The sequence below is a fragment of the Amia ocellicauda genome, chromosome 12, assembly GCF_036373705.1.
Source record: "Amia ocellicauda isolate fAmiCal2 chromosome 12, fAmiCal2.hap1, whole genome shotgun sequence".
Lineage (NCBI taxonomy): Eukaryota > Metazoa > Chordata > Actinopteri > Amiiformes > Amiidae > Amia > Amia ocellicauda.
Genome location: NC_089861.1, coordinates 11,153,676 through 11,225,764, shown reverse-complemented (window position 1 = coordinate 11,225,764; position 72,089 = coordinate 11,153,676). Strand labels below are relative to the sequence as shown.

At 40.5% G+C, this 72,089-nt stretch overlaps 1 protein-coding gene across 2 annotated transcripts; it reads left to right on the top strand.

Annotated features, from left to right (window-relative positions):
• Positions 1-47,111: 47,111 nt before the first annotated feature.
• Positions 47,112-71,417, top strand: znf638 (zinc finger protein 638). 2 transcript variants are annotated; one of them, XM_066718341.1, is made up of 25 exons: positions 47,112-47,255; positions 52,988-54,557; positions 57,114-57,175; positions 57,384-57,422; positions 57,597-57,976; positions 59,757-60,067; positions 60,377-60,529; positions 60,869-60,979; positions 61,152-61,195; positions 61,425-61,495; positions 61,685-61,716; positions 61,839-61,979; positions 62,268-62,399; positions 62,831-62,872; positions 62,982-63,113; positions 63,424-63,552; positions 63,956-63,993; positions 64,563-66,444; positions 66,807-66,872; positions 67,370-68,590; positions 68,927-69,251; positions 69,592-70,038; positions 70,373-70,495; positions 70,694-70,815; positions 71,184-71,417. In XM_066718341.1, exons 2-25 carry the CDS (start codon positions 53,187-53,189, stop codon positions 71,259-71,261), a joined length of 7,452 nt encoding a protein of 2,483 aa, XP_066574438.1. In that variant the 5' UTR covers positions 47,112-47,255; positions 52,988-53,186; the 3' UTR covers positions 71,262-71,417. The 2 variants fall into 2 exon arrangements, with proteins under 2 accessions (XP_066574438.1, XP_066574437.1); XM_066718340.1 differs by having other exon boundaries at positions 61,664-61,716.
• The last annotated feature ends 672 nt before the right edge of the window (positions 71,418-72,089 follow it).

The following is a 72,089-nucleotide window of genomic DNA, read 5'->3' as shown; positions in this document are numbered from 1 at the left end:
CTTACAATTTCATAAATAACCCATTACTTAAAACCTAGAAGGTTCTTCGTGACAGGTTAGTGAACCCTGCTGAGGGTCGAGAAAGGCAGGTCAGTCAGTGAGACTAGCAAGAGATCAAGGGCCGATGAACAGTACAGCATAGGCAAATACAGAATCAGGGTCATGGGATCAGACAAACTACACTAACTAGGTAATCCAAAGAGCGATGGTCAAAGAAAGGACAAATATGGTCAGGAACAGGGAGGGCTCTACAGGGCTAAATGCTCAGCAATGCAAACTACAAGAGAAGGTAAGACTTCACAAGGAACAAAGGCAGGCAAAGGGGTATTAATACAGGGAGCAGGTGAAGCAAGGAACAGGTGTGCTAATGGATTGGGGAACAAGGGGCAATAATCCAATAATGAGGTGAAGAGGAATGAAAAGACGGGAAACATAACACTGGAGAAAACTGAGACCTCTGGTGGTGAACTGCAGACATGACAGGAACCCCCCTCATGCTGTATACATGACAAAACCATTTAAAACAGAACTCCTGTACAGACATGTACCATACCATAGAACAGGGATATCTAACACGAAACAGTTTTACTGGTTACCAAAAATATATGTAAGTGTTGCTGTACCGATTCATTGTTTTGGCCAGTTTGATATGGTTTATTTTGAAAAATAAGGTAATAGTATTCTTGTACAAATATACAAGAAACCCAATATAACTGAATACGTTATATATAAATAAACTAATATAGAACAACTGTAAGGCTATGACTGGAAAATAAGTGCTGTGCAATTTTGTTTAAGTCAAATAAAAATATATGTATACAAAATAACAAGTGTGAAAACCAAAGGCTAGTAAAGTGATTCTGTCAGGTGTCAATGTCAGTCCAGGGGGTTGTTGTTAACTGTCTGTGAATTGCCTCTAATTAGTCATGTCAAAGCCACTGGCAGCGCCTACCAAAGACTCATTCTCACAGGACTGCTGTCATGTTAATGGCAAGAAAGCTAATCAGTCAGCACTGGGGAAAGGGGTTGGGAGTGCCTTGTGAATGCTACAGTCTTCTAAACTGTAACAGCACAAATGGTAGCAAGTCTAAATTACTAGTGTGGATAAAAATGTAAAGCAATCGATGACACAAACCAATAGTAAACAACGGTATCAATAAATAATCAACCCCTCTGACATTCATTTATAATTACGGATGTTTTTCATGTATTCTTTTCAAGCAGCAGAATCATATATTGGTTTAATCAACATTTGACTCTGACCCCTCTCAGAGACATTAACATTTTTCTCATTAATGCCCTGTGTGAAAAGGGTGTGTCAATTCCTAACAAATAGAAATCTTATCAGATGATGTATTTTTTAGCAGACACTCTTATCCACGGTGACTTGCAGTTTACACAAGAAGAACAGATAAACCTTGCCCTTGCCGCAATAATGTCAAGCCTTTCATGAATACTCTCAATAGCTGTTGAATGTGGTTTGAGAGTCAAATTAGTATATTTACAAGTCATATGGGATTGTGCCCTTGAACACAGTATTTTGGAAAATAAGTTAAAATTGAAACAGACAGCTGACTAGAATTCCACAGAGGAGTCCTAAGGGAAAGCCAGAGGGAAGGGCTTTTTTGACTGATGTGACAAATTGTTTTGAATTTAATTTGAGGATAAAGGACAAAAAACAACAACAAAACACCTGAAATATCGCAGTGTCTTTGTAGATTCCTGCATCTTGCCTAACCTTTGCTTTTGTGATTAATTTACTAGCTTGAGGGTGGGGGGGGCGGGGATGTATGGGGGTGGGCTGCTCTGAAACCTAGCTACCTTCAGTTAGGTTAAAGTCATGTCAGTATGATTGCTGGTCAGCTGGGTTTTTTGTCAAGATCTTTGTGGTAGTCCGAGTGTTTTGAGTTAGGTGATGTGGCTACACACACAAAGTGTTTCCTCTTGTCCTATCTGAATCTATATTTACCGAGACTAAGGTGTAGATATATCTACCTGTTTTAAAAGGTAAGAAGTTACTTGGGTGCTTGTAGCCGTACTCCGCCACCTTGAGTTTACTGGGAGCAAGGACCTCCAGTGGTTGGTTCCCCTCGCTAAAGTTATTTTATCCAGAAGAAGCCAAGTAATCATACCCCAAGAGGTAACATTTTACAATAATGGGCATTAATTCCTCATGGATTCTGACAGTACAACACAGGCAAAACATATGTATACATTATGTAATTCTTGTGGACTCAGATTAAATACATTTGTAATTCATGGATGTGAATTCATAATGATGTAAAGGCATATTATCATTTAACCAGTCCGAATGTGTACACGTGATTAACACCATTTGTTGCAAAGTAATTAGGCATGAATTTATGAGAAACACACTGGAGAAAAAAATACCCTTAATAACCATGAATCGTAATGAATTCATACTGTCTCACTCACTCACCGGGGGGTTGTGAAAATATGAATGAATGTGTCAAGACATGGTTTATACATATTTATTAACAAGGAATTCCATATGAATAAAAACCTTTAAATCATTATGAATTCACATACTTGAAGCACAAATTCATTAATGACCATTATTGTAAAGTGTTACTCACAAGGATTCTTAATAACAAAGATTTATGACGACTGACATTGCCCTGTCTGACACTTCCCCCTGTTGCAGCTAGATGTCAACATTGCTCTTTTCCCATCACCTGCTCCTTATTGAATCCTAGTTCTACGTATCTGCACTAATTACCACACCTGACTCTTGTTTCCCTGCCATGCCTCCTCTTCATATAAACCTTTCATTCCCTCCCTTTTGTGTGAGGTATTGTTTGCGCTCCAGTAGCAATGCCAAGCCTTGAGCTTCTATAGTTGCGTTGTGTTGCTTTACCCTCCTTGACTCTTGATATTTGGATTTTGGATTCCCTTTGACACTGTTGTTTGCCGGGGATTGACCTCTCTCCTGTTCTCCAATTCCCCACGCTCTGCATCTGGGTCCCCCACCTACAGTAGTCCCCCCTGTTACCATGTCCAATTTTAAGCCATAATAAATTGCCAGTTATCTTCAATTATACAAGGTTTGACTAATTACAGATATTGTACAGAACAGTTTTATCTGTTTTGTAGTTAAGGTTTAATCCACTAGTTACAGTGAGAGAGAGCACATAATCAAACCAGTTCTGTCTAATTAGCTGCAGTGGAGTATTGGCTATCAGTTTATTATATGCAATCAGAAACATTACAAGCTATATGTTTCTTTATTTTATTGAGTAAAATAGAGAATACTTTTCTCATGAAGGTTACATTATTAATAACTAGTACTGGGCCCATTCTATTATCCATTGAGTGTAAATGTTTAATTGGACCATTGGGTCAGCCCAGTCAATCACAGCTTGATCACATTCCTAGAAAAAGTCTGGATTAAATTTAAATGTCAACAAGTCATTCAGGGAGGAATTTCAGACCCATTAATTGACATCAGCTTTTTACAGGGTAGATGCAAGAAACCGCTGACAAACACACAGCCATGAAGAAATTGTCCTGTTTGTAATGTGAAATGATCATACTGGTTTTATTTAACACACTCCAAAGATGATAGTTCTACAGACATGCACATGATTTGCTCTGTGACTAAAACCTGCATATTCCCTAGAGAAAGGCTTGTGATGTCTCCATCATCACCTAAAACCGAGTGAAAAATTACAAGGTAGCTTTCTTACACAGCGTACATTTATGCAGTGACTGGGATCATGTTCTTGCCCGTATTACCACTGAACAAAAGTGAAAAGCAACAAAGTGGATGGCATTAACAGCATGATATTCAAGATATGGAGTTAAGTGAGTGATTTGTTAACCCTGATTATCCGTGTTTTTGCCTATACTGTCTGAGGTATCACCCCTCGATTGATGTTTCATGAAAATGTATATTTGTTTAATAATTAATTTGTGTAAATGTGTAAACATTGAATTTAAAAATAATTCTGATATGTTTTTAGTCTTCAAAGCCAGTCAAGAATGCTCGATTTGTGTAAGCAATGATCCACAAGGAGATTCCCAAAGGTTCACCAAATGGGTTAGTGCCTTTATTGTCATATACTGTAGAATTAGGCTGTGTAAATCAGTTACTCAGAATTCTTGGAGCAAGAAAAGTTTTATAACTTTTTATTATAACCTTGGTTGTTGGCCTTTTCATGAAACATGACACCTGAGGGGTGATACCTCAGACAGTATAGGCAGGCCCTACTCCTAGCGATGGTGTCTGGGAATGAGCAAGACAGGCTTCACCACAGGAAAGAAGATGAACAGTGGAAGGGGCCTCTTTGCTGTAACATTCGCAATCAGTAAATAATTGTATTTTACAGTGCCCGTAAATGTATGCCATATGAAAATAATTCACCTACTGACCAACAAGAGGAATTTTATTTGATCTTTTGTAGTACTTTGTAATTTTTGTAATTTTTGTATAGTTATGCTTTATGGAAAACTGAGAAAGGGGGAAGAATAATGGTGTAACATTCAGAAATTTTGCTCAGATTCTTTCCCACAAGATATTGTCTTTAAAATATATTTTATTAGTAATTCTCTGTGAGGATCAGGTGAGATAACATGAAATGCTGAATTAACAATGTGTGACAATCACTGAATTCATTATTGATTTTGTTACGGCTTTACATGGCTATTGGTGAATGTTTGTTGAATGTCTGTATGTCTGAATATAAAATCAACTTTACCTCCATAAAAAGTCAGATAATTTACCCAAGGTCACAGCACAGTTAATATTGACACCTTTCGCCTGTTGATATTGTATACATTTTGCTCACCAGTTTTTTTTCTATCCAGACTTAGATGCTCAGGAGGACAGTCTCTCCACTGACCTGATCTTCCTCTTCAGTGTACTGACAGAGGATCGATTAGACACAGAGAGGAACTGAGGTAGTTATCCAAGTTAATGCAGTTTTCTGACAAACATGGGCGGGAGGGACTAGGGCGAATAATAGTCACTGTTGCTAAACACTGCAGGCAGTGCCCTGTCTTACTAATAATGATATTTTTATTAGTAGTATGGATAATTATTATTACACAACAAAGGCAATGATGACGGAAAAAAAAAGAGTCTTAAACCTGAATCTGAAGATACTTTGTCGACATTTGACAGTACTTTTTGAAATTATATATTACGGGATATGTATTATGTTTCAAGCTGTACCTCAATCTGGGTAAACAGGAATACATGCGTAAAATCATGTTACTGTAACTGAGAGATACTGTAAATGCATTGTGACAAGGAGAAAAAAACGACAGATTGTAAAAACGATCCAAACAGCCCGACTTCACTGGTGTGCAGAGAGGAGATGGCGAGAGTGGACAGGGATAAGTGGACGATGGAGCAATCATTGGCGCTTGTTGCGTGGAGGTGTAGCAGAGACATGCATTGAGATGAGTACTGATGTATTGGTCAAATTGAAGGGGGCCATATAGGAGACTCTGAAAAGACATGATATTAAATCTCAGCTCTGCTGTCGGAGCTGGGAAGCGTCAGGGATTGATGGAATGTAAAGCCGAACTCCTGTCCCCATGGGAAGCTGATCCTGTGCCGTATGGATCTGTGCAATAGAAGCAAGAGGCTTGTGGGACTGGGGACTTGTGGACTTTATATGATGCGGGTTTTGAGGGAGCTTTTACGTTGGCCCTGAAGTGCAACTGCTGAAAAAATAAAACAGCTGCTGAAAAAATAAAGCAGGGGCTGAGAGATTTGGAAGTGCTGAAAAAATAAAGAAGCTGCTGCAGCATTTTCAGAAGCGATTACGGAAAGGGATGCACATTGTGAAATATATTTGACTGACGCCATTGGACAGCAAGCAAGTCGCGTCAGCCGAGCGGCTTCTCAGAAGAGACTACAGAGTCTGAGAAATGAGCGCGAAGCGTCGTATTAATAGCGCTGTGAATTTGTCCTGCTCTCTGTCCACTGCGCTGACATATTAATATCGCTGTGATATTGTCCTGCTCTCTGTCCACTGCGCTGACATATTAATATCGCTGTGATATTGTCCTGCTCTCTGTCCACTGTGCTGACATATTAATATCGCTGTGATATTGTCCTGCTCTCTGTCCACTGTGCTGACATATTAATATCGCTGTGATATTGTCCTGCTCTCTGTCCACTGTGCTGACATATTAATATCGCTGTGATATTGTCTATATATTGATATTGTGTATATAAGTGTATGTATGTCTTTCTGGGTCTCTCAGCGTCTCAGTCGGAGTCAATGTCTCAGTGTTGGATGGGACGGAGGCTCTGGTTTATATAGACAGAGGGACGATGCTCCTCTTCTCACAGCTGCCTTTTAGGGACACATTTTAGACAGATCTGACCCTCTAACCCTCCCACTCCTCTCCCCCTACCCCCATGTCTCCACAGCTCTGAGTGTCAGACTGTATGGTTTTGAACTTCCCTCCTATTTCGCAAGAAGGACTTGGCTTCTGCTTTTGTTGATTGATGTATTTATTAAATTGCTTGTTTGTTTGTCTGATTATATACTTGGTTGGTTTTCTTGATTGTTTGCTTACTTACCATATGTTTATCTTGTCTATCCATTTGTCTGTCTAGTCCTGGAGCCCCACTGTCCTGCTGCATTATGCTCCACCCCAGCTCTTCATTACTTAATTGATGCCTTAATTGTTTAATTGAATTCATAATGGGAATCTTTCATTTGATTGCTCAGCTTCAAAAACATCAGGGAAATGTCAGAGTTAATGCGTCTATGACTGCTGCAGTGACGTTCATCTACAATTGCTTTGACACATTTCACAAAGTGAGAAGACTCCTATCTCCTATCCTATCCTATGCGATATACATCACAATGCAGACATGATAGACTGTGTCTCATGGTTAGAATTGTACAACTCCGTTTGTGTTTTTGTGTTGACAACAATATGTCCAAGCAAATATAAAAAGAAAAGTAACAATTCAACATGCAAGGAGCCTAGACCTTAGCACATTAAATTAACTGACCAGAGCTGTTTGTCTTACATTGGTGCACATTATGATTATTGTTCTTGTGATAACACAGGATGTACAATAATCGATATTACAATTACACACAATGTTTTTACATAGCTAAGTCTTCAAAATGACAATGCATTAGATTTGTCACATAAAAAAAATGCAGTGACAGATACCGCTGCCGCTGGCAAAAGCAGGAGACTGAGGGGGCCACAAAAATGTTTGGGGCAAATGCTTAAGATTTTAGGGGCAATGCGTGAGAATTGAGAGCTATACCTGCCACAAGAATACAGTTTACTGCACCGCATGGAAAATTCATAATCGGCAAAAAAAAAAAAACGTTACGACAACACCACACAGCTACATGCACAAATCAGCTGCTAATTATGAAAATAACACTTCCCCATGCCAATACAATGCATTTCCAATCGCGGAAAGCAAACAATAGTGTACACTGCACTACCATGACTTATCGGTGCACTGCCGCTCGGACGCATGCACTGTCAGATCAATCCTCACCTCTGTGCTGTGTGCTGGAGTGGGGTGTCCAGTGTCCTTCTATTTCTCCCATAACTCGTCAAACTCACTGGCACTGCTAAACTATTCATTTTGTAAACCCTTTATTAGCATTATATATATATTTTTTTTTTCATGTAGTTGCCTGGTTAAACTTTTTTTTTTACTACTTTGAAAGCAAACCTAAATGGTCATATTGACCCTGCCTTTCTACTATGTGAAGGCCAGTCAAAATGTATTTTTTCCCCAAATGGTAAACTGTTTGACTGACATATGAATGGTGCTATGGAATTGCAGAATTAAGCATATAGCTGGTTTAATATTCATATTAATGACCTACCGGAAGTGAGTAACAGTAATGGAGTCGTCTGTGGGAAATGTAGTGGAGTAAAAAGTACATTATTTTGTTCACAAATGTAGTGGAGTAAAAGTAAAAGTAGCCACAAATAATAAATACAGAACAGAAATAAGTACAGTACAGAAATGAAGTATTTGTACTTTGTTACTTTACACCCCTGGTCTTCACCCTCTGCTTCCATTTGTCAAGCAACCCCAACCACTGTTACCTGCTTCCCTCTGCTTGTCATGGTTCCCGAGCCCTGACCCTCTATCCCCACTAGAGGCTGCCACTGTTCCCCTGCCTTTTCTTTCTCTTCTCGCTGATTTCCACACCCATGTGCACGCTTGTTCTTTCCCTCTGCTCTCATTGGCCCTGCACCTCCCATCCTGGTTTCTGATCCCCTTCTTAAACCCCTCACTGCCCTCACTCTGGGCGAAGTGTTGTCAGCCCTGCCTGCAACTCCAAGCCTTGCTCCTTGTGCTCCTTGTGCTCCTTGTGCTCCCAGTCCTGTCTCTCTATCGCTCCCAGACCTGTCTCTTGCTCAGCCTTCTTGATCCCGACCATCGCCTGTGACCTCGACTACGTCCTTGCCTAGCCCTTTTGCCTTATCAGCCACCTCTACTAGCACTGCACCTGGGTCCCCTTTTCCGTGCTCTGCGGTCCTTGTGACCGTGACACTGCTCCACTTATATAAACCCCTTAGTCCCGTCATTCAGTGCTAAGTCTTGTTTTCCCCTGTGATTAATCTTAAGTCATTCCTTGTTTGTCTTTGAGTGTTCGACCATTGCTTTGCATTCACGACCACTGTCTCCTAGATTTCCTGTACTGTTTGTTCGCCCTGTGTTTGACCTACTGCCTGCCTTGACCTCGAGAACTGCACTTTCCCTATTGCCCTGTTTTCCAGACCATGACCCTTGCCTGTTCTCAGACTCGTCTGCTGTTCTTCACTCCCTTCCATCTCGTTACACCATTATCATAGCCCATTGGGATATCAATAAGCTACTTTATGCTGCCAGGACATTTTTTCTTTTAATACTATTAATTAGGCAAAGTATTTTACAATTCCAAATAAAAACATACAAAAGTTTAACAAAACCAAATGAATCAAGTGTAAATGAATAAATACTTAAAACTAAATCAAGAGCCAAAAGGTGAACATCAAAATAAACTCAAATCAAGAAATTATCTGGTGCATTGGAAGAAGAACAGCAAATGCATTAGACAAAACTAACAAAATGATCCAAGAAAACAAACAAAATAATCTAATGCATTTTAAAGAAAGAGAAATGGTCAATGCACCACACAACATCATAAACAAAAAAAAAAACATCACAAAACCAAAACAAATCAGGATACAAATTAACAATTTAATGTTTTAAAAACAGTAAAAAAAAAAGTAAAATAATAAAAGCACTTGGACTCGGGCTCCAGCAGGGGGAGTATCCCTCCCCCAGAGATGGTATCCCATCATGGGATTCTGAGTTCCCTCAGAGACCAGCGAGACTTTGTGGAGGCCTACTTCGAGTACAAAGGCTCAGAGTGCCCTGTAGAACAGCAGAGGATCCCATGAGTGCGGCCTGGTGTTATCAATGGTGCAGAGGCCGAATGAGAGAGCCTTGATGTTCTTAACCACATATGCCATCCCCTGCACCTTAATGAACCGCACAATGTCAGGGACCCCCCCACCTCCATCCAGGGTGCCCTTCACCATCTGCACTCCTTTCAGCCTCTCTATATGATTCCTGTGATCAATTCACTGGTATGCCTGTCTGGGGGAAATGTCATGCCTACATAGAGAAGAATAGAGAATAGGATGGCCTTTACGACCAGCACCTTACCAGTCATCGTCAAGGTCCTTGTGCTCCAGCTGTGGATCTTCTTTCATACTTTAAAACTTTAGTTAAAGCTTCCTCCCAGCTCCGGGTGCCTGTGTTGGTCCTGTCTGCTCTGCAGAGCCGTCCAGCAGTTCTTCCACCCTGGCCACAGGCGGCGCGTCCGTGCAGACCACAGCCATGTCTTCCATCTAGGCCAGGGCTTTCAGTTGCTCTCTGCTGGCGCCAGGAGATGGAACCCTGTCACCCGGGAGTCGCGCGGATCACCTGCATGAACGGCTCCAAACAGAGGATGTACAGCAGGGCCGACAGGGGGCAGCCCTGCGGAACCCCTGACATGACTGTAAATGGTTCAGTCAGGTGGCGGCTCACGAGGACCCTGCTGCTTAGGTTGCTGTAAATGATCTTAGCCCATCTCCAAGCCAAGAGTGAGACCTATCCTCTCCATCACAAGCTGCAGGTATTTGTGGCCCACTCTATCGAAGGCTTTCTCCTGGACCAGTAGGCCACGACATCTTTAAACAGCATGGCGTAGTCGGCCGCCGATCTCTCCCGGGCACCACAGACCTGGTCAAGACCCACGACTTGAGGGAGTGGCCTCTGCAGCGAGTGCTTTGGCCTCTTGTAGTCGGTGCACAAGAGGCTGACTGGCCGCCAGTTCTTTAGATCCTTAGGCTCTCCGTTCTTATGGAGAAGAGTAAGAATACACTTCTCCATAGAAGTCGGCAGTCTACCCTCTCTGTACACTGACCCCAAGATCTGTGCCAGCTCTTCCTTAAGCACCCCCCAAAAGATCTTCTAGAATTCAGTAAGGATCCCATCGGGACCCGATGTCCTTCCAGAGTTAAGACTCTTTATCACCTGGGAGAGTTCAGTGGTGGTGATCTCTGGATCCTCCTCCTCCTTTCCCCCTCCTTGTGGGACTGCAACAGGGACAGAAAGTGATGGATCAGATTTTGATCCGCCACCTTCTGGTCGTATAACTCCCTGTAGAAGTCTGGCACCACTGTCTCGACTCTATGAGTCGATCATGGAGGACATTTTAGGTTACCTCTCCTTCATCTTCTTGAAGAAGAAGCGGCTACATTCCTCATCATCCTCCATGATTTGGACCCTGGAAAAGCCCATGATCTTTTCCTGTGCCTCCCTATAGAGGGTGGAGAGGCTAGGTTTCACCTGAGCAACCTCATCAGCCAGGTCAAAGCTTCTGAGCTGTAACAGACTGCGCTGGAGGCTCTCACAAGCTTTCAGTTTCCATAGCGGAATGAAGTAGCCATTGGTTCTAACCTTCACCATCTCCCACCACTCTATGGGAGAATCAAAAAGGTCCTTCAGGGTCCTCCACTCCTCAAGGCATCTGCCAAAGGTCTTTATGACACAAGGGTCATCGAGCACAGAGGTGTTGAGCCTTCAGACCCCAGCACCCCTGTGTGCTTGGAATGAGCACCTCTGACGTCAGGAGCCTGTGGTCTAAAAAGAAGACCACCTATGAACACATGGTGGTCCTCTCCAGTGGCTTGCTGAAGAGGACAAGATCTATCCTGGAGAAGGAGGAGGCAGAAGAACTCACCTAGATGAACTGGGGCACCGGGTCCCAACCTGCGTCACAGAGTTCAAAGTCCTCCACGAATGCAATGAGATCCCTGCTGGATTTATCATTGCGTGGCTTACTCCAGTCTACATCCCTTAGGGCACAGTTTAAATCACCTGAAATGACAACTTGCAAGGTGCTGATCAGGAGCGGGCGTAGCTGAGGGAAAAAGAGGACTCTCTCTCTCTGCCTAGTGGGGGCATAGACGTTGACCAGCCTCAATACAGGCTCCTTGTATTTAAAATCGAGGCTGGCCAACCTGCCCGCCTCTATTACTTAAAATTTTATAACCTCTATAAAAGGGTTCTTCGGAGTACTGCAATCCCATCCACTCAGGACACGTTGGACCCGGACCAGAAAGACTCGCCCAGGGTCCAACTGTCCCAGAGATGTTTATATTTGTTTTGGAAGGGAATGCCGAACTCCTGGAGGTAAATGATACCAGCCTTCATGCTAGCTAGAGAGTTTAAAACATCGTCACTCTTTTTCATCTCAGCAATGCTTCTCACGTTGATGGTTATAATTGTTGGAGCCATAAGGGCAGTGAGAGCAAATACCCGCTCCATAAAATCATGTAAAGAGACCTTCCTCTTCACCACTTCTCTCTTCTGCCTCACCTAGGTTAGCGCTCGTACCCATAACCTCAACCATTTGCCTCACCACATGATCCTCTAGGAAGCCCATGAGGGGGCCATCTCAGCTCCCACCACTCAGAAAGGCTGGTAGAACCCCACTGGACCCAAAGCTCATGGTGCTGGGAGTTCTCCCTGGTTCCTCTGCAGCCGAGGCCCACGAGGGATAGCAGAATTCACTCTCTTACTCCTCCACCCCCCTCATTCACTCTCCTCCTCCCTGCCCTTCTCCTTCTCTTTCCTACTTTCACAGTCCACTTCACCTCCCCCTCCACCTCTGACTCCGACTCACAGACTCCTGAGGACTGTTTCCTCCTTGCCCTCGTCCTGGGGCTTGCATTTATAGGAGTCTCAGCTGGCTTCCCTTCCACTCCACTCCCCCCAAGTGCCCATGCCCTATTTGCATAGGAGGAGGGACAATTCCTAAAAAGGTTCCCTCCCCCACAGCACAGGTTGCAGGCCCTATCCTGCTTACAGGCCCTGGTCAGATGGTCTTGGCCACAGATCTTGCACTTAATAACTCTGCAAGCTGAGGACAGATGACCCAGGGCCCTGCAGTTCCTGCAAAGCTTGGGCATGCCATGGTAGAAGACAAGCCCTCTGTTTGCTCCTAAAACTACGGTGTTCGGCAGGTGGCCACTTCCACCTGCAGGCGTACCTGCCACCTCTGAGCACCGGTCCAAACCTCATCCATGACTCTCTTACTTTCTGACAGGATCTCACAATATCTCCTCAACCACACCTCTATATTCTAATTATATTTTGTAAGTCGTCCTGGATAAGGGTGTCTACCAAGAAAAAAAAAATAAAATAAAAAAAAATAAAATAAAAAAAAATATATATCATTCTCTACCACTGCTTCATAAAAAAACTACAGTTATAATCTTTATTTCTCTGTCTTTGACAGCCTCGACTACAAAGTCACTCAAGGGCATGCAATTTCTCTTCTTTCTAAAAATGCTCCAGAAGCTCTCCAGCACTTGGTTTTTAAAACTCACCTCAAACACGTCTCTAGGTCCAGGCAGCTTCACCAAGCAGTTCAAGTCAGAAGGAGCAAAGCCCAGTCCCCTCTGCAGCACTGACCTGCTAAACTCCAGCCTCTCGGCTGAAACGGACCACATTGTGGCACCTCACTCCGGCCATCCGCTGGGCCATGCTGCTTGTTTCCTACCTGAGAGAAGATCCAGAGGCTGTCAATCTGGAGATCGGGGCAAGATCCACCTGGCTGCTTCCACCTCCGGGGATCTTCTGTCTCATCTTGCAGGGGGCCAGCCTTTGCGGGGAGAAGTCCGGGCTCTGGCTGCAGGAGGCCTCACTCTGGTCCGGCCTGGTCAGTCCCTGGAATCTGAGGCCTCTCCTGGATCCTGGCTGCTGTTGTGAGCGGTGAGCAGTCTTGGGGAGGGTGGGCTCGTAGATAGATAATCAGCCGGGCTTCTGGCTGGGGCCACTCTAGGTCTCGGTCCATCCCGATCTCCAATTGGCCTCGACCTCACGACCGCTTCAAGGATCCAAGACTCTGCAGCTCTGTCGACCGGAATCTCCCCGTATTGTCTGGGCCGGTGGAATCAGCCCCCTGCAAACAGAAGAAAAAACTGTCAATGAAGAAGAAAATTAGTTGCCCCCTGCTGGCCAAGGATTTATCTGTAATGACAGGAAACCTGAATTTTTCATTTAATGACAAAGGGAGAGAAAAAATTCCCACAGGACCTCACCAGAAATTACACGGTTTACGACTTCAGAGTGGCCTATGGCTGTATTTGAAACCACATACTACCCTACTGCATACTGTATAAGTAGATGCATGCTACATATTGATTTTCTGACTAGTAAAATCGTACTGTACACAGAATGAAGTTTAGTGATTTAGTGTACTATATGTCATGTGACCTATGACATGGAACGTCAGCCGATCATGAAGCATGATGGGATGCAGTATTCATTGTATGTTAAGCCATCCAGGAACTGTTACCATACTACAAATTCATATATTACGTCCAATATACATACTGCATACTACATTACAACATTCCAGTAGTATGATAGTATGCAGTTTTGAATACAGCCAATATTTTATCATTACAGTCACTCGGAAACAACTAATATCACCCAACTACCAGCATAAATTAATTGAATATACATACAATAGCTCATTAAAAACTAAACCAAATAAGTGAATGTTATAGACTTCGAAATCAATCTTAACTGTCTGAAGATGAGCAATGTGAACGTGTAGATGCTACAGAAGTACAGCATCATGTCACACAATACCATTCCTGAACAGAAGCCAAGCGATTCCTCTGCGAGAAGAGCACGTGATTAAATAAGATACAGAATGAGTCGGTAAGTAACACGATTCCTTTTACATTGTATCTTTAGTGATTTATTTAGTGTCAAGTAAGGGGATAATTTTCCCCTATAAGAGTATAATTTTCAACATCTGAGAGCGATGTAAAAAGCAACGTCATATAATTTAAAAAGCCACATACTTCGCTGATATTTTTTTATCTTCTTAATTCTCTTATGTTGGCTTTAAGACATTGTTGTTGACTTTATGTACATATTATCACTGATGTGCACTGGGGGCTGGAGGGGCTCAAGCCACTGCCCTCACAGCCAAGTGCCCCCACAGCCGGGTATTAATATGTGCCAACAATATTAAAGTCTAGGTATTAAAGTCTGCCTCCCCCACCGAAAGAATGTCAGCAACCGCCCGTTTTAAACACTGTTCTAGCTGATGCTCTGCTTTGTTCTATTTCCTCTCCATTGGCAGCGTAGTGTCCAGTGTGCATTTACTTCTGACCTGCCTTGGTGCTACAGGCACAGTGAAATACTGTACTATTAATGCAAACATATTTAAATATTTAATCTGTATTTAATTTCAATAATGGAGCCATTTGACAGTTTTAAGAACTGTTTGCTTTTGCAATTTCTTAATTCTTGAGTAATTTCCAAAACACACATAATGTAGGTGCATAAAACAGAAAATGGTGCTTAAAATGTTATTTGAAGTCTCTGTCTGTCTAGAATATAAGACTCCTTACCATCTTCTCACTTCATACATTCATTTTGGGAGTCCTTTAACATTTGCATTGGTTTAATAACAGCTATAACATATACTAATCATTGACCTGTTTGGTACACATTTACTTTAAGGTCTAAATATGAATTCTCCAGAATAAATTTAACAACAACTTTTTGAACCCATAATGAAGGGTATTTCCATATACTGTATATCTATTTGATCAAATGAAGATTAAAGAATGTGGAATAACGGTATGGATATTTAGATTTAGTATTATGTACTGGTGGCATTTCTTAATATTAATAGTAGAAATAGTTATTATTCTCAAATATATTATCCACACATTGGCAACTTCAGTTTTTTTGTGGGTCTCGAGGTCTCGACTCTTGAGGATTCAGTCTTGTTCTCGACTACAGCACTGGTGTGTGTGTGTGTGTGTGTGTGTGTGTGTGTGTGTGTGTGTGTGTGTGTGTGCGTGTGTGCGTGTGTGTGTGTGTTTTATAAATGTTCTATGTAACCGTATCAGGTGACAACACCAGTACACATGGAAGCCCTGTGGTAATGTAATTCCGTTTTCTTTGTAATCATGTCATTATTCTTATTATTCAGAAGAAACTGTACATGAAGCAAGTAAGTGCATATGCTCACCACAGCCTACTACAACAGTGTGTTTGTATATTTACAACACACCATCTGTTTACACTGCTGATGCATTGGTGATACCAGAATCCGATAAATATTTTATGCGACTGAACCTGTCCAACAGTTGACCATAGTGTGAAATAATTAATTTGTATATCTGCTGATGCACTCATAGATGCCAGACTGAGACACACCTACCACTTTGACTGAGCTGTGGCCTGGACACTACAGTACAGTACCACTGAGTGACTGGACACTTGTATATTATCACAAATAAATAACTCTAGCCAAATACAAAAGTACAGCTATTTACTCTCAGTGTGGAATAGTAGCAGGGTGGCAAGTTCCTGTCTGCCTATGTCTCCAGTTAAATAAACAGCATACACACACTTTTTCAAACCTCTCTGTCTCCTATATGAACTGTGAACAGAACAGCCAGTGTCACACAGAAAACTATATTTAAATTACTACTGAAAAAGGATTTGCTACCGAGTATTGAAACTCACAATTTAATTTGTGATAATGTTAGTTTGTCCACATTCTTTTGAGCCCCTAAAATTGGGGGGGCCACATATAAAAGTGGGTGAAATTCCTACACCATACACCCAATTTAGATGTAACTACCCTCAAATTAAAGATGAAGTCTACACTTAAAGCACATCTTGATTGTTTCCTTTCAAACCCATTGTGGCCAAAACAGAGCCAAAATTATGACAATTGTGTCACTATCCAAATATGAATGTCCTAGATAAACACCACGTTACAGCTGTCCTTAACACAGACACAATACGGACGGGGCTGTGGCATTGGTGGAAAATTGGTGCAGCATATTACATTATAAAGGCTGCTATACAACTATGGATGATAATTTGTGACAAAATAAAGATATACAATTTATTTATGTAATATGAAATACATACATGAAATACAAAATAAGTTAATGCATATACAAATAGATTAATAAATTGAATGTGTATTCAACACACTTAAAATACATGTTTCTGTCATGTTGAACAGAGAACAACTTACACTTCATACAATTACTTTTGGAAAGTTTCTTGCACAAGATATTTATTTCTTCATTTTATTGTCAGTGAAAATTTCTTCCTTGTATTAATCTAAAGTATTTTGGGAGAGAACATGCAGTTATTTTATTTTCCAATTGACCCATATTAATATGCCTCCAGTATGGGATGGATCATTGGGGCATAATAGAACCACATTTGTGATTATAATTGCAGTTCCACACATGCCCACCTGATGGGGTATCTAGCTGTTAATCCACTTGTGGGAGACATTTATTTTAATAGCAGTGATGTGATGTCATTCCAGAGTGTGGCACAACAGTTATCGACATTCCCAGCTTCCCTCGCTGATGTCCACACACACACCCACAATCACGCACATCTAGGCTGCAGGCCCTCAATAAGTGAACTTCCCAGCTACTTCTGTAACCCGAGTTCACCTCACTGACTGCTCATCGTTTCTGTTATATGACCCTTCATTTTCCAAAATGTTTGTAACTGCAAAAGACAGTGACCTGACATACCTAAAAAGATTGGTGCAGCAAGTGAATAGGGTGGTAATCCCTGGAAACTCTTCTGCTCTAACAATAAGAACATGAAGGCAGATGGAAGTGTGGAAGTATTTTCAATCCAGCCAGTTTTTACACCACTGTGAGTGATTTCCTTTGCCTCAAAAAGGTATCAGATCCAGGCCAGAATTCATGAAGTGTAAATTGGGTGCTTCAATCAAAACTGAGTGGTTAAATAGAGTTTTTTGGTGAACGTGATGGGATGAAGAACGCTGATACACTCATAACTCCCCAATGTTGAAGACAGAAACAAAGCCCAAAAGCTCTAATGCAGAATAACTACCTATGAAATTAATTGAATACCACAGTAACATAAGCTCTCTGGCTGTTGCAGCTTTCAAATATTTGAAGTCTGTAACTTGAGACTAAAAGACAAAGGAACGTGTGGAAGGAATACATTAATTATAGTCTTAGAAGATGTGTTCTGAAGGCTGCTGTTTGTTTGATGTGTTGATAAGAACATACGAACATAAGAAAGTGTCCAATCGAGAGGAGGCCATTCGACCCATCGTGCTCGTTTGGTGTCCGTTAATAACTAATTCATCCAAGGATCCTATCCAGTCTCTTTGTGAAGAAGTCTTCTGTTCTGATGCTATAGAAAACGTTCTTTCACCGAGCTTGGATGTGCTGGGAACACCTGCAGGTGGCTGTTCTCCAGCAGCTGCGAGTGACATCAGACTGATAGCTGGCATCGTGGAAATAAGTGCACCAGAGTTCCAAATGTATCTGCATCTTATCTGAATCTGGAAGGCGGAATGGATCCTAAAGTCTGGATTGAGCAAAGCTTGAATCCCGACTTTGTAGAGTACAACTGACTGGATGCCATCAGATAGGTAATCCTCAGTTGCTTTGGTAGGTTCCAGCTCCCTCACATTCCCTGATTGATGAAACAGCTGGACTGTGGCCATTCTAGGGCTGAATGATTGAAACTAATATAAATGTTTCTGTCCCAACAGGTCTGACGTAGGTCCTTCAGCAGAGCCAAAATGGGTTGTGAAATAAACCTAAGTAACAGAAATGTGAGTAACGATACTTTCTTTTTGTTTTATTTAGTCGATGCCTTTATGTAAGGTGTCAGTTTAGTCAAATTTAAGTCAAAATGAGTGGCTGAGTGGCTCAGTTGACGGAGCAATGTTGGGGTTGGCTGTGCTTCACTTGATTCCTGTGTCTCACTGGACACCTGTGAGCTCACAGTGTTATTAGTGAGAGCAGCATTAGTCTTCCCTGGGATTGAATAGCTATGATGTGATATCTGATGGTGCTGTGCCCCTGCAGTGCGGAAGGAAGCAGATATCTGGCCAGCACATTATTGAGGAAGGGTGTTTGCAACTTAAATCTCTCCTGCTTTAAAATGTGAATTGTAGCATTCAGATCATAACTGCCTGAATGACCTCTCTTTGTTCCAGACCTTTCACAGGTTGTCATGTTGCAGATTGTCATTGTAATTGACATGACCCTGCCTGTATTGTAATAGGAGGGTAGATGAAGATCGAGAGAAGTGATGTCATATCAAAGTCCTTGTGGAAACAGCTCAGCCCACACCCCCCTCATTTGTAGCTGTTAGTTAACAGGTGTCCTAAGACAGGGAGGGAAAAGTAATAAAGGGCAGTGAGCCATAAATCTCATTCCGTGATCCTGACTAAACATTTTCCCGACAGGAAGAGGGTCAGCTGTTGCGGGTGAAACTCCATCCGTAGGCCGCGTGTTTCCTTCACAGGTTTATGGGGCTGTTTGAAGAGGGGTCAAGGGCAGCTTTCAGAATCACAAGGACAGGACTGGCACTGACCCACACCTTCTCTTTCAAGAGACAGGAGACACAACTGACAGACTGACAGAACCTAGGCCAAACAGAGGATTGACGACTGTCACGATTTACTTGCACACACAGATAAGATGGGTGGAGAGACATAGAGATAGAAAAATAGATACAATAGATCCTCAGTGACAGTAAGTGAGATTGGTATTATAAAGAGTGGTACAGAATGAAACTAGGCACTGGGACAAAATAGTTCAAGAGGGAAATGTTATGATATGTAACTGTAGTGCAGAGTTATATAAGTAGAGTCCATATATAATAATAATACGCTTTATTTGAATTACACCTTTCATACATAAAATGCAGCTCAAAATGCTTTAAACATAGGAATTATAGTAAAAAAATATGAATTTAGAAAATAATGAATAGATGCAAATAAATACAATATAACAAAACATAAAAAGTGGACTACTAAAACAAAACATTGTCAAGGAAAAGCAAAACTATAAAAGTAAGTTTTGAGCTGTTTCTTAAAACTTTTCACAGAGGTTGCCATTTCAGCTGGTATTTTGTTCCAAATCTTTGGTGCATAATAAAAAGCTACTTCACCATTCTTCTTGTATTTCATTTTTGGAACATTTAGTAAGCCCGCAGTGGAAGATCTGAGTGTGCGATTTTGTACATAAAATATCAAATAATTGTAAATATATATAAATAAGGTGTCATATCATTAAGAGCTTTAAACACCAATAATAACACTTTTAAATCAATCCTAAAATAAACTTTTTTTTTCTTTTTTTTGCAAAATCCAATTTACAAAAAGCAGTCCAGTCATTTAATGATAAGAAATCCAAGGTACTAAATACAATTGCCTGTTTGCTTTGTTTGCTCCCATGTTTGATGGTCTCTAATGTGGATTTTGTGTTGAATATTATTATCTTGAGGTAAACTTGCACACTAAATAAAATGTATGGTTTTATCATTCTCTGTGTATTGCTACAGTGTATAAATAGTATTGATACCACTCTTCCAGATCAATTCAAGGATATAAACAACTTTTAGAACTTTAAAATGTAAAACTTACCAAATAATGGCGGATGTCAAAACCCAGAATGTGTGCTCCTGCAGTATTTCAGGGTGGGCTGTGTCATGACTTCCTGGATAACTTAAAAACTACAAAAATGATAGTTTCCATAGACAACACAAGGTGTTGCTGTGGCCATGGCAGTGGGAGGCTTAAAATTGGTTAATTTTATAGACCAGTGATACCAATGTTCACTCGGTGGTCCTTAAATGCATCTCAGTGGTGCTGAGCTGTTTTCACTTCCCTACAGTAAAATACTGAGCAAAATCTTTTCCCGGTGCAAAGCTTGTTAAATCCAGGCCATTGTTGCTCTGTGCATAAAGACATCTTTGTGTTGGATGAGTAACACAGTGACCATGTTCTTTGTCATTTAAATAAATGTGGGAGGATTTTTTAAAATTATTATTCTATTACAGGAAACTGTGTCAAGTTGTGAAAGAGCCCTTGTTTTAGTTCATAGTGGTGAAGAATCAGAATACTTTTTTCTTGTCCTCAAAGACTTTAACCTTTATTAATGTGTAACTTTCATTCAAATTATATCTGTCTGTGTCAGTGGAGGTTGGTCTGTACACCAGAATGGGGGCATTCACAGTTTGGTGGCATATATAATTTGTGCTTATTTTAAGCAAGCAATGAGCAAAGAAAATGTACTATTATTATGTCCTATTACTTGGCAGTTGAAAAGCATAGAAACTTCAAATTGTTATTGTATGAATGGTGAGGTTTACTGTGAATCGTGAAGAGATGGAGACAGAGATGGACTAAGTTTTAATTCTCAATGGCTCATGTAAAACTTGTAAATGTTCTACACACTATAGTCTACACTTCTGCCTCACACTTACTGTCTATGACCTCCCTCTGCATTTACTGCAATCCCATTGACTGTATATAAATATCATACTATCTTTACATGGATTTTATTGTATCTGTATTGTACCCTGCCCTGACTTCTGTACTGCAGGTGAAAAAGTGCAATGCAAAAGTGCACAACAACAGAGCTTCACCTGCCTCCACTAGCTGACCCCTCATTTTTGTTTAAAAACAAAATTTCCTGGAGAGGCAGGAAAGGGCTGGCTTACAGAGATGGGTGCTATTTCTCTGTACAGGGTGGCTGGTTTCTTCTCCAAGATTGCAGTAACAGAAGGTGATGCACCTGTTTTAACCATGTTTTATATCCCCACCTGTCAGCACGCACTCGTAAAAAGCTGTCACATTCAACTAGCAGCAAATAGCCTTGGGCTTCCCATTAACCCTGCAGTCAAATCTTGAAATCTGAGAAATCCCATACAAGCTGCATGAACCCAAAAGGCATATTTTGACCTTCAGCTGGAAATACTGAATAAAAATAAATACATTTACTTTTCTTATCATATATATAATATATATTTCTGTTTTTTTCTGGCAAAGTTCTAAGGAATGAGAACAGATCATGCAGTTGTGCTGGGAAGCAGGGCAAGGAACTAATACCAGTAGATTTGCTAAAGACAGAAATGCTCTGCATAGCTGTGCATTTACTGATATAGTAAAGGGGGGGGCTGTCTTCACTGTGACAGAAGAGAGTTTAATTAGGATCTAGAGACCCTGAGCTCTCAATGACAGCTGCTTAACCCTCTGCCGATAGATGCACATTCCTGTGCTGATTAAGGGCATTTTTCAGAGCCTTTGGACAATGGATAGTGCAGGCAGAGCTGGGAAGCAGCAAGCTGAGCCTCGGAGAGAAGCTTTACAGCAGCCCCAGACTTACTTCACCGAGCCCCTGCTTCCCTGCTGTACCTTGAGACCTTGCTAACACATGTGGTCAGCATTCACACTGACCAAAAAAAAAACAACACCCAACGACAACAGAAAAAAAAAATAAGAACACCATGCCAATTGCATTCATTTCCCAACTGGAGAGACAGAGGGGAGGTCACATGGACTTCCTTCCGAGGGGTGGGAGAGAGTGTGTCACTTTTGATTGATCACATGGAAAAAGAAGAGGGATTGCTCCTCACAGAGGAAGATAGGAAAAGCGAGAGAGAGAGAGAGAGAGAGAGAGAGAGAGAAGTGGGGGGAGTTTTGGAGAGGGGAGGTGAGAGAGAAGCAAGGGAGGGGAGAGAAACAAACAGACAAACACTTTCACAGAGAGGAGCTGGGTTGGTTCCCTGAGGATTGCTCTTTCCGACAGAACACTCACTCTGGATTTTACTGGGAATCTAATGATGGGATTTTTTTTTTTTCAAGGAACAACTTTAGTGTTCTGTGGTCTTCATGTTGATCAACCCTGTAGATGAATTGGAGCTACAAATCCTGGATAATAAGAGGTCTTAAAAGCAAAAAACAAATGGGATAAAGCAGTCTTCGAATGACATACCTTAGACCTTCGGAAGCTACTCTTTATAGCCAGTGGTTTGCAATCCAACTTTAAATGACCCAAGATGCCATGCCATTTACTGTGGACTACAAATTGCTCTGTGTGACTTCTCTATTCCTACATGACAGAATTACATACTAAGTACTTGAAAATGCAGAAACACCAAATTACTATGGATTTCACGGAGAAATAATAAATCTCCTTAGCAAAACCACACCACATAAAATAACCTTTTCCGCTAATGAGTTGCACATATGGAAATATATACATATACAATTATATATATTAACTAAGAATATAGGACATTTCATTCACATAGTTTGTCTTAGCATTTAAAACATAATCAAATAGTGCAGCTATTACAATACATACATTGTATTTGAATTAAATTGCACGGATGAAAAGCTGTCTTTGGTTTGAAAAGACACTGAATATTTCAAGGTTTATGTCCACTTTCTCCACCACATGCCGCTCTGCGCAACACCATTCTGACCTGCTGTGCCTGGTTCAGCTTCTCATTCCCAGAAGGGGTCCTACAAGTAACACAGCACCGGAACCACTTAGAAAGACCTCTGACAACTGTTTGGAGAAACATCCCCTCACTCTGTGTTATTCAATGCTGAGCCCTGACAGAAACCTCTTTATCTCAGAGGTTTTATAAACACCAGCAGACTTAGAGAGAATACTTCTCAATTTCCTTCCAACTTTGAACGGACAGCGTTTAATTTTGCTGACATTTTGTGGATTATTACATTATTATTTTTTTATCTCTGGGTCTTTTCATTACTTTATTAGTTATTCTTTTGAAGTCTCTGGAGAAGCTCTGGGGGTGATTTGTTTCTATGGCATCCCTGACAGGAGATATGCCCAAAAGCAACAGAAAAATTAATGCCACGGAAGGAGCACCCATTGCCAGTTGTAGCCCCTCTCCAGTCTTGCAAGAACAAGCCAGTCGGTGAGTTAACTGAGGGTTGGGGTGTAGGGACAATCTAAAAAGTGAATCAAACCCTTTAATTTAACTATTGGATCTTTTTTTTTCTCCAAAATGATATCTCATCTTATAAGATAACCTGGTCTTACAAAAGTCCTTCAACCCTGCAGGGTTTCAAAACTACTGTCATATAGATGAGCTGTTTCAATGACCAGGTGTCTGGAGTTTCATTAATTGAGTCCATGAATAATTAATCCTGGTTAGTATGGGAGTGTTTGATACACTACAATAAAGATACACTTACTAAAGAATACATAAAAGCCCTAATTATTAAAACACTGTAATTAAGGCCTTAACCATTTCTAATAAATTAAGAAGTTGGTTGTAATAAAAATTATTAGACTCAGGGGTCCCCCTGGATAAGGCTTGGGAATCCGTGTTGAGGTACACTTGAACAGCAGTGTATTACACATGAATACTAATTCTTTCAACATGGTTTGGACAGAAAAGAGATATGGTGTTCTTAAGTATTACATGCCCACCCTGCTCCACTCACTCTTTAAATCACTGTCTGTAATTATTTGAGATGCTGGTTTTAATGTCCCATTTTTGGGGTGATGTTTTTCTACCCCCCTTACTTCTCCAAATATGGCCACACATAAAATATGAATTAATTAAATATTAAAATGTATACATGATACATTTATTAAACATTGTTATGAAAAAAACAACATAATTCAGTAATGCAACTGTCATCTATATCATTCAGGGAGCTAATGTAACAGAAGTTGTAGTTTTTTAAAGTTTCATATTTTTAAATATTAATTCTTAATTATTTTTAATCAGTAGTTGAATGGTTCTGAGTGATCATGGGTGATCATTGTTGTTTTGATATTAGTTCCCTTTCCTATGTGGGGAACTACCTTTTCAATGTGATGAAGCCTATTTTGTAAGAAATAAATAATAATAATCATAATAATATGGACCCTCAGCAGTTTTCATATGACTGGGGTAGCCAGAGGGGTTAAAGTCCTTAAATTATAGAATACCCAGTACTTTTTATTTTCAATTTGTGCTAATTATTTAACCAGCAAACAATCATTATGAGAAAACACCTTGAATTAGACACATATGACTTTATTTTCTGCAGGCATATACAGTATTTATTTGGTGGAAATTGCAGTATGTTTAAATGAAAATTCAATCCTATTCCTGTTCAAATAGTTTTCTCTCCTTGTTTTTGTACATATGGCTAGTGCTGTAATCCTCCACAAAACTATAATCAGTCAAGTAAAATGGGCCAGAAGGTACTTTCTCATTATGAACAACATGTAAACTGAACAAAACTGAAAAGAATAAGAAAAAAGCCATGACAGAATATTGAATGTTGGTGTCCTTTGTACTTTATTTAGTTTAAATACTTTGTGATGTGATCACTTATATTATATATATATATAAGTGATCACATATATCATATATCACTATATATATATATATATATATATACACACACACACACACACACATTTTTTTTTTTTAAATGGACAGGAAGACATTTACGATTTCTTTAAATGAATTAGACAAATCTCAAACCAAATTCTATGTGTTTACAATGAACATGAGATATCCCAACATTAAGTACAAATATCTTTATATGAGGAGGTTATTTTGAAGTGTTACACAACTTTCACAGCATTGAAAGTTTTTCCCAGCATTTGAAGTTTTACCTTTTAGGTCAAACTTACAGCTGTATATCAGTCACGGAAAATGTAATGGAAATATAAAGCTATTGTCCATTTTCCTGAAGAATTTTGACAAGTGGTATAACTATCAGACTTCTGGTTAATGCATAAAGCAAATGCGGTTGGTATATATATATATATATATATATATATATATATATATACACATATATATACACAACAATCAGCCATAACAGTATGACCACTGACAGGTGAAGTGAATAACACTGATAATCTCATTATCATGGCACCTGTCAGTGGGTGGGAAATATTAGGCAGCAAGTGAACATTTTGTCCTCAAAGTTGATGTGTTAGAAGCAGGAAAAATGGGCAAGCGTAAGGATCTGAGCGACTTTGACAAGGGCCACATTGTGATGGCTAGATGACTGGGTCAGAGCATCTCCAAAACTGCAGCTCTTGTGGGGTGTTCCCGGTCGGCAGTGGTCAGTACCTATCAAAAGTGGTCCAAAGCAGTGAAAAGCAGTGAACCGGCAACAGGGTCATGGGCAGTTAAGGCTCATTGATGCACGTGGGGAGCAAAGGCTGGCCCGTGTGGTCTGATCAAACAGATGAGCTACTGTAGCTCAAATTGCTGAAAAAATGAATGCTGGTTCTGATAGAAAGGTGTCAGAACACACAGTGCGTCGCGGTTTGTTGCGTATGGGGCTGCGTAGCCGCAGACCAGTCAGGGTGCCCATGCTGACCCCTGTCCACTGCCGAAAGCACCTACAATGGGCACGTGAGCATCAGAACTGGACCACAGAGCAATGGAAGAAGGTGGCCTGGTCTGATGAATCACACGTTCAAGGTGTTGACTTGGCCTCCAAATTCCCCAGATCTCAATCCAATCAAGCATCTGTGGGATGTGCTGGACAAACAAGTCCGATCCATGGAGGCCCCACCTCGCAACTTACAGGACTTGGATCTTAAAGGATCTGGTGCTAACGTCTTGGTGCCAGATACCACAGCACACCTTCAGAGGTCTAGTGGAGTCCATGCCTTGACGGGTCAGAGCTGTTTTGGCTGCAACAGGGGGACCTACACAATATTAGGCAAGTGGTCATAATGTTATGGCTGATTGGTGTATATATATATATACACATATACATACACACACACACACACACACACACACACACAGCGAGGGAAAAAAGTATTTGATCCCCTGCTGATTTTGTACGTTTGCCCACTGACAAAGAAATGATCAGTCTATATAATTTTAATGGTAGGTGTATTTTAACAGTTAGAGACAGAATAACAACAAAAAAATCCAAAAAAACGCATTTCAAAAAAGTAATAAATTGATTTGCATGTTTGCATAAGTATTTGACCCCTTCGACTTAGTACTTGGTGGCAAAACCCTTGTTGGCAATCACAGAGGTCAGACGTTTCTTGTAGTTGGCCACCAGGTTTGCACACATCTCAGGAGGGATTTTGTCCCACTCCTCTTTGCAGATCCTGCAGGCTGACGTTTGGCAACTCGAACCTTCAGCTCCCTCCACAGATTTTCTATGGGATTAAGGTCTGGAGACTGGCTAGGCCACTCCAGGACCTTAATGTGCTTCTTCTTGAGCCACTCCTTTGTTGCCTTGGCTGTGTGTTTTGGGTCAATGTCATGCTGGAATACCCATCCACGACCCATTTTCAATGCCCTGGCTGAGGGAAGGAGGTTCTCACCCAAGATTTGACGGTACATGGCCCCAACCATCGTCCCTTTGATGCGGTGCAGTTGTCCTGTCCCCTTAGCAGAAAAACACCCCCAAAGCATAATGTTTCCACCTCCATGTTTGACGGTGGGGATGGTGTTCTTGGGGTCATTCCTCCTCCTCCAAACACAGCGAGTTGAGTTGATGCCAAAGAGCTCGATTTTTTTGTCTGACCACAACACCCAGTTCTCCTATGAATCATTCAGATTTTCATTGGCAAACTTCAGAAGACCTTCTCACCAAGCTGCTTGGCGATGGTCTTGTAGCCCATTCCAGCCTTGTGTAGGTCTACAATCTTTTCCCTGACATCCTTGGACAGCTCTTTGGTCTTGGCCATGGTGGAGAGTTTGGAATCTGATTGATTGATTGCTTCTGTGGACAGGTGTCTTTTATACAGGTAACGAGCTGAGATTAGGAGCACTCCCTTTAAGAGAGTGTTCCTAATCTCAGCTCGTTACCTGTATAAAAGACACCTGGGAGCCAGAAATCTTGCTGATTGATAGGGGATCAAATACTTATTTCCCTCATTAACATGCAAATCAATTTATAACTTTTTTGAAATGCGTTTTTTCTGGATTTTTTTGTTGTAATTCTGTCTCTCACTGTTAAAATACACCTACCATTAAAATTATAGACTGATCATTTCTTTGTCAGTGGGCAAACGTACAAAATCAGCAGGGGATCAAATACTTTTTTCCCTCACTGTATATATATATATATATATATATACACCGATCAGCCATAACATTATGACCACTTGCCTAATATTGTGTAGGTCCCCCTGTTGCAGCCAAAACAGCCCTGACCCGTCGAGGCATGGACTCCACTAGATCTCTGAAGGTGTGCTGTGGTATCTGGCACCAAGACGTTAGCAGCAGATCCTTTAAGTACAAAATCAGCAGGGGATCAAATACTTTTTTCCCTCACTGTATATATATATATTTTTTTTCTTTACTTCAGTAATATATTCTGTATGGACAAACTGTTCTTTGTAATGTTGCAGAAATAAATACATGAAAATTCAATTGAAATTATATGTACTGCTTCTGCAAGGCTGTGTGAATGCCAGGGGACCGTTTTTGACAACGTTTTTTCAGTGTGGAGACAATCCCTGGATGTCTGCCCACCTCGATGGCGTTGGTTTGGGGATTTTGTTTATGGAGCACTGCGTTCCTGGACGGCGTGCATTTGTGTGTTGTTGTGGGTGTCAGTGTCTCCATCCTGCAGCACTGAATAAGCTTCACTGTTCTCAAGTGAAAGACGGCCAGCCCTGCCTGACAAAAGGTTCTTTTATTACCAGGCGATAAGGAGGATGCCATGGCTATGGGGCCAGGCGTCATGGTGCAAAGAGAGGGAGAGAGTTTGTATCCCAGAAAGACGTAGCTCTGGGTGGGCCACTGTATCCCGCTGAGAATCTATTTTCATGGTCACATGAGTTTGTATATATCCAATGGCACAGGAGGCTTGTGGTTTGAGATCAACTTCCATTGGTTAAAGTTGCTAAGAACTTAACTTTTGCCTATTCTCTGCATGGTCACTTTCATGGCCTATGAACCATTGCATGGAAGCATGGTTTAACAAAGACACTTGACACAGAGGCAACACACTGACATGGCATGTCAGCCTTTGACAGACATAAAATGCTCAACAGTGCAGTACTATTAATTTCTCACTGTGTAAATATATTGCTTTTGGTTATTGTTCTTGGCACTGCAGTATTGGTATTGGTAACTGGTAAACATACACAATTATGCTGCAGAATTTTGACCTGGAGAGAAAGAAGTGGTTTCAAACTCAGGAACACGCATCCTTGACAAAATGATGTAATCACTTTAATTTCAAATCTCATGTACACAATGCTTTAATGCACATACAAAGCAACATTCAGGACGTTCCTGCTGCCTACTCACACAGGCCTGGCCCACTGCAGTCTTCCTCAAAGCAGCCTTTTCATCTAATTGCATAACATCTGTAAGAGAAACAATTACACTTCCAAGTCTGATTTCAAGTTTTGTCTTTTGTGTGCTGACATCAGCTCTGTTCTGTGCTCTGGTGACTGAGCAATGCTGGCAATGGTCTCTTACCACCCCAGTCCCTTGCTGACTTTCTCTACTGAGACTTAATCTTGATGTTTCCTCACAAAGAGTTAATGATAAAGCATCTACTGCCTACCTTCATGTAAACATTTCAATGTTCTGAAGGTCAGTTTTTGAAAGATTTGTAAATATGTGAATAAATGAGACTTTAAAGGAATCATCTCTTGAGGTACAACACAGATACTGATGTCTGGTGTTCATATTCTCCTTAAATAATAGATCACAGTTAAGGATTTTTAGACTTGTAAAGCCTTTAGCACTCAATTCACAGATCCTTAGCAATGTATGACCTTTGTCTTGAGAACAGTCCTGTTGAAGGGCATTCTCATACTTTCAACCCAAAATTAGGGTTATGCATTAGAATTTGTCACTCAGAAAAGGAAACATATGCTTGCAGTCCACAAATAGGAAATGAAATTGAGGAACAGTTGTCAATTAGGTCCTGGCATCCATAGATAAGACAAACTGTAAGAACATGCAGCACATACATAATTACCTATTAGAGCTAGAAAGCTCCAAAGGTTTGATTCAGTTCTTGCCACAAATATCTTTCCTAATCTCTTATTAATCAGTCCTATCATTTATCTTGTATTCATTCTAGGCTGTTCAGTTCTAAGCTGGACTCCGCCACTCTTTAATAGGAGATGACGTCCAGCACATTAACCACCTGTTGATATACCCAACACACGCAATGCTACCGACTTAAAATAAACATTCAAAAAAGGTCATTCATTTCAGACGTCCAAAAAAGAACAAATCATAAAATAAAGATAGCAATGCACGCAGTGCAGGGAAGTGATTGACTGGGGCATATTGTCTTAATGATCAGCAGTCAATCAGTCAGTCATTTTATATTACCTTTATTTCTACAATTTATTTTTATGGATTTTTATTTTATAAAGCCCTAAAGAGGAGTACTAGCAAGTAATACTTTTAGTCTTGAACAGCTTTTTTCAAGATTAATTAAGAATGTGAAGACATTTCTAATACATCTAAATGTAATCAAAACTTCAAGCCCTAATCAGAAATTTGTAAACGTTTTGTTAAGCATCAATAAAGCAAAAAAGTAAAATTAGTTGGCATATGTTGTGTAATAGTCTAGAGTTTAACTGTCTTCATGTTTTCATTCCAAGTGGGCTCTTAACTACAGAATTCAAGTCATTTGGGGCTTAATTTTAATAATTTAACAATAACCTAGTTAGTATGGTCCAGATATTTCAAAGAGACCAACTAAACCTGGTGGATTTTAATCCTCCCAGGCCTGGAATCCACCCCTGAGCTGAAAATACTTAACTCAAGTTATTAGCTTTAGCTACTGACTAGAGCTTCCCCAACCCTGCTCTGCTCCCATCATATATGTTTAAGTGTTGAGTAAGTATAAAAGTGCAAAGTATCGTACCATGTCCATTTGTTAGTTAAGGGAAAAGCTACTCTGTTTGAAATTAACATGATTTAGTTCTGTGCATGTGGCATAGGACTGGCAGTCTGCTTCGTAGCTAGTGTGAGGGCTCCGATCAGTCTCTGACATGCACAGAAAGGAAGAGATGGGATGAGACTAGCCGTGGCTGAATTTGCACGGGGCTCATTTGGATCTGAGATAATGCAGCAGAGAAAAGAAAACATTAGCCGAGTGTCCCTGATTGAGCAGAGAATGTGGGAAGCTGTGTGTAATGCTTGCAGGCTGAGCAAGGCTTTATTCTAAGCTCCTGGCTCATCAACAAGCGCAGGGCTCCGCAAAGGAGAGATTGTCGAGTCACAGCTTGTCTGATATTATCAGGCCCACTCTTCCGAAATAGTTGTATTATTTCTCAAAGACATGGTGGGTCCCCTGATGGTTACGAAATGGTTTTAATTTAGAGACTGCTTAGAAAGACCAATTGACGAGGGTGGGGCACAATCTAATCTATCTTTAAACTCCCAAAGCTAATCTTACTTCATGCTGCTATTAAATTATGTTCTGTTTCTGCCCACTTCATAGCCCACTTGCCTTTTATTTAATCTGCCTGCAATCATAGCAACATCATGCAACCAAGAGTTAAGGAGGTAGAAAAAGTGAATTCTAGTGTTTTTGCACAGTTCTTTTCAAGCCCCACTGATGCAGCGCTAGCTATTGCTGCTGTACGAAAGCTCATTTGGCTGATTCAGGTTGGCGGAGTTAGTTTTGCCATTCATAGCAGTGTGTCCCATAAGAAATGATATGCTTCTGCATCATACTCATTCAGATGTACTGCAAATACTTGACAGGGGCTTAAAAAAGTGCTGCAGTGTCTGAGGGATATTTAGTAGCTAAACTGGAACATTCAGGCCCAGTTGCTTCTTCCCCCAACACAGACAGGGGAGAGCACACTGAAGGAAAGGGCTGAAAATGAGGAGTAAATATAGTTTGAATAGGGCCTTTATCTGTGTTGGGAAAGTGCCAAATGCCTTATATGGTGAGGATGCTGCTAGTCACAGTCTGGACAAGATAGGCTATCAAAAGAGGGGGCCAAACAAAACAAATCATGGCACCTCCCATCAAGGCAAGACCTTTGCTGCAGATTGCAATGCGACTTTTGATTCCACCAAATTAGATGTGTTAATTGCTCAATATGCTGCCTAGTGCTAATACCCTGTATCTCAGATAAATTTAACCAGACAGTGTTGACCTGGAAATATATGTCACCCACAGCCTTTTATATCCTTGGGTAAGATATTTAAGGAAACGTAGGACATTTTTCATTAAGGTTAAGTGGCTTGCTTCACTGAAGAGATAGAAGAAAAATAATAGGAGGATGTGGAGGAGGAGAGGAAGACAAAGTTATATCTGAAAAGGTTCTGAAATGGATGTGTTCAAATTCAATTCTCGGGTTTAAAAATAACATTTTCATTAAGTTATACATTTTTATATCATATGGAAAACATATGTACACATTGCATCTTGGTTTACATGATACGATTTACTGTTATTTATTATTTTGGCAGTTGTAAGATATGCCTCTTTAAATTTGCACCATGTTTAACTAGATGTCTTTAAATGAAACCGGAGTCTTGGGATGGTCCCTCTGTTGGCTGTTAACGTTTATTGAGCCTCAACAGAAATGAAAGACAAACACTACAGCAGCCAAAACATTCTCTGTGACAGAAAGATTAGTTCTGAGTGAATATAAATGATTTTCATATATACAATGCCTTGCAAAAGTATTCAGACCCCTGACCAATTTGCTCATATTGCTGAATTACAAATGGTACATTGGAACTTCATTGTCTGATATTTTATTTAAAAACACTAAAATTCTAAATCAATTATTGTAAGGTGACATTGGTTTTATGTTACCCTTTTCCTAATATATGCATTTGTATTACTTTATCTTTAACTTCTGTAGAAAGCTCTTTGGTCTTCATTTTCCTTCGCATTCAAAACCTGACCAATGATCCTTCAACAGTGGTGTTTTTATCCAGAAAACGTGGCAGCAACTTTAATGGCTCTCAGGTGGAGGTAGTTAGGAAGGTAATTGTGTCCTCGTTAGGGCAATGTCTTTCATCTGTGTAAACTGGGTGCTTCCACAGCACAGGGGCTGAATACTTATGCAAGCAACATATTTCAGTTTTTTATTTTTCTTATAAATATTTCCCAACATAAAACCAGTCATCTTACAATAATTGACTTTGAGTTTCTATGTTTTAAAATAAAATCTAAAACTGAACGAAATTTAAATGTACCATTTGTAATTCAGTAATATGAGAGAATTGGTCAGGGCTCTGAATACTTTTGGAAGGTGTATATATATGCATATATATTATATATATATATATATATATATATATATATATATATATATATATGTTGACACAGATAGATGTGCAAACACACTGCAACCCTATTTCAGACTTTACACCAGATGTTTACTATATTGAGTATACTATACTGGGGGGTTCCAGCCACAGCAAGATTCAAACCCTGGGCTCCAATGCCACAGTGCAGCAACCTTAGTGTGTCACTAAAAGGCCCAGGACCATTAGTGATGCTTCAGGACCACTACACTACCCCACCCATTGATTATGGCACACCCTTGTGCTGTTCTTCCATCCTCTCACTCGAGATGGCCTGATTGAGGCTCATTTTGTGCACTTCTGACACCAATGTAGGATTACAAGTAGGATCATGACAGATAAAACAACAGCTTTTATTAATTGTACAAACAGCGATATACGCCGATCAGCCATAACATTATGACCACTGACAGGTGAAGTGAATAGCACTGATAATCTCGTTATCATGGCACCTGTCAGTGGGTGGGATATATTAGGCAGCAAGTGAACATTTTGTCCTCAAAGTTGATGAGTTAGAAGCAGGAAAAATGGGTAAGCGTAAGGATCTGAGCGACTTTGACAAGGGCCAAATTGTGATGGTTAGACGATTGGGTCATAGCATTCCTACTACCTTGTATTGCCTCTCTTTACTCCTCCTCACTGCACCGTCTTTTCCCTATTAACCCCTTATTAGGTGTGGTGGCATGTTACAATTCTATAACCAAATTAACTTGGAGGAGTAGAATGGTGACAGAAAGTAATCACAATACACTGAAATCTGTTTTATGTATCACTGAGGGTGCCTTCAAGCCCACCCTCTACACTCCCACCAATAACATTACAAGTCTTTAACTGAGGATAGAGCACAGGTTCAGTTTATGTAGTGAACTATATGGACACTAGTATTTTATTCACATCAATACTGCCCTCTCAAAAGATGTACCATGTTATTTAAAGGGTTTCATGGATGGACACCCTTAAGTTGTATGGAGCACACCCTATTTGTTTGCTGAACTAAAATGCCCGTATACTTGTGGATTCTAATGCTATTGTGAGCCTGTGCAAAGTAGATGAATATAAGTAGTCCAGCATTTATCACAACAGCGACTCAAAATATGAAAAGAGGTTTTGAAGCAACAGGATTAGGATGGGACCCAAACATTTTACAAACTTAATTTATTGTCATCTAGTATTGGGAGGAAAGGTTTTTCTCTGTCTCAAGTTGCATGTAGGACTCAGAACCTTGGCTGTGTTCATTTTTGAGGAACTGTATGATCCTGTCCATTGAACAACAGGGCATTGGTTCAAAGTTGTAGTCCTATAACTGGCACTTGCCCTTCATATGGTTATCTCGGCCTGGTCAACATCCATAAAAGGGTGCTGCTGATGTAATGTAAACTTGGAAAGGTGGAGGGGAGCCAGGGTAGTGTGGAGAAGCTGAGGGGGGAGATAAATGCCTAGAGCTGTCAGGTGGTGTGTGATCTATGAGACGAGAGTCTGGGTTGTAATGTGATAATCCAGCTTCTGTTTACCAGGCAGGCTTGGAAATCTCACACACTTAAATTAACATCAGTGCCATGGTGCCCTCTCCTTTTGCACGCCTCGCAGTCTACCCAGGTATCGCCCTGTCTCATCGTGCTCTGTATCGGCCGCCGTGCTGCTTTACTGCTTTATGTGGCATTTATTGGTGCTTGTTAGTAATCCAGCAAAGCAAACTACAGCTCAGGTCTTGGTTGTTCCTTTGCTGGGGGGATTCACTATCTGTTGTTAACGTAAGCAGAAGTGACACTGCGACGCTTTGAAAAATGCAGTCATGGCAAAATATCCAGTGCTGTTTAGTCCTTTGGGAGTATACAAAAAATGTAGGACGACATCTCTCAACTTTACATTTGTAATTCAATGCCTTAATAATGACTCCTGGACACTAACTGTTTTTGCTTTAGACCATGTCCTGTAAAATTATCACTGTAGGATTCTGATCTATAACTGCGAGTACGAAAAACCCAGATATGACTGCTAGCTGGCACATTTTGTGACTATAAATCTTATAAAGCATTTCTAATTCTGATTCTGATGGTGAATTGGTCAGCAGTGAAAGAGATTCAGGTGCCAGTCGGTACATTTAAGCCCCTTTCACACTAGCATCAGGGTAATGGGTCAGGTACATGCTTTCACACTACATTTGCGATAAGCAGATTAGATCTATGGTCGTGGTGGTGTGGTTGCATGTTACATGTTCTACTGACATGTACCCATCATGCCTTTCATCTCCCTCTATCCGGGTCAGTGCTGACTGACCCACCTCCTGAGGTCAATCCACTTTCTACGTTCTTTCACACTTACAAAAGTCATAACCCAGGTTGCTAAAAACTGGTTGGTGTGCTAGTGGTGCGCTAAAAAGGGGCTATAGAAAAAGTGACTGCGTGCCGAGCCTTGCCTTGGGCAATGTCACTCGCTGATGAGGTGCTAAAATGAGCAGATAAACCATTAGTCCTTCCTATGAATAAATACCTGACTCTCAGTCTCTCTGTGTATAACACAAACTCTCTACAGACTGTTTATCTGGATAATGGTTTATTGCTGTAATCTTTTATTTAAACTTCCTTTCCATTCAATGTGTCAGCCCCTCACGCTGATATTGAATCCCTTGGTGAGACATAATTATTGGCTGGTTTCAATTAATTATTTATTACAAATATCCAATTTAAACACATTCTGTATAATGCCTAAAAACAATTCAAATGAATCGATGAATTGATGGAAAACAAATCTGTTAATGTTTGCTATATTTGCCTGTGCAGTTAGTTTCACTTGTCAGTTTCTTTTAGTTGAACCATTGGCAATGTGTTTATTTAGGTCAACTCGTCTTACTGAGGAAACAACATGAATGGCTCTGACACACCAGTCAAGATCACTAAAGGGATGTGCATTTTTTTTATTGCGTTCAAACACGAGCTTCATGCTTTTGCTTGTGTAACGTGCTGTCACAACCAGTGTATGGAGTAAATCCTAAAACCAGGAAGTTAAGACAAATTTCGCTGCATCCTTGGCGAAGACACAAAGGGCAATAAAGAAAATAATGTCAAGGGCCAGGCAGCAATTATAATCTTAATCGCTCTTGTTGTGCTGAAGTCCTTTTCAATCAGTCGCTTCATTTGATATGTCCCCAATCCAAAGCCAAGGAACATTTTTTTCTGTCCATACTTCTTACGCCCATAGGAACGATACTGGACCTACCACGTGGTTCTTAATCAGGGGGAATGTTTGGAAAATAAAGGCTAACTCATTTATTTTTCTATTATAGAAGTGTTAGAAACATGAACTTGTGGATTTGTCTCACATTTCTGGGTCTGACTTTCATGACTATTGCCCCCACGTAATGTGAGAATGAGCATTACTTAAAATCTATTTAAGTTCTATTTAAGTTCAAGACGTTGGCCTATTCTGGAAACAGACGCAATGTAACTCCCCATGAAAAAGAGTTGACTCCCTCATTAAAAAGTAACAAACAAACAAAAAATATATATATACATCAAAAAGGAAAAAAGAAGGAAACGCCCCAGAACCAGGGTTTTATTTCCACAGTTGCCAATAATCAATTTTAGTGCATGCAGATGTCAGTCTGAGCAACTTGAAAATATATTGATAACAATGAAATGCTGAGATGAGGGGAAAAGCAAAGTCAGGGTCCTAAAATAGCGTCTGAGGGGGTGAGATAATGAATGCAAGTGGCTCTGTGGAATGGACTCTGTAACACAAGCCCAGTCAGGCAGCACTGCACGTGCTCAGTAGACATTCCACCAAATAGGCACCAGGCAATTAATGACACCTGCACAGGCTGAGAGAGAGAGAGAGAGGGTGAGCTTGCCTTAAAATTTAAATTAAAATTGCTAAATGTATTCAGACTTTTTTTTTCGTCTTCTAACCTCAACCCTCATGAGTGTTGCCATAAATGAGCAGCAGTATGCCTTGCAAAGTAGTTGTTTAAGAAAACTCTGTGCAGAATTTATAGGCGTTTATAGGAGTGATAACTGAATAATTACTTCAAACTAAGTTTGCAGGCTATAGTTTATAAATAATAAAGCTATATTTATGCAGAGGAGCCATTTTGATCAGAAGGTTCTGTAAAACAATGGCCATTAACAAATTACATGTAAATTATAATTTCAGAGGCTTGCATTAAATTAAGCAAAACAGTGGTTCAGACCGGGTACTCACTTTTCCCCACTAAATGCACATTTATTAACACATGACTAACTTACTTTGTATAGCATTAAACCAACAAATTATCATAGAAAAACAACAACTTTACAATTCATGTCCTTTTATGCTTTAATTCAATGTATTTCAAACTCTTATTTATAACACTGAAAAATGCTTTTCTCCTGAATTATGTAGCCACTGTTTTGCCAAAAATGAGTTCCCCTATAACAATCTCCTCTTTGATATCACCTTCCAAATATATTAAAATCATACTACATTAGGAGAGAACAAAACTGAAAGAACATGAGAAAAAAAGGGAGAAAGAAAGAGAGAAAGAAAGGTCTTATACATTTAAAAGAGTTGATGGTTCCTTTCTTGTGAATGGCAGCCGTGTTCACATATAATCAACTGATAAATTCTCACCCTGCACAGTCTGTCACTATAGGATAAATGGTGTCTGTTGCCTTCCTTCTCTGATTCTTTCCATTGGCACTTCTAGGGTGTGCATTTGAATATAGTTTGGATCGCTGAGTTAGAGGTGTAAACAGGAAGCTGTCAGTAATATTTGACATAAGAGTTATTCATTTTCATTATCCAATTAAACTCTGAGGGTATAAGCACCCCCTTAAGTCTCCCTCACATCCCACTGCATCTGCCAGATGTTGACAAATGGTGTAACTTGAGCTTCAGAGTTTGGATCCCTTCCACTAACAATGTGAGACAGAGCTTTTACTGACAGTGAGAAGCACTGGTGACGTTTAAGATAGACCCCATAATCTCACACTGACGCCATACCTGTGCCACACAGAAACAGTATATAAATAGCTCTGGATGTTGTAAAGATTTATTTCTTAATTTGATAATCTAACAAATCATTTATTGAAGTTATCAAAGTAAGTGTTGTTTCCAGTTTTAAAGAAGGTATGCAGGCTATACTAAACCTTTTATACATATTTAATATCCAGCCAGCAGGTGTCACCTGTCACATCCGCTACATTACTTTCGGTCTGTTGTTGTAATGTACCATGGCTCTTTGTAAGGGATTTGTAAGGGAACAGACTTCAGATGCCCTTTATCAAAACAAATTATTGATTTATTATTGCTGGATTATTTGACTGTCCTTGATCACTATCTTCCTAAAGGCCTGCTTTTGACCAGTATTGATATTCACCTGTTGTAAAAACGTTTGCTGCACCTCCTCCTCCTGTTCAACTAATGCAATGTGTTGTGGAGTCCTGCCATTGAGTTATTTAGTTCTTGCGGTTTCACCTGTATCTCATGGACACCCATTGCCCTTTCAAATGTCATAAATCCTAATGGGAGAAGACAAATCTGATGTTTAATAAGTCAGTCTCCAATAGGTAGGAAAGCACTCTGTGCCAACTACCATTTTATAATGATTTCTGAGATTGGCTTCCTTGGCAATTACCGGCTCTCACTATGCTGCTTCTGGCAACTCACCAGCTCCAGCCCCTCCTGGGGACAACATGGAATGAAAGATTGAGTGAGACAGGTGAGCTGTGAGAGAGGACAGAGACCTTCTGCTGTGGTGATGAGAGACAGGAGGCAGCACTGTGATGAGAGAGAGAGAAGCTGGTAGGGGGTAAAGAGTGAGGGATACAGTGGATGGGGAGTGTCAGACTGTAGAACAACGCTGAGGTAAATAATTAGGCTGACAGCCCATTGGGGAAGCCTCACTTTGTATTTTCTCTTTTAAGCTGACTATTTCAACTTTATAGCAGCCGGACAGCAATAAAATGAAAGGAGGTTATGTTGAGTCTCTGGGATGATTGATAGGGTTTAGGGAAGCTCTAAGCAATTGAATATGAAAGAGTAAAAAGGAGTTAAACATAACACTGTGTTCAATTTGTTTGGCTCATTTGACAGAGCTTCTTTGGGATGCATCCTTCTAATATTTTGTAACAGGTAATTCTTGTCAATGTTGATACTATATTTTAAACAGAGCAGTTCTCAGCAGCCTGTAGCAGAAGTACTGTACCTACGCAAGTCACCAATGCAAGTGTGTGACTGTATGATTCTACTTGTGGGACAAGGGTGTAAAAACCAAGAGAAGAGATATTCTTGAAAACAAGTCTCTCAAGTGTATTTTACTTAATACTTATTGTTGCACCAAGAAGGGGGATGAAAAGGGCTCAATATAAAAAACACAGTATAGGGAAAGAGATACACAAATACTAGCTATTTGTGTCCTAGCTCCTCTGTCCCTCTCTTAAAAAAAAATACTAACAAACAAATAAAACCAACAAACGCAAAGCAAACAGACAAACAAAGCCAAGAAACAGTCTGAATCACAATTCCATGAGCAAAGTCCAAGCCCACAGGCAAAAGATAAATTACGCTCACCGTCTCTCCAGCTCCTACATCCCTAACAATACCTTTATGCAAAAGCATAGCGACCTTCTGGTTAGGTGCTCCCCACTGCTGCTGCAGGGTGCCCATTTTGTTATTCAAAGTCTACACTATGGTTTGTCGTAGAATTATAATATACTAGAGATTGCTTTAAACATGGGAAACTTTATAATTCGTAACCATTAAAAGTTGAGCTCCAGAGTACCATTAAGCAAACAAATGAATATAATCCTATTTGGAAATGCAGTGGTTAGGGTTAATACAGCAGAATATATATAAATACATATATACATACTGTAAGTCAGTTGACTTTTAAGGCATGCATAGATGCATTAAAATGTATTTGCAGAAGTGAGGAGGATGAGACATCTCTTGGCGGATATGTGCTATCTATCTATGTGGGACAGAGCTGTCACTAGCTCTTACAGCACTGAATGTCTTGGCACTCGGGGGCAGGAATGCCACTGGCATCATAGACCTGTCATACAGAGGGATTAAAAAGGAGATATAGGGGACTCAGAACTGGAATAGGTTGGGGAGGAAGAAGGGAAGGGCAGGTCAGTGTGCACAGCCGGGTCTCAACTGAGCTCTGCGTGAGATTCTGCACATTAGAAACGCTGCTTTCATTCTCATACACTTCTCTGAAAATGAACGGCTGCCTTCATATTGTAGATGAAAGTCAGAGTCAGTGTTTTCTAGATAGAAAAGATATATGCCCATTTATTTGTATTTATCTGAAACAAGAGGGAATTATGAATGTGTTGTAGAGTTCATACTTTATTCCAGTGTGAGGCTGTTAGTATTTTTACTATGTCACACTGTTGTTTGTTGTTTTGACTGCTTTTGTATAGTCTTAAATGTTGAGCTAGTGTCTATTTGTAGATACCATAAATTAACCTATTGTAACTACCTGGGGGTAATGTACAAGTAATTACAGCACACCCTCATACTGCTCTTCCATCCCACTACTAACACCAATGTAACATCCTGAGGGGTTCTGGCCATGGCGAGATTCAATCCCCGATCTCCCACGGCACAGTGCAGCAACCTCACTGCATCACTAAAAGGCCCAGGTCCCTTATCGAGGCCTCAGGATTGCTACACTATTTATGTTCCCTTTAGCTTGCATTTCAGTGCCGTGCACAGCCAATTTTTCCAAACTCAGGTCAAACATATCCCACTTCACAGGTATCCTTTTTATTTTCTCATCTTTATTAAACTATTAGAAGTTGTAACTGTAATGCAATGGACACACAGTGGTTGAATCGTATTGTTACAAATTGTGTTCAAAGTCACTCATACGTTCATACATTCACTTATGGATTAGAATGAGGCTTGTGGTGAGACACTTAAATTGAGTGCTAAGCAGTGCATTCCATAAGAAACAATGGATGTGGAAAGCTCTTAAGCTGTGATATAGACAGTTACTGCTCTGGTAAATTTATTACATTTGGCAGAGGCTGCACTATCCTAGCACACAGCAACAGCTTCTGACAGGTGTGGGGGGCCCTGAGTGGGAGAGGCGAGAAGGAAAGATTCAGCCCCTTATACTGCTGTCAGGCTTCTTCACAGGTGCTCCACCGAATTAACATAGACCTCATAACTAGAGCTCTGCCTCCATTGGTTCCCACTGTCACTGCCAATCCCACTCTACACTACCTCAGTCGTTGGATCTGGAAGGCCTATATAAGCAATACAAATTAATTTATCATTAACTTGCAGTAAAATAGAAGGAAGGGCAAAGGCACTACAAAAATGATGCAGACCCAGGCTGGCATATGTATAAGTAACTAACACACGCCTCTGTGTGACAGTTCAGTGCAGAGAAAAAAAAAATAGCAAGTAAGAGTGATTCTGAGAAATACGCTTCATCTTGTATACTGTTCTGTCTGAACAACTTCAAGCAGGCATTCTTGAAACTCCAAACCTTAACATGGAATGAAATATAAGGGTCACGAGTGAAGTGTTACAGTGAGTGACGCTTGGTTGTGTTTTACAGGTTTTATATAGCAGGGGACAGGCTTACCCAGGGAGTGACTTCATCGGGGGGTCTGTCATGAGATCAGAGAGAGACGCTGGGGACAAACAGCTCCTGTGAATGTTTGCACTGGCTGCTGTCCGGGCCCTCTTTCCCAGGCCAACAATGAAGTCATACTCGACTGCCATTTGTAATATTAGGCCGGGACACTTCAACAGCGTCCTTCGTCCAGTGTAACACTCTCTCAGCTGAAGTTGTGTCTTCATCACCTCGAGAAGGACATAGAACAGTAGCTCCAGAGATCAGTGTTAGGTTGCAGCAAGAAGAGAGTGTTCTATATAGCAGGGCTGCACAGATCCTATCCTGGAGATCTGCTGGGTCTTAATTTCCTTCCTTCTGGGCTCTTAACCACCCAACTAATTTAATAATTTGTTAAATTGGATGAATTTAACAACATTTCCCTGTAAAGGTGCTGATGTACTGTTTCAGTTTGCTGGATGAGAAGGGGAAGCTGCATAGTCCCGAGGTACCTTCCCTGTCCTTTGCCCATCTTTGAACTGCAGTGCTGCAATCAGGCTTCTGTAGAGCACTCCAAACCGGGAAGAGCATGGGACACCTCAAAGAAGGGAAAGGCCAATGCAGAGGTAACTTACCCTAAGTGACGGCAGTGAGAGAAGATCCCAGCCACTGAGAGAGAGCGGCTTTCCTGAGGCCAGAGCTCAGTGACTTCACAGCTTGAGACACACTCAGTCGAGCAAAGGGGGACTTCACAGGCTCTTCACTGCAAATCCTTGAGCGCCGAGCCTCAATTATCACATTACCCACTAAAGGCAGACAGGCGGAGAGAACAGACTGTCTGAGTTCCTTAGCGAGCTTGAATACATGGTCTCCTGCATGAAGACATGTCATAGCAGTCCATGCTTTGTGTTATTCCATCCTAATATATCCCAATATTACACAGGATAACATTGAAACACAACCTGGACTTTTAGGGACACCTCAGAAAAATATAGGACAGCAAGTGGGATAGGGAGAAATTAGTTTTATAATTGTGAGAATAGCTACTGTAAGAAGACAAGCAGGCTGTCATAAATATCATCTTACCCCTCCCCTCTCCTCCCCTGCCCCACCACCACAGCAGGGATTGGGTAACATGGTCTGCTAGTGATTGTAATCTTCAGCACATTTACTGCTGGCTCAGTTTACACGAGGCCCATGGAGTCAAGTGATTAAGTTTGTACCACTGACTTAATTTAGTCAGCATGCTTCAGACAACTCCCAGCCAAGCAAATTCTGTCTATTCTGGTTTTATTGAGCCAAGAGTCTGTGTTTTTTCATCAAATGCATAGTTCATAGCATGCCACCCCATGCCCTTCAATATTGCGTCAAACGTCCCTATATCATTAATCGAGAAGGATCTCTGGTCAAGTGTGAGACGATACATGTCGCAATGCATTTGTTGAGAAAGGCTGTTTGAGGGGGATGATGCAACACTTAGACAAAATCAGTTGAACAGAGGCCTCTGAGCAAAGGCTCCTGAGATATCTGTGAGAGTGTCAGAACAGAGCTGAGTCACAATGCCCTGGGTTCAATAGTCACATTTAGTTATGTTCAAAACATCTTCACAAGTTTGATGTGTTTATAGTGTGTGATCCATTCGGCTGTGTCACTAAATACTTATGCAGCGACACCCACTATAGAGAGATTTACCAGAGACTACATGATGTAAAATGTTCCAAAGAAAGGGTATTTTTTATGCTAAAGCAAGTCAAAAAGTAACCACTGGTCATTTGCAAATTGAAAGTATATTAGCAAATTAAAACAACGACAGGTTTTACAGTTTTCATAGTTTTTTTGAAGATATGTCCTCTGCTTCTGCTGTGAATTTATTGGGTTAGCTATAAAGGCAGGTTATGGGAAAAAAATTAAGCAGTGCTGTCTTCCAACCTATCCCATTCACTTTTGTTCACACACAAGAGAAATTCAGGTTGTCATACCCAGGAAAAGGAGGGAACTCATATTCCTCACTTTCACATTTTCTTTGGGATTACAATTAACAGCTGCTTGGCTCATGGACTGCAGCCCCATTTAGGGATACTGGATGTCTGGACCAGCTTTCTATCGTAAGTTTCGGTAAGAGGTCTTTCAGCTGTAGAGCTGGTGCTAGGGGACTTGTCAAGACCATTCAAGTGTTTATATGGAAGCTGTGGCCGCTAGCTCTTGCCAAAACCTTGTCTGTTTAATTAATAGCCCTGTTCTCTCGTGTGTGTCTGGACTTGGACAGCGGGAAGCGTGACTAGGATTCTTCGTGACCTTATATCTCATCGCAGGCTGCTAATTCTGACTGGGAATCCATCTCCTTCTGTCCAATCTTATGATACCAATACACACGACTGCACAGCTGAGACCCTTAGCCCCACCCCAAACCCCCGCTACCAAACCACACACACTCATATCTCACAAATAAGAACATAAGAAAGTTTCCAAACGAGAGGAGGCCATTCGACCCATCGTGCTCGTTTGGTGTCCATTAATATCTAAGTGATCCAAGGATCCTATCCAGTCTATTTTTAAATGTTCCCAAATTTTCAGCATCTACCACATTGCTGGGGAGTTTGTTCCAGATTGTGATGACTCTCTGTGTAAAGCAGCGTCTCCTGTTTTCCATTTTGAATGTCTTGAAGCCCAATTTCCATTTGTGTCCCCGGGTGCGTGTGTCCCTGCTGATCTGGAAAAGCTCCTCTGGTTTGATGTGGTCGATGCCTTTCATGATTTTGAAGACTTGAATCAAGTCCCCACGTAGTCTCCTCTGTTCCAGGGTGAAAAGGTTCAGTTCCTCAGTCTCTCAGTAGGACATTCCCTTCAGACCTGGAATAAGTCTGGTTGCTCTGAACTGCCTCTAGAGCAGCGATATCTTTCTTGAAGTGTGGAGCCCAGAACTGTACACTACTTCTGCTAATCTCTCAATCAGTCAGTACAACACATTAAACAAAGCATTTAAAATGTTTAACATGACCTAGCTGATTAAATTATTGAATATGTGTGTACAAAATATTATTTATGGAATTAAAAACAGAAATAACAAAGTAATCAAATTTAAAATGGTTAATCTGTAGCTTCTGTTCTAACTATGAAAGTCAAATGGATTAGTCCACGTATATGACACCTGATGGCTTGAATAGATGACATCAGAGGAAAAATTATGAAACTAAAATATATATTTTTTATCATGGAAACAATTTAGCAGCTTCAACCTTATAATAGCAGTAGACCATTCAGAAATCCCAGTGTACGAATCAATCAAATTCAGTTCAAGATCAACACATAAGTTTTGGTAAGCTTTACAGTGTTGGCTTTACATCCCTAAACAGTTCTCAATATACACTCACCTAAAGGATTATTAGGAACACCATACTAATACTGTGTTTGACCCCCTTTCGCCTTCAGAACTGCCTTAATTCTACGTGGCATTGATTCAACAAGGTGCTGAAAGCATTCTTTAGAAATGTTGGCCCATATTGATAGGATGGCATCTTGCAGTTGATGGAGATTTGTGGGATGCACATCCAGGGCACGAAGCTCCCGTTCCACCACATCCCAAAGATGCTCTATTGGGTTGAGATCTGGTGACTGTGGGGGCCAGTTTAGTACAGTGAACTCATTGTCATGTTCAAGAAACCAATTTGAAATGATTCGACCTTTGTGACATGGTGCATTATCCTGCTGGAAGTAGCCATCAGAGGATGGGTACATGGTGGTCATAAAGGGATGGACATGGTCAGAAACAATGCTCAGGTAGGCCGTGGCATTTAAACGATGCCCAATTGGCACTAAGGGGTCTAAAGTGTGCCAAGAAAACATCCCCCACACCATTACACCACCACCACCAGCCTGCACAGTGGTAACAAGGCATGATGGATCCATGTTCTCATTCTGTTTACGCCAAATTCTGACTCTACCATCTGAATGTCTCAACAGAAATCGAGACTCATCAGACCAGGCAACATTTTTCCAGTCTTCAACTGTCCAATTTTGGTGAGCTTGTGCAAATTGTAGCCTCTTTTTCCTATTTGTAGTGGAGATGAGTGGTACCCGGTGGGGTCTTCTGCTGTTGTAGCCCATCCGCCTCAAGGTTGTACGTGTTGTGGCTTCACAAATGCTTTGCTGCATACCTCGGTTGTAACGAGTGCTTATTTCAGTCAAAGTTGCTCTTCTATCAGCTTGAATCAGTCGGCCCATTCTCCTCTGACCTCTAGCATCAACAAGGCATTTTCGCCCACAGGACTGCCGCATACTGGATGTTTTTCCCTTTTCACACCATTCTTTGTAAACCCTAGAAATGGTTGTGCGTGAAAATCCCAGTAACTGAGCAGATTGTGAAATACTCAGACCGGCCCGTCTGGCACCAACAACCATGCCACGTTCAAAATTGCTTAAATCACCTTTCTTTCCCATTCAGACATTCAGTTTGGAGTTCAGGAGATTGTCTTGACCAGGACCACACCCCTAAATGCATTGAAGCAACTGCCATGTGATTGGTTGGTTAGATAATTGCATTAATGAGAAATTGAACAGGTGTTCCTAATAATCCTTTAGGTGAGTGTATATACTTCACTCAAGGTACCTGCCATACAGGAAGAGTTGGAATAAGTGTTGTTTCCTTTTATTTAAATAAGGTATGTTAATTTAGTAATGCACTCACATTCTGATAAATTGAGATTGCACAGAAATACTTTACCCCAAATAATTAAACATAGAACTGGTGTTGGCATAATTAAGAATATAATTAGTTAAATTATGTACTTTAGGCTAGAAATGGATTGAGGAAAATTGGGAACTCTAATTATTGTGGTCCTCTGTGTCATGAAGACTGTGTATGGCACAGCGTGTTTGGAGAGCACGTCTAGGAAAAAGTGGTGCTACAAAATAATCAGTATACCATGAACAAGACTTGGAAGAATGAGAGTTCTATTTTATTTTATTTTATTTTATTTTATTTTATTAATTACATTCAGAATATCAGTGGAAATTAAATACTAAAATAATCAAATATCTAACCATGAGGTGTGGAAACATTTTCACTCTATTTTTATTCTTGCATGAGCCCTATGAAAATATTTTTATTTCATAAACCTATGTAAAATGCGGTATATACAATTACTATAAAGAAGGGTAACAGTGCCATCTTCTGGTTAGATACAATAGGCACATGGAGCTCTTACACGTTGTTCAATGTTCAATCTACACTGATCAAATAATAATATAACCGCAACATGCAAAGTAAGGATTAGACTTTATTTTCTACATCCTGCCTCGACTACTGTTCATGGTTTGCATAGCTATTGATTTGAGATCTGTACTCCATTGTCTGTACTGAACAACATTCACATGAGCCAAATATTTGCACCCCTGGCGCACCCTGTATCTGCTGGAGCAAGCTGTGGCTCCCTGAGACCAAGGCTATTCCATTTTTGGTTATGTCACTTTATGTACCTTTGCCTATATTACACTTTTTATACTTGCTTTTTGGACATGTTAATAATAATAATAATAATAATAATAATAATAATAATAATAATAATAATAATAATAATGTAGATGGGGTACTATATGTATTTGTGTACATATACTGATACATTGTATTATCCATCAAGATCTAATTTAAAGAAAGAAAGAACAATAATTTCTGATTAATTGACTGATAACATAATAGAGAGTGCATGTTTCGTGAAATCTGGTTTAAATGTGTGACGATAACAGCATCATTACATTTAGTTCAGATTGTATATTATTTTTATGATTATTATAGAAGCCGGTTACAAAGCAGTATCCCAGTAGTATCGCAGTATCGCTCTGCGGATTCGAACGCTTTTACTGTATCGAGTTCTCGGCTGTATCTTCGATTGTTTATACGTCCTGCGCTTTACGTCATTTATTACGGCTACGATCAACTAGCTGGGTCTGAATGTCCTGTGCTGTGGGGGAAACGGCGGAACGAGAACGGGATTGCGTTTTCTTTCGCCATGAAGGTCTCATAATCTTCCTCTCTAAAACTGAGTAATCTACAAAATACATACTACTAACAAGGTAGGACGTAAAGCTGTGCCATTGTATTGTGGTTTTACTGATGTTTTGTGCTGATAAATCACCATCCTGTTTCATAAATACATCATCTCAGGTAGCATCTGCAAAAAAGCCAAGATGGCCGATGCACTGCGGAGACACAAGAGGGAAATTGAGAGAGTTGGTGATTGTAGTCGGGCCTGCTCAATGCACAACGTCAATAGTCATTTGAGTAGAACTAGGGAAAGTGTAACACGTCAATATAACTTTGGTAAAGAATGAACCAAAAAAATGAACTGCGATACAATGTCGCAGTTTCTGGAGTGTTTGCCTGAATTAGGCCGGGAATCGCACGCACATGTACTGGGGATGTATTGTTATTTGCAGGATTTTGTTCTCATGAATTCAAGTGTCACCTCTGGACGTAGCTTGAAGTTGAGAAAAAAGCATTGTGACATGGTACACAGAGTATGGGGTGTGTATATGTATAATCAATAAGACACAAACGTGTGTTTGTATGTATACATATATATACACACACCCCGCAAACAACAAATGCTCTTCTGATTTTCCTTTCAAAATACGAAAACAATTAAATTGGGTTAAGATCACTTGATTTGCGCTTCGCCGCCTTTGTATAACGCGGATCTGATCTTTTTTCTGTACTTTAAACAATTGCACTAATTGAACATCTTCATACCTTTATAGTAGCTCTAATGTGTAGTTGTTCCTCTGCTGCTGTACATTATCAAACTTTCAGATCAATGAAACCAAAGTACCATTGTTCCCACTTCATGTTGCGGGTTATGGACGGTGCTAGCTCTCTACGGTGCCAGAGGTAGTTGGTCTGGATTTGATGTTTTGCTTCCTGTGGAATTTTCCTACTCGAATGTTATTTTTGCTTCCATGGCGTTCTGAATGGAAAGTTCAGTTCTGAAATGCTTTGCACGGTGTTAAGGATGTTCAGATTTGAAACTTAGTTATGCAGATACGCCATTTGAATATGTTACTTTACATAACCAGCATAAATATAATAATAGAAAGGAAAATGCTAGTGTTTTTTTGTTTGTTTTGTTTTTTGGAGAGAGAATTAGAATGGTTTATGCAGCACACCGATAGATTAATGTGTTCAACGTTACACTACATTGATTAAGCAGTACATTACATCTTTAGCATTGTACAGAGTTTGACCCATCAATGTTTCTTGTTTTACTTTTGTTTGTAATCATGGATTAATAGTATAAAGCAGGGGCGCACAACATACTCCATCCAGCCTGCGAATGAATGAGTCACAATCAAATATGAATAAAAAATATCTTCATTGAAATTATTTTTCTTCATGGGGCTCAGATGTCAGTGTAACGAGAATAATTGTATATAACACAAATTAATCTGATATATATGAGCTGTGGTGATGGGCATGGACCTTGTGTGTTCCTTATTAAAAATATGCACTCCTGAAATAGAGGAATACTTTATACCATGACCTAAGGTCCCAAACCTGTTTTTGTACAAATATGTAGTTCATAGGTTTATGTTTAATACGTTCAATTTTTTTTCTCCAACCCTCTCATCTCCCTTTGTAACAACTGCATAGCCATGCTATATCATTCATTATAATTAGTTTCTTTGTCAAATAGTGTCTGGGTTTTTGTTGAATTAAACCTGCTCTTCTGCATTTTTTTTTTCATAGTGTTTGTCGTCTATGAAATGTTCACTTCCATGGTGTGAACTGGTGAAATGATGAAAGAAAGCCCAAATGTTATTGTTTACTCTACAAGACTAGACTATGCAGTGGGCTAGTTTGAGTTTTAAGAAATGTCTACAAATTCATGAGCTACATTTAAAATAAATAAAATCATATTTCTTTACCTCACACTCAGTCTCTTTTCACCCATATCAATTTCTTTATGTATTACTAATTTCTGAGTTCTTTAAAGCTTTGCAGGTGTTGATGTTGAAAGACCAAAATTCATAATACGGTTACAGAGTTACAGCCAGTATACGAGCATTAAGTATTATAATTAATCATTGTACAGTACCATTCTAACATGTCTTCAAGGTTGGCTTTATGATATAGCTTGTAATTTGAACTGGAAACAAATACACTACTGTAATTCCACACTGTATCAGTATGTTAAAATATCTTGCCGTAATTTCGGACTTCATGTCGTACCTCAAAAAACAAACAACCCATATTGTGTGAGATGCAATGTGGCAATGCTATCCTCAATGTTCTTACATAGTGTTCTGCAGCATCTTGCATTGTACATGGCTTAATCTACATTATGTGCCGTGCTGTTGATATGTTCTGACTGTGCTGGGTCTGTAGCAAGCTTGGCAATTAAGAATGGAAAAAAAAAAAAAGGGTTTTGGATTACTGTCAGTAGGCAATAGGACAAACATGGAATGTGACATGAAATAGGTTGAACATTTCAGACGCCAAACAAAAGATCTTATTGACATATGAGATGTATATATGCCAAATGGTGGCCAAAGATCTTGTTCAGGATCCTAACATACCTCTAGTAACCTCTAACTAGGTTGGTATGAAAAGGGTTAGATTAAAGTCATGGGAAAAAATACCCAACTTCCATTCCATACAATACTTGGACATAAATGTGTACTTGGGTCCAAAATAATTCAGTATTGTTATTTAGTTTCTCTTGCATGTCTTTAGTAGGCAAGTTTTTTACTATGTTCAGTGATAAATGATTGCTTGTGTGACAGGGAATGCAAGCATGGTTAAATTGCTGAATTAACTTGAAAATTAAATGTGCACACATGCATATATATGGAATTTATTCAATTTAAAAATTCAGCTTCCTTTCTTGCTTTCCAAATATTCTCTTAATGCTAAAAGTGTAGCGTTCTCATCCACATCTGTACTAACTGCTTGATACTCAGAACTGCACTTGCACTCTTCATTTTTTGTGTTTTAAATTATAGGCTAATTGTTGATTGAAAAAATAACTTCTTGACTTTGTTAATCTCTGATTATAAATATAAATTGACCAAATACAGAATCAATCTTATGACTGTTCATGGTTTCATTAAGAATATATACATGCGGTTGCAGTGGAACTTGGATGTGAACATTGTGGTGAAAAATGTCTTTTGATAAATGGAAGTTCATGAAAAATACAGGAACCTTCATGTTCCACAAAGACTGCATTTCCAATGCCCAGCTGACCTCACACTGGGCGGCCTGATCCAGCCAATCAAAGCACTAGCTCACAATGCCATGGAGACCACTGTTCTACTATGTCATTTTGGTTTGACAATCAAAGCAGTGTTCAAATGAAGCATAGTTGGTATTTTTCTAGGTTGTTCAACCGTGTTAAAGAGATTTGCTTAAGGTACATTCTCTTAATCCAAAAGAGAAGAGCACATAAAGTACACTTTTGCTCCTAACTTTAATTTTTAAGGCCTTTGTTGGTGTTTATTCAGTGGTATATTTCCATCTTTAAAACTGTAATCAAGTAATCTGCTTTTCTGATCTAATGTAGATATTTATTTTATCAAAAGATGTTGGAAGATTATATATATTTTTAGCAGCATAACCTCATCAAGATTTAGTTTTTGTTAATCACAAATCTGTTAGATCTTCTTGGCAATAATGAGTGTGGGCCTTGCCGAGTCTGAGACCCCTTAGAAAGCCATTGCAAAATTATTTTCTCTATGCACTGTTGCAGTCACAGCAACCTGACTTTATTGTTATTTTTAAGGATTAATATTTAGCCTACATGTTTGCTTTATATAAACATTAATACAATATTATTTCACCCCCCTCACTTTCCTAGTTATCTCTGCTTACAGATAGCTTTGGCAAATGTTCTTTATTTTGGGTGGTGTATCAGGGACTGGTCTCAATATGATGCAATTTATTGAATACAAAATGAATAAACATGGGTTTTTTAGGTAGCTTATTGAAATTTGTGATTTCGAAGTGATTAAAAGACTTTAATAAATGTATCAATGTTGCTTACTTGCCATGTTCCCCAAAATATTTAATAGGTTTTGATATTTTCCAGGAAATTGTATTCCGTAGGGCAATTTACCAAGTAATGTACTGAGTGAAACAAGCACATTATTTCAGAGGCCATCAAAATGTGCTCTTCCTGAAAGTACCTAAAGCATCATAGTACATGACCTTGCTATCTCTTAACCAGATACAGCAATGTTTTAGATTAGAATATTCTTATTCAAATTGACTTCAACTAGATTGCTTTTTTCTGTGCACAATTATATTCCATGATGCTTTTAGTTAGGAAAAAATAATTATTCAGATTTCCTCTGAAATGTTTACAAATATAAATTGTTTAAAATTGCCCTTGAGAATGTATTTTTATTTTTCATGGACAAATATAATGTCACAATCATTTATTTGGGGATCCTGACACACAATCAATTGATAAGTGTATGGGCATCCTTTAAATTACAAGATTAGATGTAGACTATTAACCATGATAGTCTCTGACACTCATGAAAATGTACAGTCTGTTAGAATGAAAATATTGTGTGGATTACTAGTGGTTTGATGAATCTAGTACTCCTGCCAACATGCCAAGGAGATTTGATAACTGCTGAGTATTTTGTTCGGTTCAACCTTACATTCATTTGTTTGAAATGTATAAAAATAGGAGTCTAACAGAATGGATGCATCCTCGTGTGTATTAAATGTTTTGTCTATAGCGAATTATAGAACTGGAGAAAACATGCATAGAACAGTAAATATGATGGTGAAATCAAAGCATTTTTAAATCCTCAGGGTTACCTTAAAAGTCAGAACTATTTAAAAAAGTGTAAATGTTTGGCAGTCTATTATTACTGTATGCCAAAACAACACCAAGCCATACAATGTTTTAAATGTCGCATCAGGTCCATTTCTGACTTTGCTTTCTTTATCTCAAAGCTTCACTGTTGTATACTTATTCTATGGAAAGGGTAAAAATACCAGATCGTAGGCTATGTATCAGACCTGGACTCAAATGATACATTTAGACTTTTGCTAAATCTACTGGAATGCAATGTCTTCACTATCATTACAAATATAAAAATTATCTTACACAATGCATTTAAATACTTCAGTACAACAGACAATTGATGGTAACAATTTTGTATTAATTTGGCACAGTTGACATTTCCCACCTTGTTGCATAAACAATCATGCCTTGATACTTCAAGGATTGAGAAGGAGAAAAACAAATGCAATGAAATTGAATGCATAGCAATACATGCAGTTTACTTGTCTTCTCTGATAAATGGGCATCACATAGGTGAATATAACCTTTGCAGATTGAATAGTATTTAAAATGCATTTGAATTATCTGAATCATTTCCATTATTTAATATAGGCAATGTTTATTTTAGGATATGCCTAAATTAAGTGCATTTGAGCCCAGGTCTGGTATCCATATCAGCCAGGGTTACGCCTAATGCTTTTCTGTTCTGACATTGCTTTTATGGTTTGAAATTGGAAATGTTAAAAATGCACAAGCTGTATCGATAAAATCCATGTATTTTCCCCCAATCAGGGTTATCTCATTGCTGTCATGTCTATCCTTTTTCATTTTTTTCTTTCCCCTTTTCTTTCCTTTTTCACAAATAAAAATGATACATTAAAAAACAATTATTAATAATATGAATAACAAAAGCCTGCCTCTTGAATCGGATTGACAGAAGTTCTTCTTGCCTGTGGTAACTGGGAAATGAGAGGAGAGTCAATAATCCTGTTTGTGTTTTTTAACTTTCAGCTTTGCATTGTTCTTGGAAAGTTGTGTGCCTGTTGCGAATTCCTTGAACTTTGGCATTGGGAGCCCACTACTTTTGGGTCCTCCGTCTGTGCAGCTGGCCCAGATTAAGACTCAGCTGGCCCTGCACCAGTTGAACGCGGTCGCCTCTGGTAACCACACTGCGCCTGCTTTGTCCCTACTGAACCTTCTGAAGGTCACCATGTCCCACCCAATGTACAACCCTCGAGGTGCCTTCCCTGGCCAGAGACCCATGGTTTCCAACCAGTTTGGTATGAATGCTCCCCCTGGAATGGATATGGGTGGTGGATGCTTAGGCCCTCAAGGTATGACATCCACAGGAATAATGTCACAAATGATGCCTCAGCAGATGAGCTTCCAGATGCCCCAGCGCAACCCCCCTCTGCCCCCAGATATAGAGTCCTCAATAGACCTGCATATCCGCGGAGCCCGAGAAGAGGTACGAATGCTGAACCAAGTGCTACAGCAGCAGAAGCTTGACCCTCGGCTGAGGAAGGAATCCAGGGAAGATGTACTATCCCCAGGATCAGGATTTTCCGGTCAGAGGCTCTCTGCCAGGACTGAAGAACGCACCCCCGACTGGTCAGCCTACCAGAATCCACCGACCAAGCTCTTTGCTACTCAAGTGGTCCCACAACAAGCTCAGGCAACTAAGATGTTCTCATCCCTGGGGTATGGAAATCCTGCAGAGAGGATGCAAGCCGGAGGAGCAAGGGGGCCTTCAGAGAGCCATCCTGTACCGATGCCTGCAGAGCGGCGGCAGACCAGATACACCACTGAGAGTGCCACCAGTATCCTCGCCAGCTTTGGGCTGTCCAACGAGGACTTGGAACTGCTGAGCCACTACCCGGATGAGCAGCTCACCCCAGACAATCTGCCCTTCATTTTACGGGATATCAGGGTCAGGAAGGCGAAACGCAATTTTGGCGATTTAGAACATTCCCGACCCTCCCCTGGTGCCCAAGAACACCTCAGCAGTGAACCTCGCCAAAGCAAAGTCATAGACTATGGACACTCAAGCAAGTTTGGCTATTCCGAGGGCAGCTCAGAGACTTTCAAACGGGAGCAGCTGACGAAAGACACGACCAAGTCTAATTTTGCTTCCACAGGAGCTCCAACCAGCATGCCTTCCAAATTTGCGATGGATGCGGTGGTCTCCAGTCCATCCTTTTCAAGTGAGTCCAAGCGTGCTGCATCTTGCAGCCTGCCTAAGAAACTACAGATGGATGTGAGTAAGCAGCAGCACAGCAGTAATGCCAAGACCCTGAGCAGCGTGAGAGATCCCACTTCAGACAAGCAGGCTGCTTCCAACAGAACCACTGCTCCTCATGGTACAAGACCCAATCTAGTCAATCTGGTTGAAAGCAGTGGAGTGGCAAAACCGGGCTACTCTGCACCCAAACCCGCCTGGGTTCCATCATTCCCACACGGTGATGCCTCCGCTATGAAGAGACTGCCGACTCCAACCATGATGAACGATTACTACGCAGCCTCCCCAAGAATCTTTCCCCATACATGTTCTCTGTGTAACGTAGAATGTATGCTGATAAAGGTGAGTGTTTGCTTTCCATTTTTTGTTTGTTTACCTGTTATGAAACTGGACTTGCTTGGTGTCCTGTACTCGTCTCTGCGAGTTAACCTTTATTTGGATCTGTATGTAGGAACTCAATGTATTATTAGATACAATTATTTTGTCCTCTCTGTTGAAAGGACAGCTGCTATACTACTCTAGAACTGTCAGTGAAGATGAGAACCCTAGAATAACCGGTATTCATGATGTTGCCACACTTAAAATCTCCCAGGTGCAAAGTAATAAAAATGAAAAGAAAACAGGTGCTGAACTCTGAGAGTTATTTTCTTGCAGAAAAAAAGTTATTAGAAAATGTCTTGACATTGCATCATCCTGCCGTCTCCTGTTCTTCTCAAGCCCACCCATACGGAAATGAATAAAAGATAAAAAAACAAATCAACTTGCTTTGATTATTAACACTGACTTTTGCTTTATTGAGTCTCAAACACAGAAATATACAAATCAAATCAGCTAACTTTGCTTGGCAGTCATTAGTGCTTAATTCACTTATCCTTTAATAACCAACATGGAACGAAGGATGATTTGACAGGGTCTGAAAGGGATGCCAAAGGCCAGTTCTATCATGTTTCAAACTCTGTTCATCCTGTACAGAAGTGTTACTTCAGCCTGGATTACATCCGAACTTTCACCCACCAGTTGGTCTTTGAGACCAGACTCGTGCCTTGGTCTACACTCTAGACCATATATACTTATCTTGTCTACCTGGAGAGCTGCTACTATTCATTTTTGACGTTTTTATTTAATTGGTACATTTATAGAAGGCAGTTAAAACAAATATATTCCACCCCTCCATTGAGTATTTGATCTTGGATTAGTTTGCCAAGTGATGTTCAATCTAATGTACAGAGACACTTTTCAAGCTACTGTGGTACAGCTACTTGCCTAAGTGCTGTATTAGGATTTTTTTTTTTTTTTACTTTTAAATTTCATTGTCACAAAACCAAAGAAGATTGAAGTTGAAGTGCTTTGCTGTGGTTTTGATTCAGCAAGGTGGACCTGACTGAAACTCCATCAGGAAGAAGAAAGAGGAAATGATCAAGAAGTAATCAAAGGAATCCAGTGGAAGGAAGACTGTGGGTCATTTTAAAGATGTTACTTCCATACTTTCCTGATATTAAAAATGAATGAATACATTCTACCCTAAATGCATTTACAGCATTATAATAGAAAATTAAAGAGCCAATTAGAAAGGACTATAGTTCATGGGAAACAGTATATCGCCTCCAGCTCAGTTTTACTTCAGATTTACTATTCTAAGGAAGATTTAAAGCCACTGGAGCTGTTCTCTGCCAAGACTGAAAAATGAACAGAAGACAAACTTCAAGTTCAAGAATAATCAAGAACAAGAATCTACATTAAAGAAGATAGTCTGGAAGTAAGGTAGTGGCTCAAGTTCTGTTGGACACTAAACGGTTTTAAAACGATGTCAGTCAATTTCCCCATCGGTCTGTCAGCAAAAATATTTGCATTGATTTTTATTTCATTGCTGATAAACCACACAATGTAATTGCCCATTGATCTCCCTACTGCTTTTTCAAATATTGGCAGGGTTAATCAATTTTCACTACTTAAATTAAGCAATTGGTGAGATTTTCATTGTGTGTTTGTGTGTGTAGGCTATATCATACACCCCCCCACACACACACACACACACACACACACACACCTAAGGCCTAAAGGAATAAACCAACAACAATCTTAAATTCTGATTGAATAATTCCAGTGTTCACATTTTATATAGTTGTCCGTTTAAAACTGTATAATTTCATTTTCTTTTTTAAACTTTAATTGTTCAAGTATATCACAGATTGTTATTTTCCTTGTGCAACATGAGTAATTACATTTGTGTCAGCAGTAAGTGTGGATGGAGCTTTAGAGTTTATTTTCTGAATTGACCTATGATTAGACCTGTTGCTGGATTAATCAGGATTCATGTTTGTATTAATTTTCTTTTCAGCTGGTTTGGTTCAATATACTTTGACACACAAATGATTAATGTTGCCTTTTAACACATTTTAAAGCAGAATTTGCCTGTGATACTTGCAGAGTAATTGGATTAGTTTTAATAGCCATGGTTTAATATGTTGCAAAATATATTTTTAAAGTTTTGCTAGCATGGATTTGATGTTGTAGAATCCTTTACAAATGGTATGTTATTTTACATACAAAGGCAACAATGTTAAACAATGTATCTGAAACAATATCTTTGCATATTGCTAAACTACACAACAGGATAATTTGTCTTTCTTATTAAAACAAACTGCACTTTGCATTTGGTATCCCAGCAGTATGTGTCATCTTTTAAAAATGTATTTCAATAAGTGAAGCTTAAATAAATGGCTTTACCCTGTTCACATGTATATATCAGGAATCCCATGTTGTTGTAGACATTGAAGACATTGTAAACTTTCCTCTCAAATAGTACAGGAAAACCGCTTATACTGGCATCTGACTCTGGCTGTAGGAGTTAACCCGAGTGAGTAACATGACCTTTGTCTCCATGTTTTTGGTTTGCAGGACTGGATAGAACATCAGAACAACAACCTTCATATTGAGAACTGCAGACGGCTACGCAAACAGTACGTGTCAATACGCAATTTCTGTTGCTACGCTTGATTAATCTTCCCTCACAGAATTTGGATGAAAATCAGGCTGTTTGCGATTTGTTTTGTCTTTAACTGCTTTTACAGACAGCAGGGACGAAATGTCATGTTGCAAAACTTTGATGGCAGCAAGAAAATGAAAAGGAAATAATATTCATAAACATTTTTCTTGTTTCTCCCTCAGATATCCAGAGTGGAACCCGGAGGCCTTTTCAAGTTTGAGGTGAATGTCTTTTTGAAATAAATATCTCCTTAATAAATTCTTGCTTAAAAAATCTGCTACTAATCCAAATATACAGAATAAAAAATGTAGGTAGTACAGCCATGCAGGTTTTAGAACGCCGAGTCCTTACCAGTAATTTAACTCCACTTTTTTTATTCTCTCCATCTCCTACAGGAATGAGTCCAAAAGTACTCCTCCGCGCCGAAGCCCGAAGAGACGGAGCCGCTCCCGAAGCCGCTCGTGGTCCCACTCCCTCAGCCCGTGGCGGTACCGGGGCCGCTCTGGCTCTCGGGGACGGGGGCGGCGCTCTCGCTCCCGCTCCCGATCCCGCAGCTCCCGCAGGTACCGCCGCAGCAGGACGCGCAGCCGCTCCCCGAGCCCACGTTGGATCCCTCGGCGCAGGTCTCGCACCCCGCCTTCCCGTCGCTCCCACTCCCGCAGCCCCGGGTACCTGCGCCGCTCCCCCCCTCGTGGTTCCCGTCGGGTGAGCCCCCGCAGGCGATGCAGATCTTCCAGCAATGAGAGGCTGGCCAAGAAGCTCATCCAGTCATCAGGTAAGAATAATAATCCAATAGTGTGCACCACTGAACCCCTGAACATTGTGCTCTTTCCCTAGGGAGTGGCCTCAGACCAGTAAGTAAACAAAAAGTTTCAAACTCCTACACTATGAACTTTTCTCTAACTTTCCCAACAGGGAGTATTTTAATTTTTTTCTGTATTTTACATGATGCTTTCAAACAACATCGCTCTGTAGCATCAGTTTAAGTTTTTAACTTTAGTATAGCTACAATTTCTATTGCAAATGTTGGGGACCCAGACAATCTTCTGAAAATAGCATTGATGATGAAGCCTGAGGGGCCAGCCTTGTCTTCACATCCCCCCTTAGTCTGCCCCTTTGCCCCAAATCAGCACTCTGCCAAACCTGAGGCAGCTGTTTGCACAATGAAGGGAAAGCTGAGGCCAAGACTCTGGAATATGGCTCTGTGAATCATTCGAGGAGGCCAAAGAATCGTCACACTTTGTCGGCACTGGACTTTGTTTGCTTCGTGAGTGCAGAGGTTCTATGACTCACCGGTACGACTCGACACAACCTGAAAATGACCAGCTTGTTTCTGGGAAGCAGGTCTAGGGTTGCTCTGGATGGCTTTGTCCATCAGAGGCTTGATGATGCCTTCCTCCAATAACATAACCCAAGTACTACAGCAGCGTAGTTGACAAGCCCAAGACCATGGACTCTGTTAAAGACATCCTGAAGAAGTAGAAGATGAAGAATATGCTCTTCTTAGGTTTCACTTAAGATGACAATAACATCTATGTATTAGTGTTGGACGGTATCCCGACATTTCTGTACTTTTTCTATACAAAAAAAAAAAAAAAAAACGGTGCAGTACTAGAAAATGTGTTCAGTTTGGTACATCTGTCAAATGTCTTGTGTCGTCATGATGTGGTTGCTTAGCCAACATGAAAAATCAGAAATGTAGGTCTAAATGACATCATGAAAATACATGATCTTACAGTAATGCATATGCATTTCATATTATGGCCATATATGACAAATGTATTTGAAGATTTTGCAAATAATGCATTCCAGCTTCCAGCTGTCAATCAGAATGGGTTTTCTGCACATCTGGCATAATCTGCAATCCTAGATGCATTAGGCTGTCAGAGGCACACGTGGACACTTGTTTTCCTTGTTATTTTTATTGTGATCAAGACAGTCCAATTTGAAAACACAGTGCTGCTGCTCTGACAAATTACCCGCTTGTGAGAGAAATATTATGTTCTGTTATTCATTATGGTGCTGTAGTTTTATGGCTATTTTGTTTTTTCTACCCAGTTATTAGCTTATTGTTCAGTGTCTGAAAAATAAAGCCCAGTGGTCATTCTGTGACTTTTCTGTCGTTGTATCATTTTGGTATCGAGTATTGTTTCCTGGATCCAGTATAGTTTCAGTATAGAGTATTGTGATCCTAAACCTAGTATCGCCCGAAGTTCTAGTATTGTGACAACACTACTATGTATGCTGCACCATAATCCTTGATTCTAAATAGCACATGATTCATCAAATGGTGAAAATGCAGAAAGGCATTACTGTAATTTAGAATCTGTCCACAGGGTGTTTTGAAAGATGTAAAGCTTTCTGAGTACTGAGCTTTTCTGAATAGTTCGATGAGCTCCTCAAATCTAGTTATAGGCTAAGGATTAAAAGCATATATTCTGTCCGGGCTTCGGGCAGTTTGCTGTCCTTTTTTGGTAGTATGACCACTGGGCTGACCCTTTTGCTATGTGTTTCTCGGTATGCTCACACTGTCATATTTCTTCTGTTTCTTGTAGGGCTATCCGTCTCTGAGAACACCACTTTGGAGGCCATGATGCAGTCTCTGGCTCCAGCCATCCTGGCAGAGCTGGCCAAGAAGAAGGCAGGGACCTCTTCCTCCTCTAAGACCAATACATCTGTCAGCAAGATCACTAAGAAGAATGAGCCTACAGAAAAACACGGATCCTCTGCATCTGGGAAATCCAGCTCTTCAGTTGCCAAGTCTAGCTCTTCCTCCATGGGGAAATCCAGCTCTTCAGCAGCAGCAAAATCTTCATCCAAGGCTCCAGCAAAATCCTCAAGCAAGGAATCGGACTCCACCAACAAAGTTAGTTCCACCCGATTTATGTGCTTGTGCCATTTATCCTAATAGAAAGAATAATGAATTAATGATAGTTCAGCAGGGTTACTTCCCACACAGTCGCACCACCTTATTATTTGTTATTTCTTTGTGGGGAACCTGCCCTTAAATTCTGAAAAGTACACTTTAAAATGAAGTAATTATGCCAAGTTTCAGTCTTGTTCAGCAGTCATGGTTTATGACATGTAAGGTATGCAGAGAATTTATATTTTAATTTTCACGATTTGCAGATGCCTTTATAATGAATTTTTTTTTTCCCACGTTCTCCATTTGTAGACTGTTAAGGTGAAGAAGAAGAGTGCTCAGCCAGGCAATTATTTGGTCCGTCTGAAGAATTTGCCCATCGATGTCAAGCACCAAGAAGTTGTTGATGCTGTAAAGCCCTTTGGCAAAATCAATAATACGGTGCTTTTAAAGGCTCTGGAAGAGGTAAAGCTAAACAAACAAACCCAGTTGGATACTTTGAGGAGTTCCCTAAGGAATTAAATTAGCCATTCACACTGCATAATAGTTGAATGCTAAAAATACTTAATGCAATATACTTAAAATATGTATGGTTTCTGACATGGAGTTTTAGAGTTTTACAAGATGGTTTATGGTATCTTTTGCTCTGTCTACTGAAGCTCGTGAGCTGTTCTCAGAAATAAAATTAAAAAATATATCAATTGTATTTGCTCCTTTGGAAATATAACAGTTGTCATGGTATAGCATGTTCTAACATTGAATTATCTGATGCTCAATTGTTTATGAAGATTGATTGTTTTGTAGGCAACTGTATTGATGGAAAAGGAAGAGGAAGCCAAAGCTTTGACTGAATTTGCAAAACGTTCCCGTTTGTTAATAAGGGGCAAGCTAGTCGAAGCCATCTTGGAAGAAAATGTAAGTGTGTTTTGCTGCATTAACTGAATTGCAATCATATTTTTCTGTGCATAATGCTTGCCTTAACTCTGCTGATTCCTACCTATTTATTTTTTATTTGTTATATTTTCTTGATTAAACCTTGAGTCCCTGTTATCATTGACATATTGTTCTCTTTGCTTTAATGTTTCAGGATATGGTTATAAAGGACCCCAAGAAGACACCCATCATCAAAAAGTAAGTTTTTGCTTTAGCCAGGACAATGTCAAGCTAGTATGCAGGTAAAACAGATAATGTATGTGTTGGATTTTTAAATATCCCCAGCAATTAATGTTAAATTAGATGCAAGTTAAGTGGGATAGCCATTTTATTACAATTTTAGATCCTTAAGGCCTGTTGCTGCCCTGGATGTGATTTTTCATACCTTATATTTGTATTCCCCCCCCGCCCCCTTTGTTTCTCATAGGAAAGAGATGGCTGCTGCCAAGACTCCAACTACAACACAGACTACAAAGCCATCACCTGCTAAAAACACAGGTAAGATGCCATCACTTTCATTACTCCCAGGTCATTTTTAATTTTGTGAAGAATTATTGTAGCCTTTTTACAGCTGAATATGTCAGATGTGTGTATATAGATGTCTAAAACGTTTATCAATGTTTTCTTGTGACATTTCTGCAATCTGTTCCTCCATTTCTAACTCAGGTGTTCTTATCTACTGTACAGATACTACTTCAAAGAAGAATAAAGATAAAAAGGTAGGTTGCTTTTATTCCATAGCCCAAAACATGCATATCTACTGTGTTTTCATTTTTTGTTTTGATTCTTTCATAAATACTTGTTACTGCTTTGAATATAATATGTACATCTGTTCTTACAGTATTTCCAGGATTTGGGGAAGAAAGGTGTTGTGCAGATCTGTGGCCTTCCTGAAATTGGATACGTTGAAAGTGACCTCACTAAACTGGCAATACCATTTGGTTTTGCCACAGAACTCATCATCGTGCCCTCTCATAGAATGGTATATTTAAACAAGTTAATATCCCTTATCCTTTGTATTATATATTTTTGTTTGTGTCAAGTAGAATGCTAACATTACATTTTAAGCAGGGAAATTCAATTGTCATACTCGTTTGCTTTTTTGACAAGAAATGGTTAACATAACAGCTGTTATTACTTTGCCTAAGATGGTCTGAATTTATAGTAGCCAGGTTAATTTGTTTCTGAAATAGAGAGCTAATAATTTACACACACAGCTGCATCCTGGTGAGAGTTAATCTCTAATCAGTGTCTTTCTAATTTAATTTAGGCCTTCATGGAGCTGCCAGATATGCAGTCAGCAGAAGCTATGGTGAACATTTATAAGTCTATCCCTGTGAAGGTCAGGGACACTGAGCTGACCATTACACAGCTAAAAAAACCTTTTGATCTGCATGACCCGGTAAGTAATGTCCTAATACTTTTCTCTTATTTTAACTTATTTTGCTCTGTTTTGATGCTTGTCATTTACAAAAAACAAGTTTATAACCTTTCTTAGAAATGTGTATGTCTACACACTTGTGTTTTGGATATTCTTTCAGTAGAATTGAATATTTCATTCAGAATATCTATTTTCATACGGTAACAAACATTCTCCAGACTTTTCTTTGTGCAGAAGAGTAGTTGGCAAGGATTAGGAACTGAAATACAAATGCATGAATACATTTTCCAGTTTTTAACTTAATTCTCAGGTGGGGCTGTTCTGTTTTTACACTGCTTACAACTTATAAATAGTAATGTCTTTAGTATTTACCAGTTTACACAGTGATGATCCAAGGCATGTCGAGAGATTTTATTTAATTATATATGCATTTTCTTTTTTTTTTTCCACAGGAGGCATTGTTCAAGCAGGTACTTGGACTGCAGAAACCTGTGGTGAGTACACGACATTTTGACTCCCTTTTTCTTTCTGAGGTTGTAGACCATGCTTTCACAGTTTTTGAGTAAGAATCAATATCAAACTGAAGTTCTGATTCATCCACAGGATGTGACTGGTCTGATGGAAAGGCTAGTGATCGTCTACAACATGCCAAATGGGCGCAGTGCAGCTACAGAAGTTCAGGTGTTAGTGAGGAAATTTGGCTCCATAAAGCAGTATGTTGCTCTGACTAACAAGGTAAGAATACTTTTCAATGCATTTTTCATGTAGAGACTTAGAGGAACAAAACATGTTTCCAGAGCAGCTTGTTTAGAAAGAATCTGAAATATTATTCAAGACCATTTTAAATACTTAAATACCACAGTTTTACAGACAATGCTGAGGCATACTGGCTGTAAATTGTAATCTTGAGGCACAATATATATGTTGTGTGTTCAATTTTTTTGGAACTTTTTAGTTTCTTAATATTCTGTATTCTCCTCTATGTACTTTTGCCTGGGCGGTAGATGTTTACATTGTTTTAACTTTGTGTTTTTCTTTAAAACAGATTATTTTTGAAATGAAGACGCCCAACTTTGCCAAGGCAGTATTTTACCGTTTCAAGAAGTTTCCCTGCATCATTCAGAACCACCCCCTCACCTTCTCTCTGCATCCCAAAATTATTGTGAAAGAGGAGGTATGGTCAGACTCTTAGTATTGAATTGATACTACCTCCTAATTTCCATTGCTGTGGTCCAATCAAATGGCAACCATTAGATGATGATGTAGGCCTTTTGAAATCTGTAGTCATTTATATTTTATTAAGTATAGTTACATCTGTTTTTTTTTTTACTCCCCACAAAATGAGTTTGCCTTTTACTGATAATTTCTAATTTATGTATTCATTTCTGAAGTTGTTTACAATGACACCCTTATGTTTTCAAAAAAGAATGCCTTTAGTTTTTCCAAAGGATAAATTACTATAGTTTGTAATAACACATGTAATCTAAGCATATCAGACAAAACCAAAACTCACATTTAGTTTGATAGTATCTTTGTGTTGTTCATGGTAAATGAATAAGAATGTCTGTATCTCACAGCTCATGAAGGATAAACAGATGAAAGCCGAAGCTAAAAGGTACATTTCTGTCCTTCGTATCTGAATTTGTTTACTTATGTTTGCTTACGGTTTACCATTCTCTTCATAAACCAGCTTTCCCAAACAAAGGCCTGTTTAGGTTTACTCTGTATGATAAGTAATTGGTCTAACCATGAAAATCACTCTGAATAAGACGTCCAATATTTGTATTAGATGCATACGTCAGGAGTTTTGTTTTGAATGTGCCAAATTCAGACACTTAGACTAGCGTGATGAGCTAGAAGAGCCTGTTGTTTGGGGCAGCAAATATTCAATCATCATCATTATTCACAAATCAGACCTGCCCATTGGAATGTGGTAGAGAGGATTTAACCCTAGTGAAAATTAAATGCATAGACTTGGAGAAGATGATGGTGATTTCTGCTCTGGCTGATTGATTTGCAACCAGAGAACTTAAAGAAATGTACTGTGTATTAAACTTGTACATTTTTTTGGAAAATACATAATTGGCTTAAACTATTGGCACACATTGATTACATTTGCAATTTGAACTGTAATATTTCCTCTATAATGAATTGCTTACTAAATGTTTTCTCACGTCATTATAGCATCAAAGCTGGAAACAAAGCTCCAGAAGGGACAAAGAAAGCTGCAGTCTCCTTAAAGGCGAAGCCAGCAGCTCAAGGAAAGCCACAGACAACACCTGCAGTCACCCACGGGACAGGAAAACCTGCCCAGCCCATTGCTGTGGCTTCTACTCCTCCGACTCCCACAGGTTCAGCAGCTGTCAAAAAAGCACCCACTGATGGTCAAACTGTAAACACTAGCACTCCTGCACTTGCTCTCACACCCCCCAGCTCCTCCGCTGCTGCCGCCGGAGCTGCAAAGGCCAGTGAGCCTGCTGTTAAGATGGAGACCACAGCATCCAGTCAGCCTGAAACTGATGGAAAGTCAGCAAGTCCTCAGCAGTCACCTCCCATTGAAACCCAGCTTTCAGTCCAGTCTGTGGACGCTTCTGCTTCTGAAACTATTGAGAGCAGCAAGTCGCTCCCTGACACAAACAAGAATCTGAAGGTGACAAGTGACGAGACGGCAGCCAACAAGGAAGTGTCCCAGATCCTTCCTGATGCTCGGTCCCCAACAGAAGATGCAAGCAAGCCACCTGCTTCTACTCAGTGTAAAGAAGACAGTGTATCATCAGCAGATCAAAGTAAACAAGTAGCCTGTGCCCAACAGCTAATAGATGGTTCAGAAAAGAAAGATCACAGCAGTCCAGCTGGCATCGGCCACACTGAAGTAAGTAGTGAGTCGCCTCCTGTTGAGGAAAATCTAACTTGTTCTGCTGCTGGCAAATCTGATGGAGAAATTGCAGAAGGCCCGAACAGTTCTACTGTTGTCAGTCTTATCAAGGAGGAAGCTAATAAGTCCTCGGATCAGATGCCTGTTTTTACCCCAATTCAGGAAAAAACTAATGAGGAAACTGCAAGAAATCTCGGTGATTCACTGAATAAGCCTACATCAGAAACTAATCGGAAGAGTCCAGAATCTAATGACCCATCTGTTTCAAGTAACCAAGCCAGAAAGGTTCAGATCATGACAGTAGACAGTCTGTTTCAGCCTGACAGTTCTAAAACAGTATGTGCAAATGACCCAGAAGCTTCTAGCAAATCTGCAGGTTCTGTAGTCTCTTGCAGCCAGAGTATAGAACTCAAAGAGCCTATGGTTAGCAGCTCCAGCATCCCTGTTTGTGACAAATCTGCCATTGCAGTCAATGCAGTCAGTGGACAGCCTGTTGAGACTCAGGATACCTCTGTTCCAGTAAAAACAGTCACAGAAACCAGCCCGGAGCCAGCGAAAGTTGTAGTCCCAATTGCACCACTTGGAAAACCCAACGCAGATAAGAACTCCTCGGACACTGTATCCAAGGACACTTCAACCAAGATGTCTGGGCCTTCTGTCACCACGGCAGCCTCCAGCGTAGCAGAGAAAGTCCCCACAGAGAGGCTGAGCCTACTACCGTCAACCCCCGCAGGGAACCCTGCCCAGGTGCGACGAGAGGGAGCCCTTGAACTGCTTGAGGACGTGGACACAAAGCCCCTGGACTTCCCTCCGGTGACTGAGGAGATTCTGAGAGCCCTGGAGGCGGCTGTTCACGAGTGCCGCATGCGCTCTTCCCTGAGGCGGGCCGAAAACAGTGGGGAGCAGCCATCTCAAGGAGGCGAAGAAAGCAAAACTTCTCGGGGCCGGGGGGGCAGCAAGGCAGCAGGCAGGAGGGACGAGCTGCCACCAGACCGAGAGTTGAGACGAAGGGGCAGAGGTCTGGGGGAGGAGGAGCTAGAGGTGGCCAGGCCCAGTACAGCAAGTAGGGGTAGCTGCGCAGGGGGTCGCCGGGGCAGGCAGGCCAGCAGCCCCAGTTCGGTTTCCAGGCGAAGCAAGGAGCATGATGACAGGGAACGGAGGTCCTCAAGCAGCGAGGAGAGCAAGCAAAAGGTGAGTGAGTGGGTTGCTATAAACTTGCATATATAGGAGAACTAAGACTAGAACTCCTTGTGGTGTCAAACGTGGCTGAAAGGAAATTATCAAGCTTATTTCATACTGGGTTGCGTGTGTGAAAATAACTTAATTGCATACCTAACTATCTTTCACCTTCACAGGTTTTTATTTTATGCTTGTATACTGTTTGGATCACTGACAATTGTACCGGACTTAATAAAAATTTGAATTAGATCAATTCATTGCTTTTCATGTCATTCTTGTAGTGCATGCAAAAATAATGCTTTCTCCAAATGTGTGCCTACCTTTTTCTTTTTCTTTTTTGGGAACCTGAATATTTGATTTTTGTTATTTTGTAGAGTTGTAACTCTGGTAGATCATCCAGGTCATCAAGGAGCAGTTTTAAAGCACAGGAAGAAAAGATGGTAAGGATACCTTGAGGTTTAAGATCTGAAATCTGTAATTTTTCTGGATTTATTTTTTTAAGCAATAGTGAGGTTGGTTCCTGTTGTGGCTTAATCTAGATATTAAGGATGCTTTTGCATTATGTTGGATTATCACATTAATGCTACTTCCAAGAGATAAAAGTACACAATTAATATTATAGTGGTCTTCTCAATATTTAAGGAGGATCAGGGGGTTAATAAAATCCTGATTTATGTTGATGAATGTTATTTAAATTTGCATTTCCCTCTCATTGCTTGGAGTACCAGCAATGTTTTAATTGAACATACAGAGAAAACATCCCTCAATACTGATATCAGTTTACTACAGTGAAGATATTTGTCTGCTTTAATACAATCCTTTTTAATTAAAAGAAATGCATGTTCAATCAGTTCTGAAAATCCCCAGTATTTACCTAGCGTGGCTCCTATGTCAGGCAGTTAGTCATCCCTAATGGTATGATCTCTTACATTCTCAGACAGAGAAGACTGCTGATTCGGGTGACATAAGTGATGAAATGATGGGCATGTTCCCCTTTGATCTGGATGAGTTTGTCACTGTGGATGAGGTTGGGGATGAGGCAGACAGCCTCTCACAGGAGCAGGAACAGAAGCCCGAAAGCGAACCGTCTGTAGGAGAAGAGATGCCACCCCAGCACCACACGACGCCCGCCACGGAGCGTCCCGGCAAGCGCAAGAACACTGAGGATACAGCAGCCCTACCAGGCCTGCGCTCCAAGCAGCCGAGAACTGGAGTGACGGTAACGGGGTCACCAGCAGGCCGGTTGCAGAAGAAACCCACACTTCCAGCCCAGAAGCCACAGAAAAAAACGTCAGCTGTTAAACCTAAACAACAGAAAAAAGGAGCTGGGAAAGCAGGAGCCCGCAAGACGCGTGCCAAAGCAGCCGCTGCGGCTGCTGTAGCTGAAACTGCCCTGGAATTGGAAGATGAAAATGATATGGGAGAGGACATTGAAGGCAAACTGGAGGAGAGCACCGGGAGTGTCCCCGAGGAGATGGAGGAAGGACAACAGACTGAAAGTGAGTCTTTGATGGCTTCAGTCCACATTCAGGAGGCAGAGCTGGGACCTTCTGTGCTGGCAGATGAACATAATTCAGTGGCAGAGGCAGAATTAACAAAATCTCTGAAAACAGAGGAAGCAAATCTGGTACCAGAGCTGCAGAAAGCTTCAACAGCAGATGAATCACAGGGTATATCTGTGGCTCCGTCTGGGGGAACTGAACTAAAGACTGCACCTTTCGCCTCTGCGGTAATAGAAGGCATCTCAAAAGTCCGAGAGCAGGAAGATTCCGTGCCTGATGGACAGGCAACCTCGAAAGATGAAGGGGCTGCAGCCGAGAGCCCGGGCTTGGCAACCGTGGCATCCATGGCGGCCGCTCTGGTGACGCTAGACGAAGTCAGCGAGGAGGAGGAGGACTACCCTGATGATGATGAAGAGGACCTGCTGTGTCAGGGCTTGGGAGGCGTCAGTGACCCGGAAGCGCTGGTGACCGTGGACGAGGTGGGAGGCGATGAGGACCCTTTCTTGCAGGCTGTGAGGGACCTGCAGGCCCTGGTCACACTTGATGAGATCGTGGAGGAGGAGGAAGAGGAGAGGGCGGGGAGCTGCAGAAGTGCTGACACTGAACCCTTCCCCTTCGGACTCCAGGATGAGTCTGGGGACGCCTTCCCTCCAGAGGTGAGCTTCACATTATATGTTTGCTTGCCTGGCATGAGTGTGGTTTAGCTCTATTCTAAGCAGAAATTCCTAATGTGTTTTATCAGTCATTTCTTGTATTTTTATTGAGGTACCTTCTACTGTACGTAAAAGATGATGTGTAGGCACTGTGATGATCTGTATGGGAGAGTCACGTTATTTTTTACACAGGTTGATGTTTAATTACAAGTTTAACAGTTCCAACTAGTAAGTAGAAACTTATATAGTACTAATTGGTATTCAGTTTAGCTTAAACTGTAGACAGTGACTTTGTTCTTAGAATGAGTTCTCTCAGTTGTTTGCGGTGTCCTTCTTCAGCATGCTCTGCTGACCCTGGATGAGACGCAGTGTGATGAAGAGGTGGAGGAAGACAATGAGAAGAGCCTAGACCAGCCTGAGGAAGTTCCACCCCCACCTTCAGACACAGCAGAGCCCAGTGAGCAGAAGGAGGAGCCTCCCTGTGAGGAGGAGGAGGAGGAGGGCCTGGAGGAGTTGCGCAGGATGAACTTTGTTACTGTGGACGAGGTGGGAGAGGAAGAAGAACTGCCACCTCCTATGGAGGAACCACTCCCTGAAGAGGATGCCCCGCGCCCAGCCAAGCAGAAACCCGGCCGGCCCAAGAAGAGGGGTCGTCAATCCACTGGTGAGCAGCTTATGAATTAATACCTATCAACGTTAAAAATGTAATTCCTGACCTAATGGCGGCTTACCAGAATAGAATGTGTTTAAAATGCATAAAACCTCTTCTCACTGTATGTGCAGTGTCAGAAAAGTAGCTAATGTATTTGAGCTAGTTTCAGGCTGTTTTATTTCTCTTTTAGGAACGATGAAGTAGTGCCACTATTAGAATTAGAACCAAAAGCACACCTTTTAACTGTAGGTGAGCTCTTAAAAACCTGACGCATTTCATTTTTTGTTATTTTGGTGGATAGAGATGGACTACAGTGTCGGCCGATTGATTAATAAGACCTCTCTTTTGGCAGGAACACCAGTGAGGAAGTCGGCGCGAGGCAGGCCACGAGCTGCCAAAGCAGCAAATGAGGAGAAGGAAGAGCTGCCCGAGAGCCAGGCGGAGGAGTCGGTTACCGAGCCTATGGACACTCCACACTGCCCCTCCGCACCCCAGGGTACGAGCATCTCCGTTTCACCTCTCCGAGACTCTGTCCAGCAGCCCAGTCCGACACCTTCAGCACAAGAGCCTGTCGCAGAGGCTGAGCACCCAGACATACAGACCGCGCCCTCGGAGACGGTGGCCGAGGTGGTCCAGGTGAAGGCGGAGCCCTCTGAGCCCATGGCAGTAAGCGGCGCTGGTAACGGCACACCAGCAAAGGACCTGCTTGTTACGAAGCCCGAGAACCCGACGAGTCCTTTGTTAAAACGGGAGCCTACAGATACCAACCAGTTCCCAGCAACCAGAGCAGCAGTCAAAGGTAAGAGGATGGATCAGACTGGTAAACGGGATGGCGCATGTAAAAATATTTGACATGCACTGTGCTCAGAATTCAATTGTGAATTGTTAGAGCTGTAATTATTATTTGTTTTGAGCAGAGACTTCATATGGATAAAAGGCTACAATAGCCACAACAGATGAGAATTCCTCTGCCTCTTTTCAGACACTGAATTAAATCACCATTATGAGTAAAGCAATTTTTTAACCCTAGGACTGATTGTGTGACACCTGTTAATCTTAGTACTGAATTCTGATTAACTAGCATGGTTTGCTGAAGGATGTTCTGCTAATAACACGGTTGCTGTTTGATTTAGAAGAGACAAAACAGCGGAGGGTCACAGCTGAGACAGAGGAGCCTGAGGCCAAACGATCCCGTTCTGCCTCACCCTTTCTCACCAACTTCAAGATGCCCCCCTTCGACCCAGAAAGCCCCATTGGTGAGCACTTTGATCACTCACAGCACAGCTTCACAGTCTGAGGAGCACCTTGAAGCAGGAGAATGCAACCATGTAGAACGGGACTATGAGGCAGGCATAGTGTTGGCCATCAGCAATAATGACTTTATTTCAGCTTCTCCTTTTTATGGAGACACGTAGGCCGTGGTCTTGAATGATTGTTTTGTAATGTCCCCGCAGGTTTGGAGTTTGTGGTCCCAAAGACCGGCTTCTTTTGCAAGCTTTGCTCTTTGTTCTATGGCAGCGAGGAGGCGGCCAAGAAAACCCACTGCAGCAGCCTGAAGCACTACCAGAACATGGAGGTACGAGGGCAGCCATGACTGACCGCAATCATACTCGATTACGTTTCTGCCAGCTGTTTCTAGTAAACCATATCAATACTCGGCTGTTTTTAACCTGCATTCATAACAGCATCATGAACATGAAGGCATTTTAATCTTACTTTACTACTTTCTCATGAAATACTTTCCAGTCATAATCATTTGTTTTTCATAAATCTCCGACATGAATCATTGATAAACACATCCGTATATTTGAAATCCAAAATGTGTACCTTCCTGTTTCAAACATACTACAGTAAGGTATTTCTCTTGTATATGTTGACTTCTGTATGCACTTGTGGTGTTTAACTTTTACAAATTTAAGATGACATTTTTATTTATGTTTGCAGAAATTTGTGCTGAAGCAGAAAGCACAGCAAGCTGCTGATTCAACGGAAGGATCAAGTAAAGGAGCCGCTTCCGTCTAAAAGCCACATCTTTGTTTTCCAATGTTGGTTCATGGGTCCAATCACAATTTACTGCTGTATATTTTTTTGTTTAATTTCGAAACTGTTAAGATTTTATTTAAGACTAATGGGGGTGAAAATCAATTGTGTACAATAAACTATGGTTTAATTGTTAAAGCATGATTTAGGTTTTTCTTTTTTTTTGCACATACAAAACACATCTGCCTTTTATTTTCCCTTGGGATGGATTTATAGCCAAGCTGTAGAGCGCACACAAGGGGTCTCCTGTATATCTGTAGCCTTCCATGCAGCCTTGAAACTAACATTACCAGTGGAATCTCAGTATTTCAACTTTGGATTCTGTTTGTTTCAATGCAGATCTTGTACCTTTGTTCCCCCCTGAACCAATCTATCCTGTTACACACAGACTTGCATCTCGATTCTGTTGGATTTGATTCTTAAATATTACTTATCTGCAGTGATTTTACCTGCAGTGTGATTTTCACATTAGCCAGGTTGTTTATGAATCCAAATGAAAATTAAATCCATCTGAGGAGGACCATTTTGTATGCTGTGAACACTGCAATTGTAGTATAATAATTTACACAAATAGACCAATAATACATTTATTAAACCTTTATTTGCTATTGAGAATGTATTCAAGTGTGTGATATGTCTGAAGGTCTAATAGCAGGTGATTGCTTTTAGAGGGGAGAGAAGTGAGAACTGCATCAAACCACGAAGCAACACTAATCATTCATTAAAACCCTGCATTAATCTAAGGATATATAAAAATGAAAAACATACAATTGTACAAAGGACTGAACTATGACATGTCACTTATTTGTG

What these genes read in the sequence shown, in the direction of transcription:
- znf638 (XM_066718340.1), top strand. Translation starts at nt 53,187, where the DNA reads ATGTCCCACCCAATGTACAACCCTCGAGGTGCCTTCCCTGGCCAGAGA. An exon ending in TAGAATGTATGCTGATAAAG is followed by an intron (nt 54,558 to 57,113) that starts GTGAGTGTTTGC and finishes TTTGGTTTGCAG; the next exon opens with GACTGGATAGAACATCAGAA. An exon ending in TTGGACTGCAGAAACCTGTG is followed by an intron (nt 62,873 to 62,981) that starts GTGAGTACACGA and finishes ATTCATCCACAG; the next exon opens with GATGTGACTGGTCTGATGGA.